The sequence below is a fragment of the Miniopterus schreibersii genome (genome assembly GCF_964146895.1).
Source record: "Miniopterus schreibersii genome assembly, chromosome: 8".
Taxonomy (NCBI): Eukaryota; Metazoa; Chordata; class Mammalia; order Chiroptera; family Miniopteridae; genus Miniopterus; species Miniopterus schreibersii.
The window spans coordinates 33908007-33980095 of NC_138109.1; the positions used below are offsets into that span (position 1 = coordinate 33908007).

Consider the following 72089-nt stretch of genomic DNA (forward strand, 5'->3'; position numbering starts at 1 on the left):
CTTACAGATTCAGCTCAGGCGTTACTGTCTCCAGGAGACTTCCCCTGGCTCTCCTAGCTGTTGGACCCAGCTCCTTTGGACTCCCATGCCATTCATAACAGATAGCTGAGGCATTCACTTCCCTCCCTAGATGGTCACCTCCTCAAGGGCTCAGTCCCACTCACCTCCGCATCTCTGGAGTCTAGAATAGTGCCTGGCACATGGTAGATCCCCTGTCGATGCCTATAGCGCTCTGCAGTTCTGTGGCATTTGTCAAGTACCTGCCATAAGCCAGGCACTTTTCTAGGCACTCTGCATCCTTTCATCTGTGGATGGGGAAATTGAGGCCACCTAGTTAGGCTAGGTGCCTAGTTGTTCGGTCAAACACCAGTCTAGATGTAATAAACACTAGATGTGATTAACATTTAAATCGATCAGCTTTGAGAAAAGCAGATTACTCTCCATAATGCAGGTGGGCCTCTGCAACCAGCTGAAGGCTTTAGGAGAAAAGACTGAGGCTCCGGAGGGAGAAAGAAATCTGCCTCCAAACTGCTTTTGGACTCAACTGCAACATCAACTCTTAACTGAATTTCCAGCCTGCTGTCCTACCCTACAGATTTTGGACTTGCCAGCCTCCACAATCATGGGGGTAAATTCCTCACAGTAGATAGATCTCTCTCTCTTTCTCCACATATATTCTACTGGCTCTGCTTCTCTGAAGATCCCTGACTCGTGTAGATAGCGCATTTTCTGAGGTTATGTGTCTATAGGCGGTCAAACTGGGATTGGCATTAGATCTGACACTATAGTCCAGGCTCTTCCATTTCTAATTGCTGCCTCTTTGCACTGGGCAGAGAGAGGGGGGCCCAGTTACAAGGGATCCAAGTGCTGCATTTTTGTCCATAACAAATCTATCTTGAGCAATCAGCTTGGAGCCTTGCATGAACTATGTTGATCAAATGAGTTGTGTATTTACTAAATTTCTTTTTGCTTTTGCTCAGCGAGCAGAGATGTTTATTCCTTTAAAAACACAAGTGGGGCAATATGACTGGGACACTCGGTTCTTTGAAGAGGCTGAGATTTGGTTGGCAGCACATTAAAAATGAGCGATGTTGGTTTTAGGTCTCAGCAGAGATGCCATTTTTCACGTCTGTGTCATATTGTGCCTGTGCAGCTCAGAAATGACGGCACCACCCAAACATCCCTCCCGGCTGTATTCCAGCCGCCTCTCAGAGCTCGAGTGCTCCGGGAGTGGCCCCGGGCGACGGCGAGGTGCTGAGAGAGGCAGGCCAGGAAACTACCCTTAATTGGGGAGTTAACATTTCTATTTTACCTCAAGCCTTACTACCCTTTAAACTAGTTCTTAATAAGCCATTTTGCAAATGTGTTAGCTGGGGCTCAGACCGGAGCAGCAGCTTGCTTTGTTTGAGATTTAAGAAATATTTGTGAGCACCTACTATATTCTAGGCATGGACTGCATGCTGAGAATTCATTGTTGAGTAAGAATGACAGGCCACTGTCCTTGTGTGGTTAACAACCTCATGAGGAAAAAAGGAATTAAACTTGAAAATCACACACACCCAAGCAGTGGGACTTGGTGTTACTGATGGTGGAGCTGGGGTTCGAACCCCAGACTTCAAAGGCTTCAAATCCCAGACTCCTGTTGTGTCTCTTTTCTTTCCCTTGGTAATGTCCCTGGTTTGGAATGCACACTCTGGTCCCTTCTCAGGCTGTTGTCACTGGAAAATGTCTGTTCAATCCAGCAGGTCTTAGTAAGTCATTTTGCTTCTTTTTGATCAGGTTTCAGGAAGGTGTGGAGTCCCAGCAGGTTGGAGTCCTAGCTCCAATTCTTACTAACTGTGTGACTTGGACAACTCCCAGGACCCCGCTAAGTTTCATTTTCCTCATCTGTAGCAGGAGGTTGATGTGAGGCTCAGCTGAGAGAATGAGTGGGAAAGTGCTTTGTCAACACCGAGAAACTTCCAGGTGCTGGAGGTTATTAAAAACAAACAATCACCTGCCTAACCTCCTCGGTGAGTAACTGGGAATTGTTCTCAATGGTATGAGTGGTAGCCAGGGTGAGGTTTTCTGTACATAATATATGTAACAGAGGCTTTAAGCAAATGAATATCCAAATAACACTGGAAAGAATGAAAGTGAGGATTTACAGTTCATATAAAATGCGAGTTAGTTTTCTAGTATTTCAAACCTCTTTTAGCTATAGTATTTCCTTACAATGTGTTAATTATAAAAGTATTTCATTTACCAAGAAAAGGAAAGAAGTATGCATTAGGTATCTCACCTGCTAGACTGAAAGCAGGGAGTTAGCTCTGTATTTAAAATTTTTCATTCTAACTGCTCTTTTCTTTTCTCTTAGATGAGGTAGTTGTTGCTTATAAACCTCTGCCCCCGACCACAGCCCCGTCCTGAAAGATCTATTCTGTGCACTTAGTGACGACTGCAAACTCCTGGGCCATAGCAAGGCCTTTATTTTCTAGAGGAGTTGTGCTTTAATTGTTTCCTGACTTGTTTGGAGGTCATCTGACAGCCTACAATTTAGTCTCTAGCTTCAAAAAATTCAGCTGAACCATGTCTTTTTTCTCTGTTGCCTTGGGGTCTACTGATCATGTGCCTGGCAGAGAGTAACTGTTCAATAAATGTTAGCTATTATTAAAATAATAATAATTATTACTATTACTACTATTATTGTACCATCACATAAACATTTTTTGGAATGAATATGTGGAAGTTGGGAAGTAGGCCAAAACAGTCTGTGAATGGAATGCAAATTTAAAAAAATTGTGTGTCCTTGAAGGCTCTCATTCATAGACTGTTTTTTCTTTTGTTACACAGAGTTGTAATAGGCTTAGCATTCAGGTTACACACGGGAGGTTAGAAGTAGCAAAATCTTCAAGCTTTAGTGGGAGGAAAAAGTTCACCTATTTCTACCAGCCAGGTCCTGAAAGGTTATCAGTGTTCTCTTGCTGCTGAGGGCAGAATCAGAACTGTGTTCTGAGTTTGAATCTTGCTCTGCCACTTACTAGTAGAGTGTGGTTTGGGGCAGCACGTCACTAACCTCTTTTGTTAAAAAAAATATTAAAAATAATTTATATGAAAAATAATATCACTAATTATATGGTGACAATAATATCCATTCCATAGCATTATTAATAAGGAAAATAGCTCATGTTTGCACAGCTCTTTGTATTGCACATGGTCCCTTCATCTACCTGGTTACTGTAAATCCCCTAAGAGCCCCACGTTATCAGTGTTTCAATTCCCTCTTGACCAGTGAGCAAAAGCAGGCTGGGAGGCAAAGTGACGCCTCTCTGGCTACACCATTAGTTAGTGGCACAGCTGGGATTAGAGCCCAGCTCTCCTTCCTTCCACCTACTCTGTTGCTCTTAAGAGTAATTATGACCACCGAATATGGTACAATATGACTTTAGAAGGGGATATCTATCCTCCATACCCCAAGATGCTTCCATTTGCACAATGCATTTGAGTTAACAAGCATCTCTGCCTTGCCTAACATGTCAGGCCCTATGGTGGGGACGGTGATGAGTGGGGAAGAGGGACCAAAGTGCCAGATGCATGGCAGTCTGCAAAGTCCCTACATTTAGCGGTGCCTTAGGACACTGACAGGAGAAAGAAGATGAAAAAAAATTCAAGAGACTTTTATAATGTAGAGTTACAACAAGGTAAATGTGGATAAGACTCATCTTATTTCCCAAGCTTTTGGTTTTAAAGAGGCAGGGCTGCGTCTTGGTGCGCAGGGTAGGGTTTTCTTTAGAAGGGGATAATTGATTCCACTGCGAGTCATCCTGGGAGTTGTTAGTGCTGGGACAGAATGTGAGTGAAATTTTGAACTGGGTAAAGAAGAATTTGGCTCCAGACTTTGAGTTGAGGAAAGAAAACTAAAACAATTTAGATGGTGATGTGAAAAGCCTCAGTAACCCCTGGGATATTAACCTTAGTAGATGCTGGGTAAAAGATATACGGGAATTCTCTGTGTTTTTTTTTTTTTGCAGTCCTTTGGTAAGTCTAAAATTATCTCTAAATAAAAAGTTAAAAATAAATGTCCCCACAGAACAACAACAATAAAACATCTTAATGTCCAGATGGTTTATTCTACCAAATATTTAAGACAGAAATAATACCAAGTTTATACACACTTTTTAAAGAGGAAGATGGAATACTCTCCAACCCATGTTGTGAGTCTAACATTACCCTGATACTAAAATCAGGCATAGATATTACAAAGCAAGAAAATCCAAGTTTAGTATCACTCTTGAATATAGATGCAAACTATTAGTAAAAAATTAGCAAATCACATCCAGCAATATCTTGTGTTTATCCCAGGAATACAAGTTTGGTTTAACATATGAAATTAAGTTAATGTAATACAAGATATTAATAGAATAAAGGAGGAAACAATATGATCATTTCAGTAGACACAAAAAAAGCATCTGACAATGCTTAATACCTATTCATGATAAAATTCCTCAGGAAACTAGGAGTAGAAAGGAACTTTTTTAACTGATCAAGGTCACTTACAATAAAACCTTCAACTGATTTTACACTTGTGGTTGAGAATGAAAATGTTTCCCCTATAGTCAAGGATGTCCATTTTCGCTAGTTCTACTTAATATTATACTAGTGATCCTGGACAGTCGATAAAGTAATTGAAGTAAAGGCACTTAGTTTGGAAAGGAAGAAGTAAAACTGTCTTTATTTGCAGATGACATGATTATCTATGCAGAAAACCCCAAGGAAACCACAAAAGAGCTACTAGGACTAAGTGAATTTAGCATGGTTATTGGATACAAGTTTAATATACCAAAATCAATTGTACTTCTAAATAGAGCAAGGAATAACTGAGAATAAAATTTAAAAACAGTGTAATTTAAAGTAATGTCAAAAAACGTGAAGTAGGGTAAGTTTATTAAGATCTGTGAAAATTGCATACCACTGGTGAGAGAAATTAAGACCTAAGGTAGTAGCGTTACATACTATGCCCCCAAATCATAAACTCAATATTTTTAAGATGTCAATTCTCTCCTCAGTTGATCTATAGATGCAATGAAATTACAATAAAAGTTCCAGAAGTTTTTTGTAGAAATTAATAAGATGATTTTAAAATTTGTATGGAAATGCAAAAGACCTAAAATAACCAAACACTTTTGAAAAATAACACAATTGGAGGAGTTCCATTACCTGATATAAAATTTTACTATAAAACCACAGTAATCAAGACAGAGTGGTATGGGTATAAAGATAGACATATAGATAAATGAAACAGAGTAAAGTCCAGAAAGAGACCCACAAATATAGGGTCAACTGCTTTTTGGGCAAGGTGCCATGATAATCCAATGAAGAAATGATAGGGTTTACAACAAATGAAGCTGGAACTGTATATTCATTTGGAAAATATGAACCCTGACTCTCACCTCACACCACATACAAAAATTAACTGGAAACTGATTTATAGATCTAAATGTAAAAGCTAAAACTACAGAAAAAAATTGTGATCTTGAAATAGGACAACATTTCTTAGATAGGACATAAAACCATAAGTCATAAATGAAAATAATTGATACATTTCACTTAATTAAAAGTAAAAAATTCTGCTCTTCAAAGTAAAATATTAATAAAATAAAAACTTAAGCCACAGGCTGGAAGAAAGCATTTTTTTTTCTTATATTACTAATGAATCTAATGTTATCCACTGCAATGGTTGGGTATGGGTCGGATGTTCCAGAGCCATCCATTTTCAGGGCTAGTTGATTCAGCAGGTGAGTTGTTACACAAGAAAGCATTTATAATAGTTTTATCTTATAAAGACTAGTATCAAGAATATATAGAGAGCTTCTACAGTCAATAATGAGAAGACAGTTCAACAAAACCAGGCAAAAGATTTACATAGACACTACATGAATGAAGATAAATGAATGTCCAATAACCACATGAAAATATGTCAACATCATTAGTCAGTAGAAAATTAGAAATTAAAATTACAATGTGAATGCACTACATATCTATAAGAATGGCTAAAATTAAAAAAGATTGACCATACTAAAAGTTGGGGAGGTGTGGAGCAACTAACTGGAAGTCTCATAGACCACTGGTGGGTATGTAAAGAGGTATAAACATTTTGGCAATTTCTTATTAAGTGAATCATACACTAACCATACAACCTAGCTATTCTACTCTTAGGCATTTATGCAGGGTGAATGGACACATATATACATGCAAAGAAATGTTCACAGCATTTATATTTATAATAGTTCCAGACTGGAGACAACCCAAGTGTTTATCAGCAGGTGAATGGATAAGCAAATGGTGATATATCCATACAGTGAATATTAATCATCAATGAAAAAAAAACAACCCACCAAATTACTGAGACATGTGGAAAAATGGATAAATCTCAAAAACTGAGTGAAAGAAGAAATGCTGAGTGAAAGAAGGCAGATATCAAAAAATACAGACTATATGATTCCATTTATATGTAATTCTAGAGCAGGCATCACTAGTCTGTAGTGACGAAGCAGATTAATGGTTGTTTGGGGCCAGGGTAGGGATGGGAGGTAGGACTGATGACAAAGGCGTATGAGAGAGCTTTGTCGGGCAATGGAAACATTTGCTATCTTAACTGCGGTGGTGGTTAAGCTGGTAGGTGCATTTGTCAAAACTCATTTGTATACTTAAAATAGGTGCATTTTAGGGTAAGTTATATCCAGATAAAATTGATTTAAAAGTTACAATAAATTAAATCTAATTACTTGGATGCATTTAGTTGGCATTCCTATCTTGTGTTAGAGAGAGTTGGCGGGTCAAATATGACATGTATTTCATCAGATCTTATCATCTTGATCAGGTTTTGAAAATACTGAATATAATCTTTGAATTGTTCCAAAGAATGACATTGGCATCGGTACACTTGAGGCTGAATCTTCTAGTAACAAACTAGATTGTGTAGCATGCAAAGCTCAAGAATACTTCGGGGTCCTGGCCATGCTATCATCTCTATCAAAGGTTGACTTTAAACAATCTCTGAAATCAATGTCTGAAACTGAAGTTGAATGTTTCAGGTCTTTAATGAAGTCAAATCTGCACATTTTAGAAGAGCTGTGGCATGAATCTAATACTCATTAATTTCAGTTTGTTTTCTGATTATTTTACATGACTTTTATACCTGCCATGAAGTAGTTGAACTGAGTAACATTAATGTTATAATATTGATACTTTAAAAAAAATTTAAAATAACTTTTCTTCCCTCTTTGTTCCTCATTAAATCCTAATTTTTATTATGAATTCCTCATCCTGCAGAGTAGTCATTTGTCTCATTATTTTAAAAATAAAATTTTCAAGTTCTGCAATTATAGCATCAAATGTCAAAATCATTTTAACTAAACCTAAAAATTTTCCATTGTGGCCTATAACTATCATGCTTTTATAGTCCCATGTAAACTATCATTCATTATGTTTGGCTAACTATTAGACAAATAACATTATTCTTTAAAACATCATGCCAATAACCAATATCACTTGCCTTTTTGGAGACTATACGAATCTTGCCATTTTAAAGCCTTAATTTCAGTTTTAGGAATTACAGAGTTTTCACTGTTTCCAGCTTTCTATTTCTATCATGGTCATAACTTGTGCTCATTCTCAATGATCTATTCTAAAGGATTGAAAATAAAATGTAATCATATTCAAGCATATAATTTGAATATTTTCATCAGTAAGTATAAAGGTAAAAATTAATGTTCTTCATATGCTTTTGCAAAAAAGTTATTTTTATAAGGTATTTAAATCAAAAGGCAAAATACAAATTATATTCAATAAATATTAAAATGATAAAATGTTTAAAGGAAAAATTTTACTTACTTTTTGAAATTTTAATTAAGAATATTTAAATATTTTAATGAAAATAACACTATTAAAATTCTAAAACTCAACAGCCATCATTCATTCATGTTTCATCTAGACCTACACATACACATTTTAAGTATTTTAAGTAACTGAATTGTTTAATATTGTTACTTAGCTACTGTGAATATTGAGTTCATTTGCAAATACCCATGGAATTATGAATCAGAATGTTAAAAAGGGAGTAAGAAAATAGTCCCTCAGCATTAATGGAAATCAGTACTTTGCTGTGCAGGAGTTGGTTGCACTCCTGATCCCTGAGTGGAAGGATTTGACTAGTTAGTGTGCTTTTTCTTTTATCTGGGCACTTCTGTCCCTTAATTCTCTTACTTTCAGAGGCAGGGTCACCTCCGATATTGTCAGTGCAAACTTTCACAGCACTTGGACCTGGTTGCTCTTTGATTCAAGGACAGAGGGGAAAAATAGGAAGCCTTTTCCTGGAGCCCGAACTGCTTTAGTCTGGAGAACCCTGTGTTATAGGTGGCACTGTGCCAGTGCTGAGCCCCGGCCTTCAATGACAGGGCTGTGCATGTGTTCTTTAATGAGGTGTGAGTGTGTGTGTGGACCCCCTAAAGCTCATAGGCCCATGGCTGGGGCCTCACTCACCCAAAACTAAGGGTGGTTGCAGGCAAGCCAGCCATTGAGACCTCTTGAGCTGTAGACATGTGGACTCTACAGAACAGAATCATGTGAAAACACAGAGTAGTAGGGCCCCATTCAAAATCTCCCAATTAAATGATTTCTGAGTTCCTTGGTATGTTGGTGCTCAGTGGAACTTTGCTCCATTGAACTCTCGTCTAACTTGAACTGGAGAAATTCCATTTTTAATTTTTAATCATTTTGATACATTGGACCTTCATTTTCATTAGGGAATTTTTTTTTTTTTTTTTTTACTAAAAAGAGATGGGAAAAGTGATCTTACCATCCCATCCCATACCATACCACCTTTACAACTGGGAACACTGAAGCCCAGAGAAGGGCAGTGACCTGTCTAAGCCGATCCTTCAGTTGGCAACAAGGCCCAGACCCAGAGTCAGACACACAGACTCCCTGCACAGCATGCTTTGCCCTGACTCACAGTTAATCAAGGGGGGAATAAACAGCTTATTATTGTGTTGATCTCAGAGAAGAATTTTATAATCTGTTCAGCCTCTTTCCAGAGCTGGCCTGGCCCTTCGTGGGCTAGGAGACATTGTGTCCCTGATGGGCCCTTAAGGTTTCGGAGGCCGTTGCCAAAACTGGAGATCTCAGGCTCGCATGCGCTCTTGGCTGGCTTGGAAGTTTCCCATTGCTTACAGAGTACGCGGTGGGAAAACAGCAGGCATCAAGCGTGAGCTCTGTCCTCTCCCCTCTGTCCATCTGTGTTTCTCTTCCCTCCGTCTTCATTCCACATCATTCAAAAGCACTGACCAGGACCTACTGTGGACCAGTTGTCCCAATATAGCAACTCAGGGACACGGTCGGCCTTTGTCTGTCTTTCTTTCGTCTGTTTTCCTGCCTTTCCCTGCTTCTGTTGTGTCTCTCCTCTACCTATGTGTGTGCATAGCTTTTCCATTTTTCTTGGTTGTTGTCTCTCTTCTCTCTCTTTTGCTCCTTCCCCTCTGCCTCCTTTTTTCAATCTCTATACCTTTCTCTATTTTTGTCTCCCCGTATCTCTCACTGTATTTGCTCTTTTAAAAATTTTTCCTATTTAGCTTTCCTGACTTTTCTATGGTCTTTTGTTTCTTCCTCTGTGTTCCCTTCTGCTTCCTCCTGCATCTCTGTGTTGCCATGTCTGCCTCCCTCTGTATTCTCAACCTCTCTTTACAGAATGTTTTGCATTTGTGCAAAGGCGTCTTGAATTCCTGCTCTTCACCCCAGTCTGTGGGAGGATACTGAGGCTATTCCGTTTGTTAAGCAGATTTCACAAAACTTTCCTCTTCTGATTATTTGATTGTGTAAACACATTTTGGTCCCACTGACAAGGAGAGCTGGATCTCAGTGGGCTTGTGCATTGGATAAGCAGGGGCCAGATTTTTTTCCCCCAGGTTTTAAGGAGACCTGTCCTACTTTTATTTGTTGTTGTTGTTTAGCTTTTATTTCATAATCATAAACTGAACTCTGCAATCCAGCTAGACTTGGAAGGGGAATGGAAAATATGGAACTCAATGAACTGTGGTGAGAACGGGAAGATTATAGAACATTCCAAGCAGATAGGGATGAAGGGGTGCTCTCCTCAGCTATAGAAGGAATGGTCTGGCAGTTAAGATAAAACACAAGTCAAGTTTATTAGAATTGCCCACAGTCAGCAGTGGTGATCTTCTTGCTGGTCTTGCCATTTCTGGACCCAAAGTGCTCCACGGCCATCACAGCATCCATGCCTTCTTTCACCCGGCCGAAGACCACATGTTTGCTATCCAACCTCTCAGTCCTGGCAGTGCAGATGAAAAACTGGAAACGGTTTGTGTTGGGTCCAGCATTTGCCATGGACAAGATGCCAGGACTCCTATGCTTCAGGATGAAATTCTCATCTTCAGATCTCTCCCCACAGATGGACTTGCTGCCTATGCCATTATGGTGTGTGAAGTCACCACCCTGGCACGTAAATCCCAAAATAATTCTGTGAAAGCAGGAATCTTTATAACCAAACCCTTTCTCCCCAGTGCTCAGAGCATGAAAGTTTCCTGCTGTCTTTGGAATTTTGTCTGCAAACAGCTTGAAGGAGATACAGCCCAAGGGCTCGCCATCGACGGTGATGTGGAAGAACATGGTGGGGTCACCATGGCTGGTCACGGGTGGCTCTGGGGCAGTGGTGTTTGCAAAGCTAGACCTGCCCGACTTTTAAAATACAAGTGAAATGGTTGCTTTGAGGTGAAGATGGGAGCCCATAAAAACCCAAGTTTGCTTTTATATTCCTCAGGGTGGAAGCCAGATTGATAAAACAGTCGTTGAGCACTTCCTATATACTAGGCTCTCTGGTAGGGGCCAGAGAAACAGATGTGGACCAGTCTTTTAGGAACAGAGTCTAAGTAGGGAGAGTTTCCTGGATAATAGAGGGTTGTTCACTTGTCTAAATACTTTACCAAAGGGAAGTACATGCTATGAGAATAATTTATTTAGGCTAGGAGTAATCAAGGGGAGTTTTATAGAAATGTTGATATTTGATCTGGGCCTTGTAGCATGAATAGGAGTTTTCCAGGAAGAAAAGGTGAAGGGCATTCTTTGCAGAGGAACTGGCACAGGGGATAAAGAAGTTTGAGATATTGACAACACAGTGAATCTAGAAGATGAGGCTGAACAGTTATGTTGGGGTCCAAATCTGGAGGTTTGAATGCTAGGATAAGGAATTTGGCCTTTTCTCTGATGGTCATGTGCAGTCATGGAAGGATTTTAAGCAAGAGTGTGGCAGATTTAGTGCGGGTGTTCAGACTAGAGGCCTTGCGACCGGGGAGGAGATCGAGGCAGTTCTTCAGGTAAGAGAGGATGGGATCATGGTGATAACATTCCCCCTCATTAGTGAGCCTCCATTAGGTAATAAGCATTTGTGAGGTACTAGGGACATGGGGATGAATAAGACACAGTGGAGCTGTGTCTTTAAGTTCCTTGGGGAACTTAAAATTGAGAGGAGATATAGACACATTGATAGATAATTTCTTCATAACTTTTTCTGTGCTAGGACAGAGGAGATAACAGGGGGTGTGGAACCCAGAGAAGGAACCTAAAACAATATGGAAGGAGGCTAGTCAGGGTGGGCTTTCTGGAAGAAGTGAAACTTTAGCTGAGCTTGAAGGGCAGGCTAGTTATCTAGAGCCCGAGTTCTCACCATGTGGTTCCTGGTGTAGAAGCACTAGCATTGCCTGGGAAACTGTGAGAAAAGAAATTTCTTGTGACTCATCCCAAACCTACTGAATCAGAAACTGGGTATGAGGCCCCAGCAATCTGTGTTTTAACCTGTCCATTGATGTATGATTAAGTTCCAGAACCACTCAGCTAGGAAAGGGAGGGAGGAAGCTGCCCCAGGCCAAGGGAGCAGGTATACAAAGTCATGGAGATAACAGGTGGCAGAGTGGGAACACCGTTCAGATCCACTGTGTGGATGCGCCTCAAGAAGAGCCTGGATGTCTGGCTGGGACAATGATTGAGGACCCTAAATAACAGCAGAGGAACGCGGACTATAGAGACTGTGAAGCCACAGAAGGTTTTATGGAGAAGATCAGCATGGTCAGATTGCTCTTTAGAATTAGGTGTGAGGTGGGCACATGTAAAGCAGGTACTCAATCAGCGTCTGTTGAACCAACCTGGGGAGAATTGGAATAGTCCCCTTCATCTGAGGACTGTGCTCCAGATCAGGGAGGGCAAAGACTCATCTCTTGTGCCAACTCTGGTCCATTGAGAGCAACTGCCTGAGTGCTGTGTTGAGAAGGATCCTTAAATTAAGTCTGGGATGTAGAGAAATGAGGTTTGAGATTAAGTAGCCAAGTTTGCAGTGGAGGTGAGCAGTAGGGAGGGAGAAGATGTGGTGGCTCAGGTGCTACATGTTAAGTCTGTGTTGCTCTTGCCAGATAATTAACTCAATGAAAACAAAAACACAAGTTATCCAGAACTCACTTGTGCTCAGGAAACCCAGCCTTGCTCCTAGTCAATATCAGCTAGAGTCAATTCTAAATTATGCAGTCACTGAGGGACATGGGGGGTCCTTTCTCCTTCATACCCTCCACAATGTAAGCTCCTCTCATGTCTTGACACAATGACTGAATTTCTACCATTATGCTTTTATTTAGTGTCGGGCAGCTAAGGTCCCTGTTGAACTGAAATTATTACAGGAGAAGTCAGCTCGTCATGAACACATCATTGAGCCAACGACACCCATCAATTACTGACTGCCACATTGCAAGGCCCAACTCTTAGGAGAGGAAGAACATGCGCTGCTCAGTAAGAAAATGTAATATTAAAGAAAACGTTTCCATCCAAGTAGCCCTCATGCACAGGAGTCTGAATGCGGGCCAGCTGGACAGGCCTGGAGCACAGCCCAGGGAGCCCCCCTCTGTTGCAAAACGGATTTGAAAACTTGCATTTCATCTTTAAAATTTATGCAATCTTAAAATTCCACTCCATAATATGCAACATCTGGGCTTGTTTTATTGTAGATATTCTTGACATCAAATAGTATTTAAATTACTTACCGGTAAGTGCAAAGGATGCTCCAGGTAGTCGTACAGTGTTTGTCCTGTAACTTTGCACAGGGACCCCCAGTACACCACTGTGTCCTGGAGGTGGAAAGAGTGGCTGCGAGAATGGGCAAGGAAGCCTGCTTGGCCAGTTGTGTAACATTGGCTAAGTTACTTCACCTCTCTGAGTTTGGTTTTGTCATCTGCACATAGGGGAAAATAGAGGGCAGGAAGAAAGAAATGAAAATGTGTAGCACAGGCCTTGCCACGTATTAGGCCCTCAATACATTTGAGTTAAATCCCCACATCAAGGAGCCCGAGTCATGTTTACGACAGCACGAATTGGTAGTCTTAACACACAATTAGGCCTGGGGAGAATGGGACTGTAAAAAGGCCAATTTGGATTTTGGGGTAATGGCTGCCATTTCCCTTTGCTGTAAATTGCTGGGATATTAAGAACACAAAGGAAGGAGGGATTCATTCCTACTGGGGAATCCTGGATGGTTCCAAGGAGATGGCATCGGAGCTGGACCATGCAGGGTGGGTAGATGCTCAACAGGCTCATGACTGGATCGTAGATGGTGAAGAATTAAACTTAAGACTGGACAAGCAGACGTGAGTCTGAGCCTGGAGGCCTAGTCTGCATTAAAGAGTCAAATTTTTATTCGGTTGGCCATAGGGAGTCATTGAAGACTTTTGGGTATAGAGGAGTGGCATGAGAACTGCACATGAGAAGGATCATTGAAGATAAGCTTCCTGAGGACAGGCTCCCCCCCTCCAGCCCCTGTGTGGTTCCTGCTGAATCCTATACTGTGCCTGCAACACTATCTGGCACAATTAAGTGTGCAATAACTGAATGAATGAATGATTGACTCACTCTGGCAACAGGGGTTTGGGATAGATTGGAGAGGACTCTCCTGGAGGCAGAAGAACCAGTTCAGGGACCATGAGTGCTGGTCCTCAGGGGCTGGCAGTGGGATGGGGTGCAGGAACAGCTGTGGGGAGGCTCTGGGAACATGGCCCTTCCCCTGCTCTCTGCACCTCCTGTGGAGCACTGACCACTCTTTGAATTCAGGGAAAGTTTCAGGGCAACATAATTCATCCTGACAGCCTGGCCAAATGTTCTTCCCGAGCCTCTGTTCCCCTCTGCTCCCCATTCAGATGGGAACATAGTCCCGGCACGCTCTGGAGAGGAAATAGTCATTTGCATCTGAACATGAAACAGCATTTTCTGAAGCTCAGAGCAGGGCCCAGCTGGTGTGAGCTGGGCTCGCTCACAATTACAACCAGCTTGTTTCAATTTGGGACTGGGGGTTAGGGGTGGGACTTCATATGCCGGCTTCCCAGCGGGAAGGCCTCATATCCACACAAACACACACGCGAATGCAACAAGCTTGCATTTTTGGCCATCTTGGCTGAGAGAGGACTTCCTGGGGGTAGAGAGAGGAAGGAAGGGAAACGATTGTACAGATGCATTTTTCTCCAAAGCCCAGGGGAACAGCTACTTTTGAAAGTTCAGTAAATCCATTGGGAATGGTGGGGAGTGACTCGCTGGTCCTGGAGCCATCTTGCAATGTTGAAGCCCAGCTATGTATGCAGCATTTTGCCAGATGCTTTTCTTTATGGCTTGCTGTAGAAGGCAGGTGGGGTGGGATGCTGGAGAAAGAAGTAGGCTGTCTGCCAAGGCTTTATATTGTTTTGGAAGATGATAAATGAAAGTTGAAAAAGTCACTGGCGTGAGACTTCAAGGAGACTCATTAGGAACTTGCTGCCCCAAATGAGACTCAGTTTTATCCTGCTGTATAATCCCTGAAAATCAAGGCTGGGTATGGATGTATAAACAAACACCAGTAAATGCAAATGGAGCTGGGTTTCCCCCCCTCTCACCCCTTTTCCCCCTCTTCCTTTTCTCTTGTCCACCCTTCTTTTAATCTCCTCTCTTGATGATAAGAGGCCAGATGCTGCCTGCAAAGGTTTGCTTGTCCCTGGGCCCTGTCCCTGCAGTCCCCACTGCCCGTGGCCTGTATTTGTCTACCAGCACAGAGGCAGGGGACCCTGATCCCTAATAGACCAGAGCCAATGGCAAAACTTCTGAGGCTGCAAAGGGACACAGTGATGCGACAGACCTCTGTCTCACAGGGGAAGTGGGCAGCATGACATGCTGGAAATATCTCAGGCTCTGCAATTGTACAGCTATGCATTTCAGTCCTAGCTCACCATGTAATAGCTACTTCAGCTTAGACAAGTAACTGCTTAACTTTCCTGCTCCTTAGTTTTACCACCTGTGAGTTGGGTGTAATAATCCCTGGCCCAGACTTATTGCAGGAATAAAGTGAGATGATGTGTTTAATGGTGGACTCACCTCACCCAGCCAGGCGTGGCACAGCGGTTAAGCGTCGACCTAGGATCCAGGCGATCAGGGTTCGATTCCCGGCCAGGGCACATGCCCGGGTTGGGGGCTGTAGCTGATCAATGACTCTTTCATCATTGATGTTTCTATCTCTCTCTCTCCCTCTTCTTTCCTCTCTCTGAAGTCAATAAAGATATATTGAAAAAAAATAAGTAAGTAAAAATAAAAAATGGTGGACTCACCTCACGTATAATGTTAATAGCTAATACTTATCTAACACTTACTAGATATAGTTTTTCAGTCACTTTGATTAATTAATTCACTTGACTTTCACAATAACCTTGAGAAGGACAATAATTACCCTCATTTCATAGTCCCAGGGAAGTTATAGCACTTTTCACAGTAAGTGGCAAAGGTAGGATTTGAACCCAGGCAGTCTGGCTCCAAAGTCAATGTTCATAACCACTGTTCAATGCCACTTCCAGCCACTATGGTGTGCACAATAGTAGGTACTCAGTGCTCCTTGGGCCCCCCTCCCCTAACTACTTTCTTCAGGGAGCCAGGAGTCTTGCAGAAAGTTCTCTGGCAGCAGTGGAACAGTCCTCTCTGTTAATTAGGTGTTTCATTTTACTGCCAGCCTTTTGTTTCCCCCCTGGAGATCTGGCAGTATTTCTAATAAATTGTGTTTCAAGGAAAGCAATAGAAAAAGACAGTGAGTGGCTCCCAGGTTGGGGACTGCAGGGTTTCTTTAGGCAGAGGAGAACAACTGGGCCATTGTCTGAGTTAATAGGACTTCCTAGGGAGGCAGCTGTGGGCCTTGCTCCCCAGTTTCATTTTAGCAATGACCAAATTAGACTGCCTTTTCTTCCCCTTCCCTTTGGTCAGTAGTATATTTTATTCTCACACGAACCACTCCTTATTCCCACAAAGGAAATTAAAGTCCAGTTTGGTTTTGGACTTTGCATAGGGATATGGCAAGGGTTTGCTTGCATCTCAAGAGTGGAACCAAATATTGTGCAATACCTGCTCTTGTGGAACCAAGAGTTTCCTTCTGGTGGGCACTCTGGGATATTCTTGGGTCCCCTGACTGCATCTCAGAGAAAAGCCTCAGGAGTCAACTCTAGATTGATCAGTACCACTTATTTGGGTTTATGATTATCCTGGCCCAGGACTCTCAGTCCTTTGCCCTCTGGCTGGGCGTTTAACTCCTTACCAGCAAGAAGCAAGAGGGAGCATTGGGTGGTGGAGACCTGTGGTGGTGGAACTGAACATGGCCTCAGAGTGACCAGTACTTGAGTTACAGTCCTACCACACACCAAGCTGTGTTCACTGTGGACAGCGATAGTCTTCCTCGCCCACTTACATCCCACTTCCTTGGCATGATTGGCACTCTCAAGACAGCTCTGAACCATTGCACATGCTGTTCTCTATTGAATGTCATTTCCTTTCTAGCTGCTTGCCTTATTCCTACCTAATCTTCAAATCTCAGTTCAAATGTTGCCTGATTCATGGCAGGTGTTTAATAAATTTCTTTGTAGGAGACATTTGTCATTTTTCTTGCTGCCCAGAATTTTAACCCTCTTCTTCCTTCTCGATCTTATGAATCTCATTAGAAGGCAGAGTCATCACCCACTAGAGAAGCTGAAGAGCAAGACGATCTCTTTCCCAGTGTTCCCTGCAGCTCATTTTTGCAGTCAGGTGAAATCACTAGACTTAATTCAGATGCTGAAGATGAATGGTTGCATAGTTGCAACCTTTCTCATTTCTGCAACTGATTGCAAGGGCATAGTTATAGTAAGAGTTTCCTTATCCCACTGCTAAATTTATGTTCCCTTAGCCTCATTTGGCACCTCAATTGGTCATGGGTCTTTAACTGATTGTGGGACCCCAACCTTCATTCCTAGAGGGCCTGAACCTGTAGTAGATTTGAAGGTATTGGGTTGCTATGGTCTTCCTTTAACTTTTACTACTAGTCATGTTAGTTCATGTTGCAGGGGCATAAACAAGGAAGTCTTGACTTCCAGTTAAAAGAACCATTGTTGCGTCCCCAGGTAGACATGTTCCTTCCTTGGGAAATAAGACCTCTAATCCAGCAGAGCCCAAATTTGTAGCAATGGGAGTACACTTTTGTGTGAGAGGGTCATTAGAGTTAATGGTAGAAGAAACTCCTCCTGCTTCTTGGTTCTCACACCCAAGTATTTTGGCTATGGAAAAATGGCATCAAATATGACCTGGTAGTTGAGAATACATACTGCACCTTGTGGTACAGTACCCCAACATGGCAAGTACTGCCATCTAGCAAGCATCATCACTGAGTCTTCAATGGGTCATTCCACCATTCTATCTGTTAGACTGTTTGCTTCTGAGTGATGAAGTTCATGATAAGACTCATGGTATGAGTCCGTCGTCCTACTTCTTGTCTGTAAAATGAGCTCTTTGGTCAGAAGCTAAATTGTGTGGGATTCTGTAATGGAGAGTAAGGCATTCTTATGTCTGTAGATGATGATGTTGTCAGAAACATATGGGCAGGGGAGTCACATCCAGATATAGTAAACATTAGTATCTGTTGCAGTGAGGATAAATCACTGCCTCCCTACATGATCAGACTAGGTGGCTGATCATGGAAATGATGCCTTACCCAAGGATCCGCAATGGTCTCTGCTGTTGATGGGTTGGACACTCATGCATGGGTTCAATAACATAGACTTCTTTGACTAACATCAATCTGGCTACATCCCTGCTAAACTTCACCTACCTTGTTCACAAGCCCACTGAGTAAGCATTAGGATAGCTGGGGAAAGAAGCTACCTAACCACATAATAGGACATTTTGACCATCTGATTATTGAGTATTCCTTTTGGTTCCTTTTGTCTGAACATCTACATACACAAATAGCCTCATGCTTTCTGCCTATTCTGAGAGGTCCAGCCCCAACCCTCCTTGCTACCATTCTCTAATCTTGTCCTTTGCAAGACCTTGTCCATCTAGTCATTTTGACCACCCCAGGCCTCCTCAGTAAGCTCCAAATAACTTGGTGTAAACTCTAAATTTGGTGGGAGGGTGATCCATTTTCGCTATTCAAGTGCCACTTAGTTTAAGACCTAATTAATAGAAAACCAGGAGGTAAAGAGCAAAAAGGATCGATTCTTTGCCTTCTCCTTACCAGCTGAGTTTCCCATCCTAGCACTTGGGTTTTCAGAAAGGGCAAAAGGCCAAGCACATGGAGAGCTCAGGCAGCCCAGCAGGAGAGTGAGTCATTTATTTCTTGAGGAATTAGGTTCAGTAATGTCCCATTAATCTGGCTTCATCAGGAAATGAACTGTGTCACCTAAGTAAATTTTCCAATAACTGAAGCTTACCCTTTCATGTGCCAAAACTTGATTTAATCTTTTTGGATGTAAGTCTCTCTAAACCAATTACATACTTCCGTGCCTATTTCCGTGGAGGATCCTGCCCATATTCTAACCTTTTCTCGATGACATGGTGACCATTCATTTGCCAGGCTCTAATTTAAGAAAAATAAAGGGCTATTTGCCCCAATCATGAATTTCCCTATCCTTGTTGCGAATTTTGAGTTGTCTTGCCTACTGTAATGATTTTATTTGTTTTAATCCCCGCTTTCTCATGGCCTTTGGAGGATAGATAACAAGGCTGACAAGAACGGGTTCTGGAGTCAGGTCCAAATTTGAATTCTAGCTCTGCCACTTACAGCCTTTGGGCTCCAGTGTCCTCATGTGCAATATAGGCATGTTACTTGCCTCTCATTATGTGCCTAAAAATTCCCTCAGTATCATTGTGAGGGCCAAGTACGCAATGAAAGGGAAGACCCAGTGCTGTAAAAGCTGCTTAATAATAGACAATACTTCCCAGTGAGTGGGTTTGCTTCTTGCTCTGCAATTTTCTTACCATTCCAACTTGCTAGTTGAGTCTGCTGAGGGTCACCTGTGAGCTTCAAGGGCAAGGTTGCCACTGTCTTATTCACCCCATTACCAGCCACCTTGCACCTGGCACAAAGCTGGGCACAGGGTAGGGGCTGGGACATGTCTTTCTCATCACCACATAGAAGCCTGCCAGCTCCTCAGGGGAAGTGAAGCTTCTCTTAGATTAAGTTCTACTATCAGTTTTGCATGTGGAGGTCCAGGTATATGTAGCAATTTTGTAGACTTTGGACCTTTAAGTTTTTGGAATGAAACAGTTAAGCTCTACCTCCAATACCCTCTAAGCTTTTCTGTTTAAGGAGAACTGAAAATGCATCACTGCTCAATTCTTAGAGAAAGGGGAGAAGGTATTTTCTTACTGAATGATTCACAAGCTCTCAGAGCTGCAAGCAAAAACCATGGAACCTTCCCATACTACTTACACACACACACACACACACACACACACACACACACACACAGTTTTCCTTTCCTGAGAGCACTCTGTCCTTCTTGTAATTGGTAAGGCATGAACAGCAAGTGGGGAGTATGCTAGCTATATCCCTTTTAAAAATTTTGAATTCCTGGAGCCAAGACCAAAGCCACATATTGACAGGACAGGGCATGCTTCTGACAGCAGCCTCCTGCCAGGTTCTTAGAATGTTGATTCATCTTGTGCAACAAAGACCTCTCCAGAGAGCAGGGTAGCAATGGGGAGGGAAACTCTTGCCATTTACTGTGCACTTAGTATGTGTCAGGCTGTATATATGTCGTTTCACTTAATGCCGACTGTAATTCTGTGGGGTAGATATGATCATCCATTTCTTGCAGACTAGGTGAATAGTTTGAGAATTTGGATAATTTTCCCAAGTTAGTACAGCTAATATTGAAGAATTTTATTTGGCATGTGATAGAATATAAGGTAGGTGTCTACCTTGAGACACCCTCTTCCAATATTCCTAGCCTACCCAACCTCACAGAGGGCTAGAAGAAAGATATAGAAACTCTGATGTAAGCTATTTTTATTTTTTATGGAATCTCAAGCTTGGTATCACACAGGATAGGAATGACAGTTGTCACTATCTTTTTATATATATTGCACTTTACAATTCACAAATGTCTCCCCACTTTTCTCTTTCTCTTTTTCTTCTACACTAGCTCCATTGTTGGACCTATCACACAGAGCCAGGCAGTAGGCTGTCCTATCATCTCATTCAGTTCTCCCAATGATCCCTGGTGGGCACTGGTCTCACTCCTATTTTAGAGATGAGAAAACAGAAGCTTAGAAAGGTTTTGAGATGTGCCATAGTCACATGGCACCTTCTAGAATACGATATTTATGTGGGACATACAGAGATGAAGCCTGGAAGAGTGAGAGAAAGGAAACTAATATTCATTAGCAACCACATGCTGGGCACCTGCTGAGTGCTTGACAAGCCTTGTGTCATTTAAAATTCACAGCACAGCCAGGAGGAGGGCATTGTCAGTGTCTTCATTTAAGAGCTCATTGTCATAGAGCAAGTAAGTGGGAGCAAGTTTAGAGCCCTGGCTGTATGCCACAAAACTTGTCCTTCCAGTCACGAGGCAGAGCTGCCTCACAGCAAGTGCGCAGCCCACACTAAGGCATCCAACTGAGGACTAGGGAAGCTCAAGAACCCGGGAGGCTGCAGGGTGGGGGGTGGGGGGGGGCAGGAGGGTATGACAGCCTCCGGAGTCCTGGTATCATGACCAGTCAGTGTCTGCAAGCTTCCTCCTATTGTTCCCCTGCTGTTTCGGAGCTTTCCATTTTGCGTTCCTTCCCAGCTAAAAATAAGGTTTTGTTTGCACTCAGGGCAAAGGCCCTGGGACCCTCCTGAGAAAATCCGCAGAGGAAACAGGACACGGAGTGGACTGCAAAGGCAGGGACGTCAACCCCTCAGCTCCGAGAGTCTGGGAGCACGGAGCGGGAAATGGCACTTCCCCTGTGTTTTTACGTTTAGCTGGGGTTTAATTAATAACTGGCAAACAAGTCTATAATTAACTCGATTTCCCTTTTGGCCAGCCGAGGGAATAATAATACAGCTCCTTTTCAAGTCTGCGGTGTTGCTGGAAGGATGGGAGGGACGTCAGGCTTCGAGCGCGGCCTGCACAGTAATGAGGGCCCTGCATAGCATTCATTGCTCCCTCCCCTGCAAATTGTATTATCTATACCAGATGTTGCATTAAAAGAAGAATTACTATACTTCAGGGCTCAAATTATATGTGCCTGATTTATTGCCCTGCCTCAGTTTTAAATGCTACCTTGCAGAACGCTGATAAATGATAGCTTGTTATTTTGCGGAGTGCTGAGGTTGATGAAGATATCGAGGGTGGGAAGGGGTTAACTCTTTCCAGGCTGACCATTTGGCAGGACATTTTGCTCTCCTTCTGAACATGTCCAATTTCTCTGTGCCTGCCCCACCAAACACCTACCCTTTTGTTTGTTTTTATTTTTAATCTCTAAAGTGACATGCTCAAGCCCTTGTCTTGGCTTCCGAGATACCCACACGTCTTGTGCGTCAAAGATGAAATACCAAGTTTTGAGTGTGGCATTTAAGACCTGCCTCTAACTGCCCTTCCCATTGTTCCCCTTCCCGCAGGCTCTGTCCCAAACTTGAATGATCTGGCCCGGGCCTCCCTCACCAGCCTCATTTCTTGTCCCTCTGCCACACTGCCCTTCTTCTAGCTCCTTGAACAACTAAACTCCTTCCTGCCTCAGGAACTTGGCACTTTTTCTCCCTCTCCTTGGAGCTCTTTCCCTTCTGTCCTTCGCTTGGTGAATCCATCTTTCTTGTCTCATCATGAATGTCATTTTCTGACCCCCAATATTTATTAGATACCCTTTTCTATTCAGTCTCATGGTGACATGAATATTTCCCTTCTAGCACTTTCCATAATGTATGCTCATTTGTTTATTTGTGTGATTATTTGCCTAATTTCTCTACTGCACTATGAACACCATAAGGCCAGGGACTGAACCTGTAAGTACACTACTGTAATTCCAGAGCCTAACACAGAGCCAGGCACATGCACAACATTTTTTATTGAATACATTGAGTAGGTAAATGGACAAGCTGCCTGCCCGGCCCCATTCTTTACACTGCTCCTCTCAATTCTTTCTGCTTTTGAAAGAATCTTTTCTGTACCTATTTCTGGGCCCACCTTGTCCTTTACAGAAGCTCTATCACTTACTAGCTCTGTGACCTTGGGCAAGTTACTTGACCTCCCGATGATTCAGTTTCCCCCACATGTAAAATGGGATTAACAATAGACTAGCCTCACCCTGTGGCTGTGCAGATTAAATGAGTCAGCGTGTTAAGGCGCTCAGAAGTGTGTCTGTCTCATGGTAGGTACTGCATAAAATGTTTAAAATAAGACATCTAGTGTGCAGCCTAATATTTATGGTTGTTCATTTCGCCTAACTTGACTTTAATTTGGGCTTTTGCTCTGGCTCTGCTTCCTTCAACCACACCCCTTTGGCTTTGACTCTGCCTTTCTCAGTATATGTGGCCTCAAAGTGGGCACAGGTCAATCAAAAGGAGGGTTTGACCAGATAGGTATGACCCAGTGAGCACAACAGCAGCAATCTTCAGGTGTGAATCAGGCAAACATGTTTATACCAGCAGTCAGGGGAGCCCGAGAGGGTGACTCCCTGGACTCTAGCGGTTCAGGTCAGTCCAATAGCCTCTGTGGAGCACCTGTTGAGTTTCAGGCGCTGGGAGGGCGGGAGGATCGGGTGCTGCGTAAGCCCTAGTTTCTGCTCTTGTTAAGCTCAGGGTCAAAGGGAGGTATGAAAAAAGGTAGCCAGGAAATGACAATGGCGTGCTGTGATGGGGGCTGTGGGAGCACGGAGGGAGGGCAGCTGACCTAGAGTTGGGAAAGCTGCTCAAGGGAATTGGTGCTTGAGCTGGTTCTTAGAAAAATGGAGATGACTTTGCCAGGCACTGAACTGGAGAGAGAGTGTACCAGGCAGAGGGAAAAGCATAAAGAAGGCCCAGAAGTACTTACTGGAAAACAAGGTGCTTAGGGACCATGGTTTATTTATATAAGGACTCAGTATAGTTGCCCTAGAGAATGCAGATGGGTGCAGATGGAGAAAAGACCCAGGCATTTCATGCTAAGGATTCAGGATTGTGTCTTTTAGCTTATGGGCAGCAATTGAAGGGTTTGGAAGAAGAGAATGGCACGGTCATCTCCGGATGCTGTAAAAAGTCAATAAGGGCCAAAACTGGGGTTCATAATTCTGTTAGACTAGGAAGGGGAGCAATGAAGGCTTCAGCTACACAAAGACCCAACTCAGTGGTGCAGAGATGGGGTCCAGGTTCCAGGAGCACTTGCCTGGGTACCATGTGGACTCCTTGGGAGTCACCAACCACTTAAAACCAACAGTTTTAAAGATGTGCCAGTTCCCCAGGCATGGATGGAGCTGCCTTCCCTCATTTCAATTCAGCTTTAATAGGTTCCAGGGGGAATTGCAGATTCATGAGTGAGGGAGGCAGGTGGAGGGGAAAGAAGGTAACTTTTGTTGAGGGCCTACTCTGTAGGAACCCAGCACATGCCTGGAATGATCATTTTCCTCTTTTAATCCTCCCAACAACCCTGAGAAGTAGATACTATGATCCCCATTTTTATAGATTAGAAAACTAAGGGCTAGAGAGGCTAAATTTGTTCAGCTAGTACTGGCAGAACTTCAGTCTGTTTACTCCCAAAGCCTTTTTGTTGCTACTTTTCCTGCCTGCTTGCTTTACACAGCACCCAATGTAGGGTGATTTTTTTGGTATGTGTGTTATTGCTCTACTAGGCTGTGTACCCATTCAGTGTCCAGCACTGGGAATTTCACACATAGTTCTCGGTACATGTTTACTAATTGGCCCAGTGTCCTCTAAACCTACAATGAATCCATCAGTCACTAGAGGGCATTATGGATATGCAATGTGGAGTGAAATTTAAGAGTTATATGTGTTCATTCACTTAGCTACCCTTCCTCCCTCCCTCCCCCCTCCCTCTCTCCTTCCTTCCTTCCTTCCTTCCTTCCTTCCTTCCTTCCTTCCTTCCTTCCTTCCTTCCTTCCTTCCTTCTTTCCTTCCTTCTTCTTTCCTTCCTTCCTCTTTCACAAAAAAATCATTAAATGACTCACATGTACTTTCAGCTAGACCAGGGACACTGAAATAAAACCTAAAGTTGCTCACTGTTTTTGGAACACCATGGGGGAAGGGTCACAATGGGTTCAATCATAAGAACACAAAGGCAGCCCTTCACTTAGTCTGGGAGTCAAGGAAGACTTCTCTGGAAGGGCAGCATCGGAGCCAGGTTTAACAAGTTGAAGTTTGCTTAGTGTAGAAAGCGAGAGAGAAATGTGCTCTAGGCAGAGAGCCCAGCATAAGCAAAGGCCCAGAAAAAGAGAGATGAAGAGCCAGTGGTGGGGTTGGAGAGGTGAGGAGGGCCTTGAATGGCAGGCTGAGGACCGTGGACTTTCCCCGTGGTCTTCAGAACTGTTTGTGAAAGGTTTTAAGTGAGTGTAGGGTGGGAGAGAGAAGGGATTCTTTACATGGTCTGTTTTATCTTTTAGAAAGACCATTTTGGTTACAAAGAAGAAAATGAAACACTGGAGCTAAGACCAGCTTAAAGGCTGTGTTAATCCATGTAAGAGGTGATAGTGGCCTGAATTATGGCAGCATATATGGGGATGGAAAGAACTGGATGGAATTTAACATTTTAAGATTTTAATGAAGTAGAGTTGGCAGATCTTGGTAACCCGGGAAGATGAAGGAGCTGATGATGGCCCCCAGGCTTTTGGTTTGAGCGCCTAAACGGATGGAGGTGATGTTCACTGGGTTTGAGACCTGCAAGGGGAGGGCAGAGTGTGAAGGCAGATGGGAAGTTCAGTTTTAAGCATGCCGCGTTTGAACTGCCTTCAGCACACCCAGGTGAGGTGTCTAGCAGGCAGCTCTGTGCATGGATTTGGTGCTGAAGAAAAGGACCTGGGTCAGAGAGACTCTGGTTGGAGAGAGTTTTGGAGGCGCAAGCATACAGATGGTCTTTAAAGACATGGATCTGAATGAGTTAAAGTAGGATTAGTCTTTGGCAAAAGAAGAGCTGAGAGTTGGAGGGAGAACCTTCAGGAATCTCGGCAGTTAAGGATCAAGACCTGAAAAGCTAAATTGAAAACAGGTGGGAGAAAACCTCTATGAGAATGACATCATTGGATCTCCAGGGGGAAGATCTTGAAGGTTTGGTCAGCAGTGGCAAAAGCTGCGGAGGTGAGGAAAAATAGAGGCAGGCATACGTGTTGGCTTTAGCAAATACTCTGGGTCAGTGCACTTTCTACGAAATGGTGAGTGTGGGCATCCAGAGTCAGTGGATCCACTGCCGGTGAAGGAGGAAACCCCGAGCGAGGGCATCATTACAGGAATCCTGGGCGTGACGGAGGCAGAGGCTAGGAGGGAACTGTCCAGGACTATGGACCAAAGTGGGGGGTTAAACCTAAGGGTAGAGGATCCCGACCCAGTTTATGGAGACATAGCAAGTAAAGAGGGAGAGGCTCAAGATACAAGATGGAAAGTGGGGATAGATAATTTATGGGCGGCAGGTGGATTGCAGTGGATGGAGGTGACGTGTGTCCGATGGAGGCAGTTTCATCCCAAGAAAATGGAAAAAAAAAAAAAAAAAGAGGGAGAATCTAAACCAGAGCCACCTGCCTGAGGCTGAACATTAGTCTTCGAATTCTGTTTCAAGTCTTTGTAGTTTGTTTTGTCTACTCATGTGTCCATTCATCTAATTTGCAATCCCCCATGCCCTGGAATCTACTCATTCACTGGTTTGTCTGTGACCATCCAACTTGACAGAGCCAGTGCTCGTCCCCACATGGGAGATCACTTGTGTTTAGTTTATTATCTTGGTTTCTTTATAAAGTCCTCAGATACATTTCCTTTCTGGGTATTTTTAGAGGTTGAATAAATTAATGAATAAATTAATACACGAATGCTCCCTCCAAAAGTCTTTCATTTAGCCATTTGACAAATATTTATGAAGCAACTATTACGTGCAAGGTGCTGTGCAGGTGCTAGGGCCACAGTAATAAACTAAAAGGAGCTCATAGAGCTTGTTGCCTGGTCATGGATACAGAGAGGAAATACAAGATGCTACATGCTATGATTAGATCATAGGGGAGAGGACAATCTAGATACAGGGGGCTGGAGATGGCTTTTTGAAGTGGTGACTAACTAGAAACCTGAGCTCTCAAGGTTAATCCCAATTGACTATTACAGTCTGGACTGTTGGTTTATGAATTCAAAATCAGAATGTTTCTATCAGAATCTGTTACTTATGAATGTATGAATGAATAAATCAATGAAGTAATTAATAAACAATTTCTTCCATCCTATTAACAATTTTATAGTCCTCTGTTTTGAACTCTTGCTTCCCAGAAAGTGTCAGCCTTCAGTAAACAGCTTCCCAGCATCAGTAGAGTTTGTAAATAGTGAGATGTTCTAATTGCAGCCTGTTCTTTTTCAATATTGTTATTTTTCTGGGAAGAAAACTGTTGTGTGGCTTCTTGTCTGACTATAATAAGCATTTAAGGCAAGGCACTTAAAGTGTAGACGTGTGTGTGGGGGGGCTATTTTCAGTTGAAGAAATTAGCTTATCCATGCCCAAGGTCATTTAATTGACTTGAAGACTGTGGATACTATTAAAATGATTGTCTGTGGAGGATGGCTTTGCTTGGAAATGGTAAAAATGACTGAGAGAGATCACCAGTTGTAGCCGCCCACCCCAGTCTTTTGGCCAGGCCACCCAGAAACCAATTCCCAGAAGAGAACATTCTTCTACTTTTGTAAATCTCTGGAGGAAAAGGAATGTACAGCTTTGACATACCTCCTACGGTGATTGGAAATGATAAAAGTCAGAAAATGCTCTTATAGAAACGAGATGGACTGATGTCCGTGGAGCTAAAAGTGAAGGTGTTGCCAATAAAAATAAGGCTAATACTGACTACTGTTCATGGTGTCTATTACGTGTCAGCCTGGTGAGGTGACCGGCCATTGGTGTCCCTATCTAAGGAAGTGAAGAAAAGACAGGGGTGGTGCTGAATGAGGGCCAGAGATGGAACTGTCAGGCCCAAGTTCCAAACCTGGCCTCTGGGCCCAGAGCTGCAGGGGCCACTTCGAAATGCTCTGATAAGACTCCACCATTCACTATGGTCTGAGAGGGGAAACCTTTTTACTTAGTACAGAGAAAAGACTCTGAACGAGCAACAGTTATCAACCAACCCACAAAGGCCTCCAAAAGATTTACAAGAAGATTAAAAGCTAGAGAGAAAAACATTATTGCACAAAAGAATTGTGAACAATAATACTTTTTTTACAAAAAATTAGATACTGAGTTGTATGGTTCAAAATCAGGGGATTATCAAGATTCAGGAGGCGGGATTGCTGTGGGGTAAGATGCTCATGAAGGTTTTTTGAAGGAGAGGGAGCTCGAGTTGGGTTTTAAAAATGGGTTGGGTTTGTTGAAAGGCCCTTGCCTATGTCTCTAGCCCTATCTTGTGCTACTTCCTCTCCTCTCTCCCTGCACACTACGTGCTCCAATCACACTGAAATACAGACTGCTGCTGAAGTTTTCCACTGACTTTTACTACTAGGTACGTTGAATGAGGAGCCACCTGGGGGTCCCTGTTTCACTCTTACTACTCCAGTGTTCATAGCACTGTGCTCATTTCCTAGGACTGCCCTAACAAAGTACCAGGAGCTGGGTGGCTTAAAACAACAGGAATGGATTCTCTCACGGTTCTGGAAGCTAGAAGTCCAAAATTTAGCTTTTGTCAGTTTGGTTTCTTCTAGGACTTCTGAGAGTGAACCTGTTTCAGGCCTCTCCCCTAGCTTTTGGTGGGTGCCAGGAACCCTTGACCTGTCTTGGCTTGTAGCTGTCTCACTCCAGTCCCTGCCTCCATCCTCATGTGATGTTCTCTCCTGTGTCGGTGTCTCTTCTCCTCTTTTTATAAGGACACCCATCCGATTAGGGCCCATCCCTACCTGTTGTGACCTCACCTGAATTTGATTATATCTGCAAAGACCCTGCTTCTAAGGAAGGTCACATTCACAGGTATTGGGGGTTAGGGCCTTTTTGTGGGACACAATTCAACCCACAACAGTGTAAAAAATTTAAGAGATCTCTTTCAACTCCATTTCCTTAAACCTAATGTCATTTCTTCTGTCTTTGAAATGAATACTACATTTTAGAAGCCTTCTTCTAAAGTTTTCGATACTAATTATTACCACTCTTACAATTTTTTAAATTCAAGATTCTGCGGGCTGCATGTCAATTACAAGAAGGTCCCCCAGTCATGAGTGTGGCCTGCGACAAAGAAATCAAAGGGACTGTTTTAATTTTCATCCAGGAAGAAATATTACATTCCTGAATTGAAATACTGAGATTCTAGGTAGGGTAGGAATTATCAGATGGAAAGGCTTGTTTATTAGGAGGATGGAAAAAAAAAACCCAAAACAAATAAAATGCCCTTCACGTCTAGGATATGGCCAAGCCGCCAAATAAGGACATGTATTTACTTCAGTTCAATTGCTAAATAAAGGTCTCCAAGCCAGGACTTTGTTAAGTGCTGGGGATACATAGTTACTGTCCCCAAGTAGCTTATAAGAATTGATATTTCATTTCATTAGAACTGATATCCTCACAAACCTAACTATTGTGACAGAGAGGTGCCCGCGTGCCCAGGATCCCATGGAGGGGTGAGTCCACCTGATCAGGGGGAGGGGATGGGTCAGCGTAGGCTTCACAAGCTGGGGGCCCCAAGCTGCGCCTTGAAGGGAAGGAGAGAGAACCAGGCGGGGTGGGGGTGGGCTAATGATTGCAGGCAGGGGAGCGCACACAGAGGGACTGTGAGTGATGCGGCTGGACAGGTAAGCGGGCTTAGACCTGAGGGCCCTGAGTGAAAATCGACCGGTCCTGGATTTCATTTAGAGGGCAGTGGAAGGTAACGGAGAGGAAACCAGTGGCTCTCAACTGGGGACAATTGGTCCCCTCTCCTCCCTTCCCCCGCCTGACATTTCGCAATATCTGGGGACATTTTTGGTTGTGAAGGAGGAGTCACTACTGGCATCTTGTCCACAGAGGCCAGTTATGCTGTTAAATGCTCTCACACAACAAAGGGCTATCCAGCCAAAAATGTCCTTAATGCCAAGGTTGAGAAATCCTGTTTCAAACTGGAAAACAACACGTTGATTTTTATTTTTTTTCTGTTTTAGAAAGACAAACTGGACATTGCTCTAAGAGCTAGGGAATTGCTGCACAACCGGCTGCTTTGTTTATTTTGAACCGTATGTCTTCTAGGCGAGACTGAGTACGTGGCATTTTCATTTTCACCCTTCTCTATGCCGCGAGTATCGGCTAGAGGGCACTCGATGGGATCATAGTCCCTGTGAGTGGCGCCCCCTAGAGTTGTGCAGCACACAGACGGCACCCTCCCAGAACAGTTTAAAACCAGTCGCCCAAGTGGTACATCTTAGGGCCCAGCGCAAGCCTGGCATGGGATTTCAGAGCTTAATGAATGAATGCATGATCGGACGATCCAAAGAATGGGAAAACTAATTACGTACCAGGTGATGCTGGAGGAGAAACTTGTCATTAAAAACTTCAGCAAGGTATTATGCCGAATTTCTGGAGTGCACCGAAGTGGAAACTAGCGGGTCTCTGCCAGGGTCCCCTTGGCTGACACTTCGGAGTTCTGGCTGGTGAGGGGCCCTCGAGGCACAGGCATGGTTTGACTCTGGAAAATTACTAGGTTTTCTTGTCTCCTGGGTCCTCTGCAGCCTTATCAGTGCAGCTTTGTCAGGGTTTCCACCATAAACCCTGGGTGTGGGGCTAAGTGGCCAATAAAATCTGACTCTGGGCTAAAGCCGGCAGCACAGAGCCTAAGACGCAATTAGTTTGACTCCAGGAGTCTTCGGTTGGCTTCTTTGCTTAATTGGGAGAATGCAACCAAGAAATAGAGTTGGTGCTCCTCCTGTCTCTAAGGACAGGCACAGAGAGGCTTCTGTTGCAGGGAAGAAAAATAGGCCTGTCACTGACGCAGAGCTCTGGGAAGGAGGGTTTGGAAAAGGTGGCCCAGTAAAAGTTGGGAAGTGCTGTTGGGCAGGTGCCAAAGGCAGCTCTGTGACCTGGGCTAGGGCCTTGCCTGCCGGAGGTGGGGTGGGGGTGGGGGGCTTCATTTCCCTTTGATTAAATTACGTGATGCTTAAGGCTTGCTTTTGTCCCTGAGAGGAGGTGAACTGGGATGGCTGCAGCAATACAAAATGCTCGTTGAAGGCTGCACTTCACACTTGAGCTCTCTTCACTCACCGGTCACATTCATTGATTATTCCAGTCATCACCTGTCCTTACTTCTCTGTTCAGGGTGAGCAGTCTGGAAGCACAATGGAATCGGACCCTGCTCCAAATACGGGCACTGTCTCCTGCCCAAGGTTACACAGTAGGAAGATCCCCAACCTCGTGGGGGCTTAGTTCCCTCATTTTTAAAGTTGCGAAAATAATACCCAATTTATGTCATAGGAATGAAATTTAAATGATATAACTTGTAAAAAGACTGTAAGACTATGTCTGGCCAAAAAAATAAGGGTCCTTCAAATAGCAGCTTTATACCACTTGTTCTGTTACAATAAAAACACAACGTGACCAATGCTGTCCTTGAGGTTTATAGAATGCTGTAAAAACTCAGAGGTGTGAGTGCCTGTGTCTGAGGGTGGATGGAGGTGTGAGGGAATCAGGGAAGGCTTCATGGAGGAGGTGATGTGACCCTAGAACTGAATAATGGATTATGACCTTTCCAAGCAGAGTAGAGAGGAAAGAACATTCCTGTTAGCAGAACTATTGTATGTGCGTGGTTGGTTTAGGGCATGAGGACACATATCTGTATCCTGATCACAGGCCACAGGGTGAACAGAGGGGTGTGATGGCCCACAGTGGACCTAAGCAGTCTGAACCAATTCTTTCTTCCTTCTTCCCCTCCCTGTTTCCTTTCTTGTTTTCATTTTTAAAGTACATTTGTACATACAGATTTTTTATTGCACAGATAAGCTTCATAAGGGAAGGAACTGGCCCTTGTCTCATGGTGAATTAGTCAGAGCTGCTATCTTCAGGCCCCAGCCTGGTTCTGGGCTTCATGCTCTCCCGTGAGGGATGTGGTCTTTTCTGAGAGCTGACTTTCCACCTCTGGGGGCTGCACGGCTCTCAACCCCCACCCTCTACCCCACTGCTCGCCCTGCCGGAGGGCTCACTCCCATAAAGTCCTCTTAAAAATCTTTTATGACTCCTTAGTCCAGGCTCCCAGTCTACCCTGCACCATATGTGAGCTTGTTAATTCCTTAAAGGGCCCAGTCAGAGCACAGCTTAGGGATGCGGCACAGATATACAGGGAGCAGCTGCTTTCACTCCAGGAAATGCCAATCGATGTCCCCTTTCCAGAGTGAGGGACAGGGGTCAAGTGGAGAGCTGGAAGCAAGCAAACCAACACATTTTGAACACCTGCTGTTGCTGAAGACCATGCTGGCTATTTTATATTTGAGACCTAGGTGCACAGCCTGACCATGTGACTAATTCTCTTGGGCAATTTACTCACATATTCCAAGTCTCAGTTTTCTCATGTGTAAAATGGGAGAGTAATCCTGATTTACTCCACAGAGGGCAGAGAAGTCCCTTCGCTGCTTCGAGAGTCTCAGGTCTGAACATCCCCTCTTATCTTCTCAGATTTGTAAGAGACTCTTAGAATGGAAAACGTGATTCCTTTGTTCATCGGTTGAGTGATATCTCTGAAGTGGGCCAGGGCAATGAGCACTGGACCTTGACCGATGACTAGAATCCAGAAGCTCTGTGTCAACTTGGGAAGGTTTTTTTGGGTCAGAAGAGAAAGATTAATTCCAAGGAGGGCAGCCCCCTTTTGTACCTGAGAAGGGATGGGCAGGGCACAGTGAGGAGCCTGCTCAACAAAATCTGGAAAAGCTGAAGCGACAGGGAAAATAGCCCTGAAGCCTTGTCCCTCCTCACTGCCAGGTCCTCTGGGATGTGTCCCTTGTTCCTGGGAGGCACATGCTGTCAGAGAAGAACACTGACTTTGAGGTTCACCAGGTTCTGCCCTTAGCAGCTGGGTGTCCACGGGCAAGTCACTTAACCCCTCAGCTTTCCAGCACGTGGGACAACATTCCTGCTGCTTTCCTGAGGGGTAAATGACCTGCTACCCAGGGGACACTCCATAAATGTTAGTTCCCTCCTCTATCCGGCCAGAAAATACCTTTTCCCCCTAAGGACTGCCACCCAGCCCCAGGGAACAGCTCTATAAAGTCCCTATAAAATTCAGCCTCTCTGAGCCCAGCTTCAGAAATTACAGCGAGCTGATCCATCACGTTGTTTGAATTACGGCAATATGAAAATACAGCAAACCCTCTGGGAGCCAGCCTTTCCCATATATAAACCAGGGTTATGATCCCATATAAACTTTTAAAAGAGAATGCTTTAGTTTATATCTTCATGCATGTGATTGAAGGGAAAAAAGAAGGAATAAGAAAAGAAATACGAACACAATGGAAAAACATAATTCAAACCAACACCCCTGCTTCTTAGCCCCTCGGGTCCCTTCTCTTTATCTCCGGTCCTTATCTTCATAGCATCCGACCCGGCGCCCGCGCTGCGACGGGCTGGGCTTTCCAGGGGCCTCAGAGTTCGCTCCCTTGGTTCATTCTCTCTCCATCGCCACTGCCACGGCCTGCGTCCCTGTCACCGGCAGCTCTGTCCTGAACCACTGACCACCTTGCGATGACTCGGCCCATGTCTGTTCAGGCTGCAGCCAGGAGGATGGATCCCCAAGGCAGGGGACACACATTTGTGTGAATCTTTCCCCATGTAAGACCTTCAGAGGCTCCTTGGTGCCCTCAGGAGAAAGTCTGAGCTTCTGAACAGCCCTGCCAGTTGCCCACCATCCAGGTTTTTCTGATACCCTCTCCTTGGACTTAAACGTGCCCCTCTCTGCTTCCTCTGCCTGGAAGGCTCTCCCCAAAACTTCCCAGCCTCTTTGCTTACCCCTACCCACCCTGTAAGGCTCAGTTTATATGTAACTCCCTCTGGGAAAATTTACTGTGACCATCCTACCTCCTCTCACTCACACCTGACCGGGTTAAATCCCCTAGATGTATGTTACCTTGGCAACATCTATTTCCCTGACGTGGGTAAGAAGTGATTGTAAGTCAGATGAATCTGTTTTCACTTCCAAGCTGTGAACTCCCCAAGAGCAATGATGAAGCCTATTTTGTTCATCAGCATATCCCCAATGCATAGTCAAGTGTTTTCTTACATGGTGGACACCAGAACATACTTGCCAAGTGGTGATGACAGACCTCAGTCCCAGTCTGGGTTTTGTCACCATTGATGCTGAAGGTCACTTAAGTGGAACTTGACCAAGTTTCTCAATGGGGATAAAGATACCTACTGTGTAGTATTGTCATGAGGATCAGAAAAGTTTGTAAAGTGTGGAGCACATAATTGTGGGTTTCATTTATTGAGTGCCTACTCTTATTACGAGGTCTTGGGGACAGAAGAAAATTTCTTTCTGACACTGTGGTCATCAGTTGGGATGAATTATTCAACACTGGCTAGTGCCCACCAGAGAGGCACAAGAGTAAATTCCTGGATCAGGGTTCTGTTTACACTGGGTGGGAGGGAATATCAGCTGTTAGTTTTCAAATGAGACCTCCTCTTGGATGGCAGCACATGAAAGAATTGCCTAGGCGTGGGTCCAGGACTCTGCATGCAACATACGTGAGTATTCAAATACAATTTCATTTACTCATGACCCCACCTGTCAAGAGCTCATATTCAATTTAAAATGTACAAATGATTAGTCTTTGTGACAGAGGCGTAAAGAGAATGATAATTGTGTCGTTTTCCAATTCTTCGGCCACTCCTCTCCCCTCTGTCCTTACATGTTTACCCTTTTGTAGGGAACAGCCAAGGTGACTAAGGGTCAAGTTCTCCCAGATGAGCACGTGAGGTTTCCCTAGACACCAGTCTTCTTACCGAAGCCTCCTGGAGGTTTGGATTTGGGCAGAGCATTTGAGATGGTATCTGAAGGCATTTCTGGCAAAGTGGGCTGGCAGGGGACCCAGAGGCTTGGAGATTGAAAACAGGCTACAAGATGATGAAAAATTTCCTTCCCAATGGAACAAACACCATGTTGTAGTTTAAACAGTGCGTCCACATAAGCAGTGACCTCGTGTGATCTTTATGCAAAACTCTTGACACTGTAGAAGCTGGATGATCCAACTCACTTTATAGAGGAGGAAAGGGTTTCAGACACTTTCCTGTGACTGACCAGCTAGTTAATGGCACTGCCAGGACTTAACCTCAGTTTTCTGCCTCAGAGCCCTGTTCGTTGTCTTAGATGTCCTTCCTTCTCAGGGAGCCCTGAGTCCCTCTCCTTACCCCTGCCTCCTCTCAGCCTGATGGGTCTGAGGAGGGGGGCAGGCTTCATGCTTTGTACACCCCCTCTTCTGTCCCTGTCAGTCTCAGCACCCTGAATCCTGCCTGCCCACCTCCCGGGGCAGAGCTCGTCACGCCTCCTCCTGCCTTGTTCCCACAGCACTTGGTGGACCGCTGGCTCCTGGGTGAGAGTAGGTGCGGTGCAATGGGATTGAGCCGCAGGGAAATATGATCTGCGTTGTGGGTTTCTGCTTAGCTACGTGGTGTCAAGGGAGAGGGCTGGATGGAGATGCATCTAGCAATACCCGAGCAGCAGCTCTGCTACGTATTTTGCTTCTCACGACCGCAGACAGTACGCAGTCTTCTCCCTGTTTATGGGTGATGCATTGCACTATGGCAAAAGGCAGGTCTTGTCTGCCCAGGGGGGAGGAAAGGTACTGGATCATGTTTTGAGTGACTAACACGTGCCAGTATTCCACACATTTACAAATTGTTGAATCCTCACAACGTCCTACAGAGGATAGGGTGGGCGATCCCATTTTACAGATGAGGAAACTGAGGTTTAGCAAAGTGAGGTAATACATCCACCCAGGAAATGAATGGTAGAGCCCAAAGCCCATGCTTTGGCCCCTGTGGCCATTTCAGGAAACTGCCCCAAACCAGAGCTGGCTGCCCACGGGGCCTGTGTGACGAGTGGATGTCAGTCCTGGTCCGAGCTTTCTGCAAGCAGGGATGAAGTGGAAACAGCCTGCAACTATTAGACAAGGAAGAAGGAAGGGGATTATGAGGTGTCAAACAAATAGGAAACATTTGGGATGCAATTTAAAGGGAAATACAGGAAAAATTTCAGGAAGCCGAACTCTTCCAGAGCTGTTTGCAATGGAAGCGGTAGAAGAGTCACCCTCTGACCTGAAAACCACACATTCTGAAGAAAAAGATCAGATGGAATCACAGAGACTCTTTGAGAAAAAAAAAAAAAGGCTCTTTTATTTATTTAATCAGCTGGTTTATACTCATCAAGCTTCTTCCAAGAGCCAGTGCTGTCCTGGTCACAGCCAGCTCAAAGTTGAATAAAACCCAATTCCTGCCCCTTGGGCTGCTCATTATTGAAAGGTTATGAAGAGAAAGGACGTGGGGAGCCGTGTACACATGGATAAATGCACAGCTTTGTAAAGTGTAAAATCTGAGGGTTCATAAATGAGGGAGCCACTCTGCCTGGGGAAATCAGAGAGGGCTTCATGGAGGAGGTGATGTGAGTAGGGCCTCAAAGGAGGAGTAGGTATTATCCAAATGGAGGTGTGGGCCGAGCACATTCCAGGCAGAAAAAAGGACATGGCAAAGGCACAAAAGCAGGAGTGCGCATGGCAGATTCAGGGAAGAGTAGGCAGCCACACATTAAGTGCATGAAAAAATATATAACGTGGCTGTTCAGGCTCTTTAATGCCTGCATCTCCCGGCCCTGCCCTTGGCGCACAGAACATAGAACACAGACTGCACCAGTCGAGACTGGTAAATGAATGCAGATGGCCGCATATCTTAATGAAGAATTAAGCTCTTTGCCACCAATGGATTTCCATCCAGCATTTCATCACACCCAACATTTCAATCAGTGTCACCACAGGGAAGTGGTCTGTTAGGACACAGTGAGGCCATTAAGCACAGTTGACTCTGCCCAATGCCCAGGTCTGAACCTGGCTCTGCAGCTTACTCATAGTGTCACCTAGTGGTCTCTGGCTGCCTCATTTTCCTTGTCTGTAAAGCAGGGAGAACAGTACCAATTTCCTAGGTTTGTAAGGATTAAAATGGACCATTTTGTGGTTGTATCAAGCAATGTACTCCCCTTATCCAGGTCTTTTTTAACTTAATGGAGTCAAAACATGACTGACTTTGTATATTTGTTTACAATGTATTCCCAACCTTCTGAGACATAATTATATGAATGGGACCTCATAGATCTTCTAGTCCAACTTCTTGGGTCTGGAAAGTTGGCCAGATTGCTGTGTGATCTTGGGTTAGACACTTAACTGTAAGACCTATGCCTGAAAGAGCTAACATGTGACATTTAGCATCTAGCAATAGTAATAGTCACACTGAGTTCTCACCAGGCACCGTCACGCTGTCCAAACGTCAGCTTGTTCCTCATGCCTAACAATTTCATGAGGCAGCAGCTAAAATCACTTCCATTTTACCGACAAAGACAAGGAGGCATAGAGGAGCCGAATGACCTTCTCAAAGTCACAGTGAGTACCTGGTAGAGGCAGGACTGAAGCCCAGGCAGTCTGACTGCTGAGCAATGTGCTCCTCCAGGGCCACTCCTGTAGAACAATGGCAAGAATGTTATTACTATCCCAGAGCTCTTAGGAATGTCAGATAAGGTCTGGGAGATAAAAACCTACGTAACTGAAAACTACGAAGTGCTATTTTGTCACGTTGTTATAAAGCATAAAGATGCATAAATGTATACATAATGCCAAGTTATTATGGAACATAATGATGCATAAAAATGTAAAATATGTAATAAGCAACCTGGAAAACAATATAAAATATTTTCTCAGCCACCTTGGTCTGTGTCTTCATCATCTTACACTCTTGACTTGAGCGCATTCCTGTGCTCCTGAGTTTCTGAGGACTGGCCACATAGCAGGGTTTTTTGGCTAATATTCTCAATCAACAAACAGTAAATCACTGCCTGGGCTGCCGTGAGGGGGTTGTGAGGCAGCTGGGAGATCATTTCCATTTCCTTTCCTGGCCAGCCGTACCCTGGTCCATACCCTGGAAGGAGGGCAGCTCCTCTCAGGGTCTCAGCAGTTCTTGAGAATCCCCCAAATTCAATGCATTTCTATCTTCCCTGAAATAACCCTCTTTAGAGCCCTTCCCTCCCCCACCCCCTGCCTTAGGATATCTCAACCTGATGTTGGGAAAAGCCCATTACAAATAGACTTGTATGGAATACTGGGAGACTTCTGCCCAGCAGTTAGGAAATCAGGCTTCTGGGTAGAGCTGGGCTAGTCACTGATTCTCTGGGTTATCCTGGGAAAGTCACTGCTTCTCTGTGGGTCTCAGTTTCCTTTCTGTAAAATAAGAAAGTTGGATCAATGATCTGAAGTTTCCTTCTGGTCTGAATACTTATAAGGTAGCATCCATCTACTTGTAGTCATAAGCTAAGGGTTGTTGAATACATGAAATCTAGAACACAAAAGCTTGATGGAGGTAGAACATTTTACCTGACACAACATGCTTTCCCCCAAGACCCTGTGCTATGCTTCACAGGCATCTCTGGTGGCAATTTTGGTGGTTTTAAAACAGATTTACAAATTCCTTGACACTTTTACTTCCAATAGGTGTAGCCTGATTCCGATACCCTGTGTGACTTCCAAAATTCGTCATACCAGGCATCACAAGTTCTACCCTGCCCTTGGTGTTGGGTTGCTTACTCTGTTGGAAGCCGGCTGCCATGTTGTGAGGATACTCAAGTAACTATGAGGAAGAGGTTTATTTGGCGAGGAACTGAGGCTCCATGTCAACAACCACGTGAGTGAGCTACCTTGCAAACAGCTTCTCTAGGTGTTCCCTTGCTGAAGGGAAAGGCAAGGGGGAAATTGACAGTGTAGGAGACAAAGGAGACAATTATGCCAGCAGTGTTCCAGGGAAGTGAGACAGAGTGGGTCTAGGCTGCCCATGCGAAGGTTGACTTCAGTAGCATAGGCCAGACCATCTAGAGTGGCAGGAAGGATGGCAGAGCAGACGGGCATGGATGCAGAGCAGTGGGTAGACACAGGGGTGTGAGTGTGTGGAAGTTATCTTCAGAGTGCATCTCTTTTCTCAGTGATAAGAGAATACAAGGTCATCAGCTGAGAGGGAGGAAGGGGGGGAGGTAGTAGAGGTTTAAGGAAAAAGGAAAAGGTGTAATCTTAAGTGTTATTTTCCTTCCTGTCCCTTGTCCAGGAGTTGGCATAGGAGAATGTTAGCATTGCCCTCCCTGTGCACTGGCTTTGGGATCTGATGGGGTTTGAATCTGGGCTGTACCCCTCACTGGGGGAGTGGCCTCAAGGCTGGCATTGCCACCTCTTTGCTGCAGTTTCTCATCTGGACAGTGGGGTTAAATGAGGTAACCAATCTATGTGCCAGTTAGTGCCTGACACAAGTGGATGCTAAAGGCCATGGCCGTTTCCCGAGGCGCTATCATTGCCTCAGCCTGTGTGTGGCTTGCTCAATGACCTTGGAGTCAGAAGAATTGGACTGGACAACTTTTTAATTTTTTCACCTCAAGAAACTACAAATAATAAAAAGAGTAGACTTAAACTAAGCATTAAAGACCAACTCCTGATTTTTTTCTCTTAAAAATGGAAGGAAAAATTATGTAAATTTTGTAGATTTACTATCTTTTAAGCAAATTGCTAAGTTTTTCTGTTTCAAATCAATAGATGGTAGAGTGGTGAATTACAAAAGAAGGCAAGCTGGGCCAGCCAGGCCCTGGCTGGTGGCTTTCTTGTAAATTGCTCTGCTCCTCTGTGTCTCGAATTCTTCATCTGACAAGTGGGAAAGTGTAAGCCCTCCTGTAGGGGCAGGTGGGGGCCTGAAGGGAACAGGCTGAGCAGCAGTGCAGCAGCGTCTGGCAACCAGGGAGCACTCGAGTGCTCAGGGTGGTGGTGGTGGCCTGTGCGTCTGCTCCTGTGCGGCAGAGGTCCTCTCAACCTTGGAGCGCGCCTGCAGCACACCCAAGCCCAGGGCTGCTGTGGGAGGGGTGCTCCCGAGGGGCCTGGGCAGCCTCACATGCTCCTCTTAGCTCTGACCTTTGCAGTATTTCCCAATAAAACTGTGACACGTTGCTTATGCTTTGGACTAGCGACAAAGTACAGAAAGGTCAGGTTGCCCAGACCTTAACAAGGAACAGATGGATAAAAATTGGATCACTTCCTTGCACCCCTCCCAATCTTCCTGGAGAAAACCTGGCAGGCAGTATCCAGGACCATGGTCCCTCCAGGCCCTCCTGATTTCCCCAGGCCGATGAAAGGAAGCAGACTCTCTGTGGCAGACTGTGGAGGACACAGACACTGCCGTCTGTGGTCCTGGGTCTGGATGCCAGACTGATCATAAGTCCTGGTTTGCCTGGGATGGTCCCAGTTCAGGCCTGTTTACTTTGTGTAATGATCATTAGCACCTCCTTTCCCTTTCAAAGGTGCCCTGTTTGGTGAGAAACTACAATGTGACCTTTGCTTTCACATATTTGAACCTCAGTTTCCAAATCTGAAAAATGGAAATCGTTCTTTACACGCTGCAGCATTATTGTTGATAATTATACATGACTGAAATAATTGCAGCTAACTAAGATATGAAGGCTAGTATTTTCATATTAGCAGTGCTCTGGCTTATGCTCCCACCTTCTCCAAAGTATTTAAATGAAATTCTAGCTGATCATGTGACCTCTGGTCAAGCTGTCCTCAAACCTAAGGGAACATCAGAATCCCCCACAGGGCTTATTAAAACAGATTGCTGGGCCCATCCCCAGAGTTTCTGATTCAGTGGGTCTCAGGTGGGGCTAGAAGGGTTGGGACTGCATTTCTAACAAGCTCTCAGCTGATGCTGTGGCCTGAGGACTGAGCTGGGAGCACCACTGGTCTGCTTTCTCCCCTTCCATTTCCTTTCCTCGTCTTACCAGAATGATCTTTCCAAAACACTATTTCCTGCTGCTCCCACTGCTTAAAACCCTTCAATGTCTCCCTAGTGCCCTCAAGACAAAGCCCACCTCCTTAGCCAGGCACTCAAAGCCTGGCTATTGCCTTGACCTCCAGTTGCAGTGCTTGGCCTGCCAACCTGGGCAGCTTGCCCCTCGGAGGAAGAGCCCACACTTTAGACAGGCCTGGGCTTGAATTCTGGCTCTGGCACGCATTCTCTGTTGTGATTCTGGGCAAGTAACTTACCTCCCTCATGCATATGGAAACTGAGGTTGGCAAGGTTAAGAATTCTTTCCTGCACGGGGAGTTGGGAAGGCCAAATCAACTGCATGGAAAGCACATGGTTCCATGCCTGTCCCATGGCAAGTCCTCTCAGGGCCTGTCTGTGTAGGTTCCTCACTTTGCCTGTTTGACTTGCCTTCTGGTCCCTGAGTTCTGACAGCTCTTGCTGACAGGTCTGTTAAGTACCACTGGAAGGGCATACACAAGGCCAGATCTCTGTGAACGGGGTGGTCAGGGAGGGCTTCCTGGAGGAAGTGAAACTTGGGTGAATACCCCTTTCAACGAAATTTCATTTCTTTCATTAAAATTTTCATTTACTCATTCTTTCATGTATACGACAAATGTGACTAGAGCAGCTCCTCTTTGTCAGACACTGTGCTGGGATACTGAGAACGAGGCTGGAAGCCTCGAAGGCTGTGCTGTGAGGTGCCCGGCTTTGGAATGGGCAAAGCTGAAAGTCCTGCTTGACCTCGCCATAGGTGTGTGAGCTTGCCCCAGTTACCCAACACGCCAGAGGTCCTTCTGTGACAGGGGCCAGAGAGAATGTGTAGTGTGCTCAAGGTGCTGGACAGAGGGAGGGGCTTGAGGTGTAAGCCCCTTCTCTCCCTCCCCTGCAGGGAGAGCACTCTAAACCTTCTCACCCTCTAATCTACTAGAAGGTACTAACAGCCCTGAAGGTAAAGCTGTCCTTTGCCAACCACCACCTGTTATGGGAACCAACATTAGCTCTGCACGCAGATGGTTGCCGTGAGAGATTCAGGGAGAAGCCACGAAAGAGAGGAGAGAGGAGGCCCTTAATAAGCAGTTGGGGTGAGGCTGAAAGGTACAGCTGAAGCCACAAATCTGACAGGTGGAAATGAGAAGGCCAAAGGCCAGGCCAATCTGTTGCTGCCACGGCTCCCAGGCTGCAGCTGTTCCTTTGCTGCTTTGGTCCTATCTGTGATCAGAGGAGCAGACACATCTATAGGACCATGACAGGTCCCTGGGCTGGAGGCATCCCCAGGAAGGCTGTGCAAATCTGAAATCACTTGATTCTGTCTGCGCCAAATGATCTGTTTTTTTCAGGGCCATGCAGCACCCAGGGCCTGGCAAGGAGGTGAGTCACAGTGAGCATTTATTCATTGCCTACTGTGTAACCCAGTGGCTAGCTGTGTGATTTAATTTCATATTTAGAGGAAACCTGAGAAATATGTACTTTTTACAGAGAAAAGAAATGAGGTTCAGAGATTTGAGAGAGCACCAGTGGAGTCTTTCCCAGCTGGTGTATAAGAATTTGAACGCAACTTTGCTTCTCTCCACATGCTCTGCTTCACCAAGTTCTCAGGCATGGCCCTTCCACCAGGCTCTACTAATGAACGAGTAGGCAGATTTCAAAGAGTCTCATTTAAACATATATTTTGAAATACCTACCATATACCTGACACTAGGCATAAGGAAGTGACAGAAGCGGAGTCTCTACCCTAAGAATTGGGCAGGGAAGACCTCACAATGGGTCATATTCACTTGATTGCTTGGGACAGAGGGAAGCACAAAGGGGTGTGAGAGTTGAACACTGGGCTTAACCTATGCTGGGCAGCCATGGAAGTCTTCTTGGAGGAGGGGATACCTAAATTGAGTCTTGACAGAGAGACTGAAATTAGAGAAGCAAACAGGAGAAGTGGAATGTGTCCTAGGCATATGTAAAAACCTGGTTTTGGAGAGCTAGGTATTCTTGGGAGGCTTGCTCCTCAAAGTGTGGTCCTGGACTAGACCAGCAGCTCCAGCATCCACCAGGCAGTTTTTTAGAAATATAGAATCTCAGGTTTCACCCCACCCCAGACTTACAATATCAGAATCTGAATTTTGACGAACTCCCACGTGATTTATATGCATATTTAAGTTTTGGATGTGCTGCTGTAGAGGGAATAAGTGTATGTAAAAACCACTGAGGAGCCCAGCCAGGCATGGCTCAGAGGTTGAGAGTCGACCTGGGATCCAGGCGATTGGGGTTCGCTTCCCAGTCAGGGCACATGCCTGGGTTGTGGGCTCGATCCCCAGTTGGGGGCGTGCAGGAGGCAGTTGATCAATGACTCTCTCATCATTGATGTTTCTATCTCTCTCTCCTCCTTTCCTCTCTCTGAAATCAATAAAGATATATTTTAAAAACAAACAAAAAAAACAACAAAACCACCGAGGGAGCAAAGCAAGCCCAGATGAGCTTCTCACAACACCTGAGTGGTACAGGGAAGGTGGGATAGAGTTGTGATGGGAGGCTGGGCAGGAGATGGAGCAGTGCGCCCCAGTCTAACATGTTTTCAGGCCCAAGAAATGTGGCGAGCTCTGATTTTTTAAAAAGAGACAAATATCTGGATATTTATTTTAAAAATGATGATTTTTAAATGCTACCAATTAATTTAAAAATTAAAAACATTATAGTGGATTAAAAATCATGCCTTTGGCTTGTTAGCTAGAGGCATCTAGCTCCGAATTCTGAGCACAGTACCTGCATCTTCATAAATGGGTACTGAATGAATGAATGAATGAGGTGGGAGAGGATTTGGATATTTCTCCAAGGCCCGTAGAAGTAGCTAAAATATTCCTCTTTGCATAGACCCTTGGCCTGTTTCCCCACTGAAAAGCCAAGGGTTCTAGTAAATGATTTCTGAGGACCCTTTAAATCTGACCTTGGTACCCCCGAGAGAGGGGCAGAGCTTTCTGTCCCGAGGGGCAGGATCAGTGGTATTGATGTGAGGCAGCTGTTGAGGACCAGCTCTTGGGTTTTGGAGAAGGCAGGGCTGTTTATGGGTGGTGTGTTCTGTCCTTTCCAACGGGGCTGAGCTTTCCATTGGACAGAGAAGAAGGGAGATTCCTAATGCAGTTTTTATTTCCTTTAGGGCGAAGCCTCATAAAAAGATAACAGGTCCTCTCAGAACATGGAGGGAGATGAAAAGGGAGGCGGGGCCCGGGCCATACCGTTCCTTCTGCCTTTGATGCCCCTTCCATGCCCGGCTTCCCTTTCCCTGCGGCCTGTCCTGGCTGAGACTGCCCTCGCCACACTGTCTAAGGTTTCTACTGCCCTGCCCAACCTCTTGCGGCCCTCACCCCTTTGCTGCTCTCAGAAGAATCCTGTCTGCATCTTACCCCTCCTCTAGAGGAGAGGGTTTAGGCTTGGGTCAGCTAAGAGACTGGGTTGCCAGTGGGCTCACAGAGAACTCATAATCCCTTCTGAGAAACTGTCGGCCAAGCTCCTCAATGAGAGACAATCAAGAAGATGGAAGTTGAGCAGATTTTGGGATTTTGCAACCTTGGGTTCAAAGCTCGACAATGTCATCTACTCACTGAATGTCCTTGGCTGACACTTCAATCTCTTTGGGCTTTAGTTTATTGAACTGTAAGATAAAGATAATAATATATATTATATATATATATATATATAATATATTAATATTTATAACAGCCCTTATATATATGTTGTGAAGACTTTTTTAAAAAGTAACTAACATTTTTTGAGCCGTTATATATAAGGCACTGCACAAAGGATCCTGTTGTTTCATTGCATTTAATTCTCACAACAACCCTGTGAGCTAGATGCTATCATAATCTCCATTTTACAGATGGGGAGACTGAGATACAGTCAAGTTAAGCAAATTGTCTGAGGCCATGTGATAGTAAGTGGCAGAGCCTGAATCAGATGCAGGAGGTTCTGATTCCAGAGCCAACATGGATGACCACTGACTTGGATTTACTTAAAAAAGATCTCATATATGACCCTTACCCTCATTTAGCCTTGGTTAGGAGATGCAATGGGCCAGACAGGTGTTAGGTGACCAATTTCAAGTTTATTGAAATCAGTATTGTAAAGAGCTTTCAAATGGCTTTTCACTGACATTATTAACTTTCACCCCTCAGCAACTCTGTGGGGTAGGTATTACCCCATTTTTCAGATGGGGCAACTAAGGCTCAGAGACTTGAATTCATTTTTCCTGACCCAAAACACATGCTCTTTCTGTTTCATTGTGGTATTTGTTACTGTTAAGAAGTGAATTAGTTATATCCTTCATTAATCAGCTCAGTGAACGAAAGAACATAGGACAAGTTGATCGTGATGACAGGAAGGAAAGGTACAAAGTTGGGCCTGGACCACAGGCTGTAGTCTGGAATGTAGATCCAGGCGGAGGGGTGATAAAGAAATGGGGCTGGGCACCAGTGGTTTTGAGCTGGGTGTCGCTGGGTTTGGAGGGGAGTTTGAAGGTGGGCTTTGGATTCGTAAGTGTCTGTGCAATGGGCTGTGGTGTAGGCAAGAGTGGGAGCAGTCGGCATAGAACATAGATGAGCACATTTTTAGGCAGGTCAAGGGTTAAACTGAGGTTAAAAGCATCAGCCTGTTGGGTCGAGATTTCGTAACACACTTTTTACCTTAATCATCAATTAGCACTTTCTGTTCCCCAACCACCTTAAATGATCTGTGTTCTCTCTTACCTCTGGGCCTTCGCACGTGCTGTTTCTTTAGCCAGTCAGAGGAGGAGGCTAGAGAATGGGCAGAAGGGCCGAGAGAGGCGAGTGCTGTTTTAGGAAAGTTCCCGGTGACGTCTCAGGCGCCCAGTTGGATAGCTCTATCGAAGGGCTAAAAGTTCTGTTACCCGTCAGCTGTACAACATTGGACAAACTACTGAACTTCCCTTTGCCTCATTTGGATTATTTGTAAAGTAGGGATGATAGTAATAACTTAAAAGTTTGGCATGATTAACAAACGTAATGGTAACAGGTTGCAAGGGGATAAAATAAGATAGCGCATGCAGAGTGCGTAGCCCAGTGTCCTGCACTTAGGGAGCATGTGATAACGGGGAGCTCTCCTAGTATTCGCCTTTTACAAGGCTTTCCTGGGTGCCTCCCGCCCCATCGACCCAGACAATGAGATTGATGTGTTTGCGCTGTGTTCTCTGAGCACGTATTGAAATCCTGATTCATGAGGTTGGGTGTGGGATTCAGATATGACAGTCCTTTTTTTGCAGGCATTCTAGGTGATTCCAACAGGTGACACTTAGTTGAATTGTCTACGCTGGTGTTTCTCAATCCTTCCTCATAAGATACGAGGCGTTCATCCTAGACTCTGGCCTGTGAAGGCGGGAGCAGCATCTGTGTGGTTCGCTGATCTCCAGCACCTCAGCACGGGGCCTGGCCCTAAGGAGGTTCCCGTGGGTAATCCGAGGCATGGGCAAGCTTGCATGCTCTGCTAGCGCCTGACTCTGCAGCAGTATGTGGTAGACAGAACTCAGAGCACGGAACAGGTCCGCCTTTCCTGAGAGCACTGTTACTAGTTAATAATCATTTCTAATGATCTGTCCCTGTTTGAATCAGGTTTTGAGTCCTTGTGGGACACTGGCTGACATAGATGGCAGTATAGGATCATGAGTGAGAGCATGAATCCTGGAGCCAGCCAGACTTAGTTTACTTTTTTATAAATGGAAATATTAGTAACCAGAGCTTTGTCAATTATACAGGTCTGTGGGCTCATGAGGCCGGCCCTTGGGCTCACCCTGAGCAGTTGGTTGCTGAGTAAACAGTAGGGAAATCTTGATGCACACATGCCTTTCTCTAAGCGGTCAAGACCTCCAGGGTGAAGTCATATTTAGGGAAGAAGGGGCCAAACTAATCCCATTTCTTTGGCAACATCTTGCACAAACCACCTTCTAGGACGACTCAGATGTGCACTTCCAGGGAGCCCTCAGGCCGGGTTGGCAGAATTAGGACTGAGGGTGTAGCAGAGCCGGGGCTCAGACAGATGGAGGGTTACCCACAACATGACTGCACACCACCTTTCTCTGGCAGCCCCCCAAGGAAGTCACCAGTGTCCCACAGGATCTGAGCCAAATGAATACAAGAATCCCAGCCACATTGTCATCCAGGTGCCACCTTGTCAGTCTGGTGGCCTCTCACTTCCATCCCCACCCCCACCTCCTGAGGCCTGGATTCCATTTACAGCTTCACCTTCAAATTACAGGTATTAACTGTAATAAGGCTTCCGCTCTGAGCTGGATGGGGAGCGGAAGGCCGGCTGATTACCCCTGAATTGGTACCATATAGCTGAATGGCAGGAAGGCCCTGGGTAGGAGACCTGAATACTCACATGAACTCTTTCAGGTCCTAAGGAAGTCACTAGAAGCCCCAGAATGTGAGAGCCACCAGGGACTGGAGCTCTGTAAGAGGCTGTGCTCTGTGAGTACTGGAGGGACTTGTCCTTGTGGTTGGTTTTTGAGGAAACTGTAGGGTAATTCTGAAGCAGGAAGCTGAGGCCTGAAGAGAGGAGTGACTTATTAGGGTCACAGTGTCAGTCAGCTCCTGAGCTGGCACTTCAGCCAGGGCTCCCTACCCCCTGACAGGGCTCTTTGCAAGTCACCACAGTGCATCCCTTGTCCTTGTTGGCATTGTGTTATCCTTATCTGTAAAACGGGGTCAGCTCCGAGGTTGCCTCTCAGGGTGTACGTGGGACTCAGCCTGGCCATCTGACATGCTGCCAAGCCTCCCTCACAGAATTGTCCCGGAGACTGGACCAGTGACAGAAACAGGTTCCCTCTCTTGTTCTGGTTTGTGTAGGACCAGAGGCCTGTCCTTAACCACCTAGCTCTCCAAATTTCCAAATGCAATAGGAAATGGAATTTCTGGTCTTATGGAATTTAGAGCTGCGAGAGATGGGGCCAGAGGAACACGGGATGAGGTGCCAGGTTGGTGGAGCAGAGCTGGCAAATGAGTTTGCTCCTCTGCTGTAGGACAGTATGACCCTCAACAAGTCACCCAGAGCCAGTTACTTCCATCTCAGTTTACTGCTCTGAAAAGTGGAAACGTGGAGTCTTTTCTTAACTGGGTTGAAAGGATCAAACAAGATCATGGATTTGTAAATGTTTTATAAAATAAAAATAATTCTGTGGGGTTACTTATAAAGTTATTATTGGCAAATAATAGATGATCCTGTTTTTTAAACAAGCATAATTTATTTTATACCTACCATGCTCTAGGTATTTTATTGGATCTTTTATATATATTTCTCACCAAACCTTAGAATAATCCTGTTACTCAAGGTGGCTACGTGCTTGCTGTACATTAGCTTTTGAATCTTTAAGACATTATTATTATTATATAGCAGAGAAAACCGAGGCTCAGAGAGACTGAGTGGGTGCCCACGGCCCACGAGGAAGTGGCTGAGCTGGGATTAAACTCCAAATGACTCCACACTGACACTCTTTCCATCGGTCTGCATCCCCTACTGAAGAACTTGGTCATGGTTCGATTCCACCCTCCTGGGTGTGAGTGTACGCTTCTGGATAGCAGCTCGAGAGCAGACGCTTTGGCTCTGACTGCGGCATACGCCAGAGCCTACAAATGCTGAATCCAATTCATCGCAGTTCAGCCAGTGACACTTTCTGCCTTGAAATGTTTTCTAGTTGATCGTGCAGGATGAGGGCTGGACTTGTGTGGCGCAGACCTCCAGGGCGGCATTCCAGCAGAAAGTTGTGTCCTGTGCCCTACCCTCATCAGGATGGTTTTACCTGTTTACTCTGTGAGGTTCTCAGCTGCGCAGGCAGATCTCGGTGGCTAGAGGAGACACTTGAAACAAAGGTACCAGGCCGGGGTGAGTTGGAGCCAACCGGGAAAGCTGGAGCCAGTCAGGCACGGGGGGATGTTTAGAAGTTCAAGGTGAAGACAGGCACAGTGTAAGAGTCATGCTCAGAAAAGGAAACTGGGAGGAAACTGGTCTTGAGCTCTACATTCACGGCTCTTCTGTGTACCCAGCCAGCCGCACACTCGCTGGGCATCTCTGTCTGCCGGCCACTGTCGGCTTTGGACATGTGATATGGGGATTAGAAGAGTTACCCTACCGCTGTGTCTGCACACACACTGCCATCCTCGGAGCACTCATCACACTGGCCGAGAACTCGCTCAGAGGACAGAAGCTGTGTCTCTGCAACAGGACTCGAAGGGCCCTTGGTGAGTTTTGTTCACACCCAACTGAGACAAAGGAGGCTGCGAGAGGTCATGCGGTGGGCTCTGCAGGGCAGCGCTCAAGTGGCTCTCAGGACTGCCTGGCTGAGTCCCGCTTGCTCTCCCCTGCGTGGGTCTGATGACATCACAGTTCTGTATGTCAGGAGTCCTCTGTAACAGGGCACCGGTGTGCATGGCTTAAACTCCCACCCTGGACAGAGCTGTGCTGCCTGGCGGCCACCTCTCCTTTCTCTCCCATGGACCAGATGGTGTGTGGCTAGATAGCACCATCGTCCTGGGATATTTGTCATCTTTTGTCCCCAGGGACCCAAGTCCTACCCATTCTGTGGGAATCTGCCTCCTCCTCACGGTCTTCCTCCATGGTCACAAAAGGGTAGGCCCTTGAATCCAGGTCTGCCTGAACTCACTCTCAGCCCCGCAGCTTACTGGCTATGTACTTGGGCAACTAGCTTTTTGGACCTCAGTTTTGCAGTCAGTGATAAAACAGATACCATAATACAGTGGCAGCCATGGAGGAGTGAAGCCCCCCCTCCACTATCTGCCTCAGCCTTTGACTCAAGGCCACACTCTTCTTGGACAGCCCTAGGCAATGGTGGAGCATGTGGGGCTATGAGGACCTGGTCATATCTGCCCAATGTGGGACTCCTCTAAGGGGTGTCTTTGCTGAGAGCTCCCCAAGGGGTTGGTCCAGTCAGTGGTCAGTTCTGCATTGCTGTTGGGGTCGCTTCCTGCCAATCCCGCTTCCTCTCTGCTTTTCTTTCCCAGGTATCAGATCCCTGGCCCAGCCTGGGGGCTTTTCCTGCCCAGTTCTGCCTTCTCTCCCTTCTTAACTTTTACGGACATTATTGTAGCATGTGTATTCCTAATGCATCTCAGTGTCTGCTTCCTGGAGGACCTGATAGAAATAGCTACATGGTTAGGATACAATGAATGGTGGACATAGTTGAAACAGCAGTCATAACCTTTATTATTATTATTTTCCCAATTAAGGAAAACCCTCTGGTCAGAGGACCCCAAAGTGAAAAGCTCACAAGATGTCAGTTCTCCATCTGACCAGCAATGATCAGAGGAACAAATATTCTGCATAGTTGGCTGTGTACTGCAAATTATGGCCCTGGGGGCTAGATCTCGAAGATCTTTATTTTATAAATGCTCGTATCAGTCACAGTGGTTCTCCTCACAAAGGGGCACAGGCACTCACTTGTAGCGGCAAGGCAGCTCAGGTTTCCCGAGGAAACAAATGAATTTTCGAAAGAGGAACATTTCATCCTAGACGTGCTCAACACTTCCTCCCTGATGCCCGGTGGAGGGCGTATTGGACAATTCATTATGCTTGTCAGGACTCGAAGACAATCAAACACCGGCCATGCTGCTCTGAGATTTAAGACCCTTCAGGATATTTTGCATACTTGTTATATTGCCACCTTTGGTGTGTTAACATTTATTGTCCCCCAGGGCCATAAAAATGTCCTGCCTTTTATAGAATGCACAGATTCAGAGACTCCCCCACCCCCAACCTCCAGCCAACCCACTGTAGTTGGAAGGGACTTTAGCAAGGCTTAGCGTTCTTGATTTGTAACTGAAATGCTACCCTGCTATTAGGTTGTTTGGTCAGGGCACCAGCATGTTACAACAAGAAGGAGAACCCCTGCTCCCCACCCACAACCCAGCAAAGTTTACTGAGAGACACTGACACGGGGGAGCCTACTAGTTCTTAAGGTGACCCACGCTCTTCCGTTGTGTGTTATTTCCAGCTGACCATATGACGTGATTTGCCTCTCACAGTCCTTGTTTATGCCTATTGCCCCAGTGTAAATATTAATAGCATCCCTTTCCTCTTAGATATGGACTAGAATCTTTAATAAACACAGGCCTGCATAGACACCCAACCTTCCACCATCTACATACAAAATAGTGAAAATCTGAAGTTATGAGCCAGATACACATTTATAGGAGTGAGACTGCTTTCATTTATTCATAATTACTTATTGCATGGTTCTGTGATACTCTTGTAGAGAACCCCCCGAGAGTCTCATGACAAGTGAAATGAGCCACCATCCTGAATTGGGTGGAGTATAGTCTTGCTTAGAGTCAAGGAATGACCTCTTAGGGCTCTTTCTAGTTCTTGAAATAGATGAGTGGGTGCTGAAAATGGAAAAAGAAGTCATTGGTGCAAATGAAGATGATGGTGGCAACAAACACGATGATGGCTATCACGTGATATTGACTGGGAACAAGGCACTGTTCCAAGCATTTTATATTTATATACATTAACTGATTTGATTTTTATAATAACCTTATAAGGTAGATACTATTATCCCCATTTTACAGATAAAGAAATCGAGGCACTAAAAGGTTAAATAGCTTGCCAAAGCCATAAGAATAATAGTGGAGTAGGAAGCCTTACCTTGTACCCTATCGTTTTGGCAGGAAGATGCTGCAGGGATGTGGGTCTGCAGGCCTTGGGCTTTCCCTCTAGTTGCCATCCCAGCTCCCTTTAATTAGAGCACCACATAATCTATTATGCAATCTAGGACACTCTTGAGAATGAAAAGGAATGTTACTAATGGTTATGTTGGGACAATAGGCATAAGTGGAATGACAATGTGAGACAAACCAGGTCAAATGGTGGTCGCCATACAGTTTAAATCAGTCCCTAGAAGCTTGAACTTAAATCTACTCTAACAATAACCAAAACAACAACAAACATCAAACAAAAATAGGAGAGGGGCCAGGGAGCTTCAGTTTGATCTAAAATGTTTTATATTTCAGCTAAGAAGTGGGTTCATAAATATTATTTATACCAGTTATACTCTTTGTCTGTCTGAAATATTTTTTAATTAAAAAGTGCTTGAGGAGAGAGTACTGAGGACACTGTGCTTATTGACGGTCTCCCAACATCCCGCAAGCTGTGGGGAAGGAGACAGCATCCTCCAGGGTGGCAGGCACAAGAGGGCTCTGAATCAATCCTTGGGTCATTTGAGACTTCAAGAAGGTACTATTTTCCAGAAAGAAATCAAAACTGTGTTCATGAATCGGGGTCTTTATTTTCCATAAGGCGTTTGATGGTTTTCCCAGGGAGAAAGAAAACAAGTGGAAAAAAGTGGGAAAACTCCCCACCCGCATGCAGCCACAGAGAGGGGGAGAGGGAGAGAGCCATGCTTGCAGGAGAAAGCCCTGCTCGCTGGCCAGCTTCTGACTGAACGGCAGGGGAAGGTCCTAATTGTCTCCTAGGCCCCAGGCCCCATTCTAATTTATTGAGGGAAGGCCCAGGAGGTAAATCTCCATGTCATTCTCTAAGCCACTTAAAATGAGCCCATTAAACTACTGCCCATGAATGGAGGTGTTTTCCCCAGGGTTGAGGGCCCCACCCAGCATCACCCAGGGCACAGCCACTCTGAGAGCCTGCGTGGCACCTCTGACAATGGAGCATTCAGGAAGGCCTTCGTGCACCGGGTCGGAAGCCTGTTTTATGCCCTGTTAATTACTGCAACAATTTATAAAATTCATGACAAACATAAAGCCCTTACAGAGATTGTATTTCAAATGGTATTTACCTGTAACAGAATTCCCTTTGTTTGTAATTCCTGGATTTATGAGCTGTTGCACAACAAAATGGAACCACCCCTTGTCCCCATTGGGGGGCACTGGTGGAGGGACCTCAAATATGCCACGAAGACAGAAACCTACACAAGCTTGGACTCAATCCCAGACCCACCTCAGTCTCAGTCCCTGGCACTTCTCAGTTTCACAGCCTGTGAAGTTGGGGGAGCAGAGGTTGGACTGGGGCAGGTAGGTTTTCTCCCAGTGAATCTTGGTGTCTCAGGGCTGGAAGGGACCGCGGGTTTGAGTTAGTCCAATGGTGTATCCGTCTTCCCTACAGCTTCTCTCTCTCTGTGTATCCCAGTGACAGGGAGCTCCTTACCTGACAAAGCAGTCCAGATGATTGCCCCTTTCCTCGAGTCTTGTCCCGTTCTTCTCCTCCCCAACCTTCTCCCCAACCACAGAGTGAGTTTTCTAAAAGCTAGACCTGATCTTGTGCTGCTTCTTGCTTAAAATCATTCAGTGGCTTCCATTTGCTTTTGAGATAAATCTAAACTCCTTAACAAGGCCTGTGAGTTTCTGCATGAGATGGTCCCTGCCCTCTTGTCTACCCCCATCTGCCTGGCCCCCATCCATTCTTCTCTTAGAGTGTCAAACTACTCACATTAAATTCCCACAGCAAGACTCATATAACAAAAGGGCCAACGACTTAACCTAAGAGTGTGTTCTGAAGCTGCAAGGTGGTACATGGGGGATGGGGTGACTGGAGCCCTGCAGAGGGAAGAAAGGATGCTGGCAGCTCCAGAGAAGAGAGGGAAGCAGGACCTGGGCCAGAAAGCCTGGAATCTGAGGAGAATCAGGGTCCCAAGATCAGGAAACAGGCCTGTAGTTCTCTGGTGAATCTGAGCTGGTGAAATGCGCGCCTTGGAAGGAGCAGTCTCTCTTGCTCACCCTAGAGGAGGAACCCAAGCTCAGCTCGGTTCTTTTCTCTGCCCAGCTGGTTTGGCTTCCAGCGAGTTTCCAGCTTCAAGGAAAACTGTACATCCACGCAAGGTGCGAACTTTATGAGTCTTGGACACGGAGTTGCTTTCATTTCCTCCTTGGTGTCAGAATGTGTATCCTCTGTGAGATCCAAGAGACATTCAGATTTGTATCCTCTGAAGCAGAGGACTGTTTATAGGGCAGTTAGAACCTGGTACGGCTGTGTACTCTGACTTTCCAAAGTGCCTATTTTAATGCTGATGCGCTGAAGAATTGTTTTGTGCAGAGATCTAGAGAAAAGAGAGTGAACTTCAGTCCATCAGATTTCAAATGTTGATTGGACAACCATCTGTGTCTGCCCCAGAAGGACACTAGTACATACCACACACCTAGCCAGAAGGTATGTTTGGCCAAGGACTAGTTCAGTCTTTGGATATAGGCACTGCCTGGTACAGAGGGAGGCAAAGTGACAGACCTGGAGAAACACAGTATCTTTAGGACCAACTTCACCTTGGGTTCAAATCTGGCTCCACCCTGACCAGACAGGAGAGCTTAGGCAGATATTTGATGGCTCTGTGTTTAGTCAGTCAAGGGAATGCAAATCAAAACCATAATGAATGCCACTAAATCCCCACCCACAAGAATGGCTAAAATTAAAGAGACTTTAATGTTAGGAGTTGAAACACTCATAGCAATGCTGGTAGGAGTGTAATTTGATACATACTCTATGACTGATCCAGCCATCCTGTTCCTGGTTATATGTCTAATAGAAACAAGAGGTTATGTCCATCAAAAGACATCTATGAGAATGTTCATAGCGACATTATTCATAATAATGCAAACTGGATTCCACCCAAATGTCCATCAGCAGGAGAATGGAGAAATACATTGAAGAAGGGTGGACACGGTCATATGCTGCCCAGATCCCCCTTCAAGGTGGGACTTGCAGCCCCAGCTTTTGGGAATGCTGCTGGCAGACAACCTTTAGCTTGCCTGCTCTTTCAGAATTGCCTTGGCTGCCCTTTGGGGGGCAGCCCACACCCACACAGCGTGGCTAAAATAGGCCGTTTTAGCTTGAGAGCTCTCTGTGGGGTCCGCTGAGGCAGCCTCGGGTCTGCACTGAGCTCCGGGTTTCCCCCTGTTCCTTCTCCCGCTTCCTGTCGCTTCTTCCATAGCTGTCATCCCAAGGGCCCTTCCAGTAAAGACACAGCTTGCTAATCTCCGTCTCAGAGGAGGCTTCCCCAAGAACAAGCCTGCAGCGTGTGTTCAAACCACAGAATACAGTACAGCCGTAGGAAGAACAAGCTATTGCACAAGCAGCGTGGATGAATGTCATGGGGAAAGCCAGGTACGAGCAAGTACCCGCCACAGGATCCCAATCAGATGAAGGTGAAAAACAGCAAAAGCAACTCATGGTGAAAGAGGCCAGAATAACGATGACCCTTGGCATTAGGGAGCCTTGCGTGGTGCTGGAAATAGCCTATACATTGATTCAGAAGGTAGTTATACACACGCACATTTACACATATATATGTATGTATGTCCATAGTTAACATTTACTGAAGTGTGTACTTTGAACTGTGCATTTTACTGCATTAAGTGCCACCTCAATAAAGATGATAAAATAAAATAATAACAAGGTCATATTGTATTGTAATTGCCTATGTCCCCTGATAGTCTGTAGCTCCCTGAGGGCAGAGACTCTGCCTGGCTCATAGAAGGTGTTCAATGAACATTGTTTGAATGAATTGGTAAGTATCTCCCTAGACCATGAGTTGACCATTGATTTGTTGGGGGACTTGGATAAGTCTCCTCACTTTGAGATGCATTTTACAAGGAAAGAAACCAAGGCAAATAGCAAACGCTAATTCACAGGCAAGCTGTGCACATTAAAGAAGACAACTGGTGGAAACACGCTTTGTAAACTGTACACTTTGTGTTCATACACAGGTTCTGAAGTTGGGCTGACAGAGGCAAAAAATAGGCTCCACAGCTGTCAACTGTGTGATCTTGGGAAAGTTACTTAACACCTCTGTGCCTCAGCTTCTCTATCTGTAAAATGGGGTAAAAATGCATCTACCTTATTGAGCGTCTGTGATAACTGAGATAATCTGAGACACTTAGAATGGGGGCTTACACTCAGTAAGTTCTCAAATGCTAGCTAGTATTATCCCATTAATTTTCCCTGGGGTGAGCATCCTTCTGGTAAAGCATTCCTCTCCTTCCCCTCCCCCCACTTGGCTTTCTTCCCCTTGTCTCTTCTCTGGAGCTCACCAGCATCCTGGGATCCAGTCACTTAAATAGCCTTAAAGAAATGAATTTTCCCAAAGGGCGGCTGGCCTCCTACAAAGGAGATTACCCCACTGGGCAGCCCCACACTCCTGATCAGAAAGCCTGAGCATCACTTTTTCCACCAGTGGAGGAATAGAGGTGTTAATTGACTGCTTGTGAAATATCTGGGCTTCTCTGAGCAGGGCAGCCTGGGAAGGGGGGAGGCTGCCATGGTGAGGGGGCAGAATGGAGCTCACCGGTGGAAACCTCTAGAGCTGTTGAGGCCTTGAGGGCAGAACATGATCTGAGCAGGCTTTTTCTCCATCACCTGCAAGACTGGGAGGAGAGGCCAAAGACAGAGTGGGGTTCCAAGTCACAGCCAGACCCAGCAGGGGTGTGTGGCAGAAGGAGCTGGAGCCTCAGCTCTCCCAATAACTAGCTGTGCGACAGCTTGTCACTTCTTCTTTGGATTTCAGTAAAATGAGGGATTGGGACTAGATAATTTGTAAGTGCTCATTCAGCTCTGAATCTGGGGATTCCAAGAGTTGGAGCTTGGTACAGGAGCCTCAGACGAAAAGGAATTGACATCCAGCTCTGTCATTTGGCAGCCCTGTGTTCTTGGGCAAGTGGCCTCATGCTCTATCCCTTTGGGTCCTATCTGTAAACAAGGGGATAAGAGAGGTCTGCTGTAAACAAGAGCTCAGGAAGTAACAGTCCCTGTGATGGTTAATTTTGTGTGTCAACTTTATTGGGCCACAGGATGCCCAGATATTCAGTCAAATATCCTGCCTGTGAGGGTGTTTTGGATGAGATGAACATTGGAATGGGTGGACTTAGCAAAGCAGGTTGCCTTCCCCAATGAGGGGACTCATCCAGTCAAAAGGCTTGAAGAGAACAAGACTGAGGAAGAGGGAGCTTGTGCCTGACTGCCTTTGAGCTGGGACCCTGGTGTTTTCCTGCCTTTGGGCTTGAACTGAAATACCAGCTCCTCCTGAGTCTCGAGTTTCCATCCTTGGACGGACTGGATAAACACCATCAGCTATCCTGGGTCTCCAGCTTGCCAATGGCAGACCTGGGGACTTGTCAGCCTCCATAATTGTGTGAGGCAACTTCTTATAATAAATCACACACACACATGCAGCGCACTCATGAGCGTGCACACACACATGCACACACACACAGTGTTGGTTCTGTTTCTCTGGAGAACCTTAATACAGTCTCCTTTCCATCTGCTTTGTCAGTTTTTCCAGAAAAATATTCACATATTTCTTTCATGTATCTTTCAGCTCCTACTCTCCATTCCCAAATAAGACAGTGGATATTTAGAGAAAACCAAGAGTCACCAACAATAGAATACATTCCATTTGTCTTATGTTTTATGTCCACTTTTATTACTTTAAGTGTTTATATGATTATTTTTAATCCTAGGGACACAACAACCCAGGGAGATAAATAAAGCAGAGTTTGTTCTTTTCTTTTTATTTTAACAGTGTTATTAAGGTATTATTGTGTGTCAGTTATTTAAGTGTACAATTTGATGAAGTTTGGAGATACGGACACACCTGTGAAACCATCAACACACACAACATAAAGAATATTTCCATCACCCCTGAAGTTTCTTTATGCTTCATTGTGATCCCTTTCCATCCCCCATGCCCTCGCCATCCTCAGATGAGTACTACTGGTCTGTTTTCTTTTTTAGAATCACTGAGAAAACTGAGGGCCAGAAGGGGACATGTCCTGCTTCTGTCAGGGCCAATATCCAGTCTCCTGAGACTCGGCCCAGTATTCATTCCAGGAGACCATCTTCAACCATTCCCAGAGGAAAAGGAGAGGGAACCATTTACTGAGCACCTACCATAGGCTCAGTCCCAGACTATGACCTGTAAGTACAGTAGGCTGAGTCCTGACTCCTTTGGCTTTAGATGGCTTCTCCCTGATGAATGTTCTCCATCCCTGAGTTCTCACTGACTTCACGCATCCAAGTGGGAACATGTGTCTCCCTTGGATGTCTAATAAGCATCTCAAACTGAACTTGCTCAACATCACTCTGTTTACTGCCTATCTGTCCTCTACCCCCCGTCTGTTGTCCTTAAGTCTTCTACTCGATTGCTCAAGCCGAACATTTTGCTCAGCTTTGATTTTTCCCTTCCTCTCACCTAGGATATCTAGTCCACTGGCAGTTTCCATTAGCTCTGTCTTCGAGAGAATCCCACACTGGCCTCTATTCTCTGTGCCCACTGCCTCCACCTGATCTTGAGAATGACAGTGGGAGCCATGTCTGTTTTATTTACTGATTCACTTCCTGACGTATCCCCAACACCTAGAAAAATATCTGGGATATACTAGATGCTCAATAACTATTTGTTGAATAAATGATCAGATACTAGGCATCTTAATTGCAATAATTGTTAACCATCTTTGCAGTCAGCTGCTTCTGTTGCTGTATAAAAATTCAATAACTCTTCCTAAGTCTTTCCTCCCCTCGGTGTTTTGCTTGGCCATGAGTTCCCCACAGTGATGAAATCTTCAAATGTTTTTACTTCTTCATTTTCCTACCCCCTTGTGGAGTCTCCCCCACACCCCACCTTCTGGGTTTTGCTGAGTAAACTCAGAACTTCCATTCTATTATCCCATATTTTTTTTAATAATGTGCCTCTTCTGTTTCAATAATCCTTAGTTAACTCATATTACAATTCCCAGTCAAGCATTCATCATTCTTTTAGATTTAACTATAAAATGCTATAAAATTTATTGCCTACCACTTTTTCTTATACTTGTCATCTTCCCTATCTTGAGACTTTTGTTTTAATTTAATTTTCATTTGGTTAGAAGGCTTTGCCAGTGATTTCCTCAGCTGGGGGCATGGACACAGGCTCTCTGACTTCTTTAATGCTTGAAAATTTCTTTCAAAAACAACCACAACAACCGCCACCACAACAAAAATATATTTGGTCATAGTTCACGCTGCTCCTGGGCAAACGGGGTATGACAGAGCCTAGTCAAGGGCCTTGGCATCGTGGCGCTTGTGTGTCTCTGGCCTTTGCACTAGTGGAATAGACTGGCTTACGCGGCAGGCATCATCCAACCTCAGTCTGAAGGCTTTAAAAAGTCTCCTTCTTGCGCATGCCAAGTTTGTTGCCTGTCCCAGTCAACTTGCTAGGAGGTTGTTTGCCACGTGAAAGCTGAGAGTTGCACCTCTGTGTCAGCACAAGCTTCCCAGGCCACAGCAGCAAGAGGAGAGAGTGCTGGGGAGTTTCACATTGCTATTAAAGGCTTCTGCGAAGAAGTGACACACTCATTTTCATTGGCCAAAGAGTGTCACCAGGCCAAATTGCAAATGGGGTAGAACAATGCCAAGTGCTCTGACTGCCTGGGAGGCAGAGAATTGGAAATATATGTGAGCACCACTAGACTACAACTCAGCCTCCACTTAAAATTGATGTCTCGGCAGAATATAGGATGCTTGAAATGCATTTTTTCTCTCCGTGATCTATAGATTATGATTCATTCTCTTCTATTACTAGTGCTGCATTTAGATTCAGATTTTTTAGTTTTATCTATCATCTATCTATCATCTATCTATCATCTATCTATCTATCTATCTATCTATCTATCTATCTATCTATCTATCATCTATCTATATCATCTATCTATCATCTATCTATCATCTATCTATTATCTATCTATCTATCTATCTATCTATCTATCTATCTATCTATCTATCTATCTATCATCATCTATCTATATCATCTATCTATCATCTATCTATCTATCTATCTATCTATCCACCTATCAATCATCTATCGTCTTTCTATCATCTATCTATCATCATCTATCTAATCATCTATCTACCTACCTATATCTATTTACCTAACTTCCCTCCTTTTCTTTCCTATCTTTATCTATATATACTTACCTACATACCTACCAACCTGTTTATCTGCGTTATCTGGGGTCTGCCAAAATGACACAAAGATAGGATTAGATGTGTAAAAGCATGTAAGAGATTTATTGGGCCAGCAGCAGGTGAAGGCCAGGAACCCCTCAGACCATGATGGAGGGAGGTCTGAAATGTGAGAAAGGAGAGTGGAACAGAAGAAAGATTAAGGTAGGGGTTGTCTCTGACTGCAGCACAGCTCCAAGAAAGGTTTGGCCAGGCCTATGGGGAGTCCTTGAGCCAAAATTGTCCATGGCAGGAGTCCCACAGCTCTCAGGAACTGGCCTGCCTGGGACCCCCCCAGGTTTAGTCATTAGCTGGGAGCAGTCTGCAGGAAGCATGGCCTCAGTGTGAACTTCGTGGCAGGTTCAGAGGAGCTGCAGATGGGGCCACCAGCTAATTAGGTTGCCACAGTAGGATATCTGAGAGCACATCTTCATAGCTGCCACACAAAGCTTATAAATATTTTTTCTTTTTCTTTCTTTTTCTTTTTTTTTTGAATTTGGTAATTTTGCCAGGGTATGTCCAGGTGGGTGTCACTTAAAAATTACTCCTATTCAAGACAATTTCCATATGAAGTCTCACGTCTTTCCTCACTTTCGTGCAATTTTAATTCCAGCTCCCATTATTAACTCTCCTCCATCTGTTTCTTGTTTTCCTTTGGAACTCTATTACTTATATATTTCTTGCATATGTCTTTCATGTCTCTTACCTTTTCACATATGATTTTCAATGTATGTAATTTTTGCTCTGTGTTGTGGGTCATATTTTTCTTATATCTAATTTTCCAAAAATGGTAGTTTTTGGAAATCTGAGTTTTAAAATGTTTCTATTGAATTTTTAAGTTCAGATATCATGTGTAAAGGACAAAAGCCTCTTTTTTTTTTCTTCTTTTTTTTTTTTTGGTGTGTGCTTTCACCGTATCTCCTTGAGAATTCTAACTATGTCTTGCCTCCTTGAAAGTCACCTGCCCTAGTTTTTGGGACTGGTATCCCTCCTTCTCTGGCTTCTGATCCCTTTAATGATATCTGCTCTGCAAATGCTAGCTTGGGAGGTCATGCACAGGAGGCACTGGGGTCTTTGGGTTGGGGAGATTGATAGGGAGTGGAAGATACAGAGAAGTTTCTTCTCCAAAAGGTTGCTGATGACAGGTTTGTTAAAATTAGGTGAGAAAGGGAGGCCTCTTAGTTCTAATGTCCCAATGGAAATGAGGAGTCCTCGGCCCCTCATTGCTACTCCCCGTTACAGCCACCTATGAGAATAGCTGGCCTCCCCTAGAGCTACACATAGCTAGTTGGAGGGATAGTTTCCCTCCTTACCTGAGAGGATTCATTAGGCTTTTTTCTCATGACCTTGTAATTGAGGTCTTCACAGCAGATTCTCCTAGGAAGGCAATCCTCTTTTCAGATGGGGTTTTGGGTCCTTCCCTTGGTATCACCATAAATGAATCCCTCATCCTATGTCTTCTTTCCTCGTGTTTGTGGTATTGACCATATGTAGTTTCTCTAGGCTGCTACAACCAGCCCGCCAACTTTACTCTAGCGATTGATTCATCCTGGGGTCTAGGATCCTGAGCACATATTCAGGCCATTATTTTGTAGAGTCCCCCAAGAATTTCCCCCTAAATCTTGATAAAGTGCCCCTCCCATCTTACCTTCCTGAGTCCCCCCTTTCCCCTTCCTGATTCATTTTGACATGTCAGCTTGTTCCCACAAGCAAGTCTTACAGAAGGGGCAACAATAGTTTGCATTTGTCATTGTCACTGTACTTTTACTTCTCTATAGTTCAGATTCCCTATCTGGTGTTGATAACTGTCTGTCACAAGTCTTGGGTCAGCAGTCTAGGGCTGGCTCTGAGAGTTGGAATGTACCCCAAACAAAGATGGGCAGGTAGGTTTAGGCGCGGTGGGAGGTGGGCTGGGGGGTGGGCTGGGACGTACACAGCTGTTTGTGACAGCAGATGTCTCATCATAAGAGGATGCCTTTGACATGCCTTTGTTGTTTAAGTTTCTTCGTTGATGGCCGGTGTTTCCAACCAAGAGGTGCAAAATGCAAGGACTATGTGCCAAGCTCTGTGCAAGGCGTGTTATATACGTGAACTCATTCACTCCTTACAACACCTCTGTTGTTACCCTCGTTGTACAAAGGGGCCGCTGGGCTCAGAGAGAAGGTGTATGTGAGAGAACAGAATTGGTGTGTGAACATGGTCTGGGTGATTCCGGTGTCCATGTGCCTGCTCCACGCCACCAATCCATGCTATGCTCCATTTTGAGTTGACTTTTGAAAGGTGAGCCAAGATTTCAATAGCAGAGAAAGAAAGGGAGGGTGGTCAGTTTGAGACGCCAGCACGTGAACAGGCGGGGAGTCAGGTGTAAATGTAAACGGGAAATGGGAAGAGGTCCCATGTGATTAGATGATAAACCACACAAAGGGGTTGTTAAAGGGGGAGATGAGATTTCAAAGATTGGTTAAGGCCAGATGGTGAAAGATCCCATCACTCCCAAGCTGAGATGCCTCAGGCCAGCTACTTGGCCTCTCTGAGCTTACTCTTCTGATCTGGAAAGTGTAGATGAAACGCCCTTCATGACCATATGCGTGCACACGTGTGTTCGTTTATTCACATGCATGTGCATGTGTACAGAGCATGTAAGTGCTTAATGAAAGCTAATCCTCCTCCCTGTTTTTCGGGAGCTGGCAGCTGGCTGGAAGGGGGTGGTGGGAGGGGGCTCGGGAAGGGAGCAAGGGAGACCTGGCAGCGTTCAGCAGCTCCAGAGGCCCGGGTTTCTCCCAATCCCAGCAACCTCTTCATCATGTGAACGATCAGCTTCAGGCCCATTTGGTGTTAATTACAGCAACCCAGGCTTCTCTGTGTGAGGAAACAGGCCCTCATTTCTCTCATTAAAGTAAAATATGACCCATTTTTATGCCTGCGTATTCTGTTGCTGAGATTACGAGAATCATCCTCTCTGTTTATACGGAACGAAGAAACGTTACACCAGGAGAGCGCCTGGGCCCCAGAGCCTGGGGAATAGAAAGCAGATGTTGCCCTCGCTCTTAGCTTCCCATCCAGCCCCAGCTTCCACCCCCTGCTCTCTGCTTCTCCCTCTCTGCCGCATAATCCTCATCTCAGAGCAGCACAAGGTAAGCGGATTGTAAGAGAATAAGCTCACATTTATGGAGCTCTTTATCAGGTGCCAAGCCCTATAAACAAGTTTCCCCTTTAATTCCCCCCAGAAGCTTCAGGAGTGGTTGGTATTAATCCCCCTTTCAGCCCCAGTTCCCTCAAACCAAGAATGTTCGAAGTCTTCCTATTGGCCTGGGATGTGGGGAAAACAAATCCTGCTGATGATCACAGAGGCAGCCACAGACCTTCGTGTGCTGCCTGGTAGAGTCACAGGGCTTTCACACACAGCGTCCCTGGGCAGCCTCAGCACAGGTTAGGGTGACTGGGGGTCCGAGGGGTTCAGGAATTCAAACTGGGTCAATGTAACTAGCAAGTGGTAGGGACTTGGAAAATTTTTAGGCAGAACATTGACAATGCAGGATGTGTGATTTTGAAGGATTTCCATGGTAACAGTTCGGAGAATGGCTGGGAGAGAAGCGAGAGTGGAAGACATGTAAGAAAAATCATTTTTGGCATGGATATAAGGCAGAGAGTTTGGCAGGCCCTCTCATGGTCACGCCAGAGCAGTGTCTAACAGGCCCAAGGGTTATTGAATTCTCTGTGGCAGGGTTGACAACTTTTTCTATAAAGGGACAGATAGTAAATATTTTAGTCTTTGTGGTCCCTATGGTCTCCATTGTAGTTATTCAATAATGCCATTGTGGCATGAAAGCAGCCAAAGACAACGTGTAAACAAATGAGCATGAATGGTGTAAATAAAACTTTATTTACAAAGCAGAAGGCGGCTGCCGACTCTTGCTTTGTAGAAATGTACTTTTGTAGGACATATTACTTACTATTGATTAGGGCCCACGCTCTCTGAAATGACATGTTGATTTGTGAATTTTTGTCTGAAAGAGATGCAAATAATTTCTGTCTGATAGAAAAACATAATTCCAACAGTTTTGCTTTTATTGTCCTGAAGGACATTAATTCATTTTGTATCTAACAAGAAATCTAGTCCAATATTCTTTCTGCATCACTTATATACTATCAATACTCAGTCCTTCAAATACTTTCTGGACCAGCTTCAACCATCAGGCCGGCTCCCTCACTAATGGGTTAAATACTCTTTAACACCTGTTAACTTTATATTAGTATGGGAGTTGTTTTTATTTTAGCTGTCTGAAAATGGCACTGTACTTTAATAGAGAAGAGATGCAGGATAAGGCCACTGGAGTAGTCTGTATAGAGGCTGTGGAGATGGTGCAACTAAGACATGCCAGAGATTTTTTTTTTCTAATTTATCTTTATTGTTGAAAGTATTACAGATGTCTTCTCCCCCCCCCCCAATTGACCCCTTCTCCCCTGCTCCCACCCCCTCCCCAGGCCTTCACCACACTATTGAGATTTTTAAGAGGTGTAATTGGTAGGACTTGATGATGGATGATACAGAGGAGTGAAAACGAGGAGAGAGAGTGAAAGGTTCCCAAGTCTAGCTTGATGTGGTGACTAATAAATGACACTGCTCTTCACCGAGCCAGGAATACCATCACAGCATATTTATGCATTTTTGGAAAATTATATGGTTGAGAACAGATCTGGAAGGGAGTAGCCAAATGGTAAAGAACCAGGCCAACTTCTAAGGCCCCTCGTCCTTACCGGTTTGTTGGAAATTTAGTTTCTTGCATCTTGATAGGTTAGTATTCAGCAAGCTCACATGAGCGTTCAAATAAATAATTTCCTGGAGTTTTGAGGTGCCTCTGGGTATTGCAGGACTTGTTTTTTAGGGGACTACAATAGGTGCACTGAGTATCGCTTATGGGAAGAGGGGTTAAAAAGAGAAAAACACTGGTTACCAGTATCCTTTCCAAGTGGGGCTATGAGTTGGAGGGTGCAGAGCCCAGCTGGGGGCTCAACCCTGTGTCCCTGTGCCGTGTTTGGTGAAGACAGATGTCCTAGTCCTCATGGGGCTTATGTTTGAATCAGGGAAGATATTACACTGCATTAAAACTGCCTTTTTCTCACTTCTGGAAATTTATCCTGTAGATATATCTGCACATCTACAACATAGCAGGTACACAATCTGCATCTCTGTCAGTGGGGACTGGTTTCATAAATTCCGTGCAATGGGATGCTAAACCACTGTGGGAAAGAACAGGGAGGTGCTCTACAGACTGATAAGCGCTCTTCAAGGTAGGGTGCGAAGTGGCCAGAGCACAGGTGAGAAATGAATGTGTCCTGTGCCACTTTTCATGTTAGAAAGGGGAGAAGTAAGAATACTTATTTTTATTTGCCTGAAGTAACTCTAGAAGGATACACAAGAAATGAATAAAAGTGGTAACCTCTTGGGGGAGGAAGGTGGGTTAGAAGCCAGGTTTTCCCAGTATACCATTTTATGTCATTTCAATTTTTGAACCATGTAGAAAGAGAACCTGATTACCTGTAAAGTGAAAAGATGGGGAAAGTGTAAGCTACCCATAGGAGGAACACATAACCCAGTCTGAGGTAATAGGGAGGGCCCCCTGGAGGCCTAAGAGCAGTTGGAGTTGGCCAGCAGTGGGGATGAAGGAAACAGCATGGATGAAGAGCTTCAGGTGAGACAGTGTGGGAAATTTAAGAAATCTAAATTAGTTATGGCTGAGCTGAAACTTTAAAACTTGGGGTTAAGGTAGGAGAGGGACTGACATTATCAAGGGCTAACTTAGGTTTTACAGATGGCAGCTGCAGCCTGCAGGGGCCATAGGCTTCTTGGATACCAGGCACTTTACCTAACCCACCACCTGCATTTTCTCATTCATTCCTCATGTGAGTTAAGCACCATTATTTTTTCCATCTTCCAGGTGAGAAACAGAAGCTCTGGGGGTTTAAGCAACTTTTCCTGGGTCATGCACCTATGGAGTGTCAGACAGCGATCGAGGCCACCTGCTCCTCTGTTTTGTCTCCTGTAAAATGAGTGGGCCAATCTCGTAGATGATGCAAAAGGCATGGGAAGAACCCAGCTCAGTACTGGCATATTATAGCGACATGCCTGCCCTCACCTACTGCTAATTGGTGGCTCCCCAAGTTCAGGCAGATCACTGTAACCACTCCATACAGCTGCTGAAAAGGGCTGAGTCTGAGAGAAAAGAGAACTCGACAGGCCAAATTCTTTACTAAAGAATTTTACTAAGAGAGTAAAAACAATTATTCTACAGAAAGGGGCGGGGGGACTGTATTAAACCCAGATCACCTAAATAGAAGATTCTCAACCCCCATCTCCTTTCAGAGCCCAGAGAAGGTCATTTAATGGAGGTGACACTGAGGAGAGTAGCCATGAGCACTGGCGCCCAGCCAAGCCCTCTGTGGGCTGTCATCCCGACATGGTCTCAGTTACTCCTTAATTCAGCTTGCCGGGCCATACGCCGTTGTGCCCGTTTCATTTCACATGCTAGGAAACAGAGGCTAAAGGAGGCTGACTCACTTGTCCAAGGTCATTCAGGTAGTGAGCAATGAATCAGGACTTGAATCCTGGTCTCTGTTGGATGACAAAGCCTTTTGCCTTCTAACAGATACCCAGGTGATTAGGACTCAGTATGAAGAGAGCTATTATTCAACCTAAGTCTATGGCTTAGTGAGCCTGCCGAGGAAGGGCCCGGAACCTTCTAGAAGGATGACAAGAGGACCTTTGTTTGGAGTCCTAGAGAACAAAAAGCTGGCCAGATGGAGTGAAGAAGGAAGAGTGCTCAGGTAGAAGGACCAGCGTGGAAAAGGTTTGGAGGGCCAGAGTCTGGGGATCATTTAGAAGGTAAATGGTCCATGGTGGTAGCAGGAGGAGTGGGAGGGAGGGAGGGGGCCGGCCTTAGCAATTGGACCTGATTAAATGCATGAAACAAACTTTATCTTTTCCCTTAGCAAGTCCATTGTCTCCCTCTAATCTGAAAATGAGAAGAGAGAGGCCACTGAAAAGTGTTTTCCCATTTGAAGCAGGTTTGCAGCGAGAGGACCCAGCTGGCTGGTGGCTCGGGAGGATCATGTGTCGGGCCTGGAAGGCGTCCAAGGGGGTCTTCTGAGGAGGCTGCAGAGCGCGGCCATCGCCCCCGCGCTCTGCTTAATCGCCCTGCCCATTTGCTCTCCCATTTGTTCCTCGCGCAGTCGCTGCCCCCGCACCTCATCAATCACCCTGGGCCCTCGGAGAAAGACCCACCACGCTGCTGCGGACACCCCAGTGCCTGGTGCTGACAACGGAGAGCTGGACTCCATCTGTCCTGATGGCCTGGGAGCAGATAAGGGCCATTAACACCTTTGTTAATTACAGAACCCCAAAGCAACCCCAAAGCAAGCCTGCTACCCCCGACAGGCAGAGCTGGGACAAAACACGGAGATCTGGCTTCATCCTATTTTATTTATTTTATTTAAATGATTTAATCTTTGAAAACCCTTGGAACAGTGCCCAGCATGTAGCAAGCGCTGTAGAAGTCTTTGCTGTTGTTGTTATTAGTGCTGTCACATCTACAGGTGCAGAGGGGACGTGCCCAGTTACACAGAGGGTGAAAGGGCTGGGCCCTTTCCAAGGCATCTTGCCGCCCTGGGGAGGGCTCCACAGGATTTTTTTTTTTTTTTTTCACCCAGTGACTGACACTTTGCTTTTGATTTAGAGTCAGTTCTAAGAAAAGGTACAATAGGAAGCTTATTATCTCAGGGGACGAGTGACAGACTAGCCTTTCTCATAAAACTGTCTCTTTATTTGATCTCATCCCCAAAGAGCACTGTACACCAGGTACCTCCATTTTATGGGTAAGAAAACTGAGTATATACACAGTACCCAGAGGCCTGCTCTCAGAAGATGCTCAATAAATTTTCACTTCCTTGGTCCTCTGGGTGGATGCGTGTCTCTGACGAATGGAGATGTCTGCCTTGAAATTTATCTCCCATCCAATGCTGACTCTTTTCTCCACGAGAGTGAGAAATGAGAAATGATGAGCAGGAGAGAGAGAAACCCCAGCTTGGTGGGGGCAGGGCTGGTGGGTGGCTGGTGGGTGGCCAGCTGCTGAGTGGGACTAGAGCACCTTGAGGGGCACTCATTTGTCTTGTTCTTGACATTTGGGGTAAACTCGTACCTGCTTCTCACTCCGTGAAGCAAGTGCACTATCTATGGCTGAGAAGAATGTCTAAATAGAATCCAGGCAGCTGACTCCAGAGGCTTCTGTACCAGGCTGGGAAAGGCGGGTCGTGGGTCCAGGGCTCCAGCCTGTCCTCAGCCCGGAGAGGTGAGGCTGGGAAGGGAAAATCAAGAAGACACTGACCTAGTCCTGGCCAGGCGGCTCAGTTGGTTGGAGCATTGTCCTATACACCAAAAGGTTGCAGGTTCGATCCCCAGTTGGGATGCATATGGGAGGCAATTGATTGATGCTTCTCTCACATTGATGTTTCTCTGTGTCTCTCTCTTTCTCTCTCTAAAATCAATTAAAAAAACATACCCTTGGGTGAGAATACTTCCTGTATATTGGCCACTAATAGAAATTCTTTGCATATCTTATCATATTTGAGCCTGGTTAAAACACCCTTATGGATTGGGTTTAATTATTCCCATTTGACAGAAGTAGAAACTGAGGCTCAGAGAGATTCAGTAACTTGTCCAATGCTACCTCATTAGATATTGGCAGAGCTGGGACTCCTGTCCAAATCTGGCCGATTCAGAGCCTGTACTGCGGAGGTTTTTAGTCAGCAGAATGTATACATTGGCACTGCCTCTGACATTTTTAAAAAGCACTCATGCCAGAGCCCCACCTCAGACCTGCTGAATCAGAACCCGTACTCTGAATAAGCTCCCTAAGTGATTCCAGAGTGCTTCCTGCTTGAGAGCCTTGGCATAAACAACTCACCTCTCTGAGCCTCAGTTCCCTTATCTGAAAAATGGGGCCCACTGGGGCCTGAGGCTCTTTGCAAGGATCCAAAAGAGCTTAAACTCGTTAAAGGCTCCAACACAGTGCGGGGTGCTCAGTAATTATTGACTTCCCTGTCCCAGAAACCAAGGAGCGCCTGGGGGCTTTGGGTCTCTCTTGTCTGTACATGACCCCACTTTGCCAGAGACCCAGAACACTGTTTTCTGGGCTTTGGGGTTCAGTTTCCTGATTGTTTGTTATTATTCTTAATAGAATTCAGGAGAAGGCCACGAGTGGGCCAGACATCTGTGATAAATCTGCTGGGGTTTTTATAGGAAAGACTTCCCAAGTTCACTATATTCTCTATTCCTTGCTTTTTCTTTTCAGCTACAACACAGCCAGGAAAATATCTTGCTTGAATGGAAAGAAAACAGCCTGTTAGCCTCTGGTGAAAGTTGACTTAGGGACTATGAGTGTTGTGTTATAGGGCAAATGAATACAAGGATATTCGGAACTTTCTTTCTGAAACATCCATCTGAAAGGGAAAAGAGGTATTTTTGCAAACCTTCCTTGTTTCAGTGTTTATACCAAGTGCTTCATCTCATGGGGGACCTCCCTTATGGGGACATGAGGAGTATCATTATCCCCATTTGACAGATGAGGAAACTGAGGCTCAAAGAGTGTACATGACATGACCAAGGTCCTGCAGGTAGTGTGTGGGTTCAAACCTACTTTACAGATAAGGAAACTGAGGCTGAGGGAGAGTTTTTGACTTTGTCCAAGGTCACAGAATTAGCCCAGGACTGGATTCTGACCCAGCTCAGGGTTGGCTGCAAGGCACGAGGTCTGTGGCTTCAGAAGGGCCTGTGCTTGTTTGAATGCTCTGCTGTTGCTTTCTTGAAATTCTGAATACTTTTTGAATAAGGGCCCTGCATCTTTATTTTGCATGGGCCCTATACCTTTATTTTGTAGTGGTCCTGACCAGGTCTCTCAGGTCCCCAAATCTCTGCTCTATCCTTCATCACCTGCAGTATATCACAATGCACACACATCCTCGGTCTCCATCCATGCCCACAACCTCAGCCTCTGAACCAGTCTCCCCACTGTGTTAGGCTGGTCCTCAAAGATGTGCGTCTTCTAATCCCTAGAACCTGTGAATATGTTACCCGACATGGTAACAGGGACTTTGCAGATATGATTGAATTAAGAATCCTGAAATGGGGAGATTATGGTGGGTGGGCCAGAGGGAGTCACAATGGTCCTTATGAGAGGAATACATGAGGAATTCAAGTCAAAGAGGCAGGTAACAGTGACAGAACAGAGATGGGAGTGAGGTGCTTTGAAGATGGAGAAAGGTGCTGCTAACCAAGAATTACAAGTGGCTCCTAGCAGCTTTAAAAGGCAAGGAGATGGATTGTCCCCCCAGAACCTCTGGAAGGAGCCAGTGTTGCCAACACCTTCACGTTAGCCCCATGAAACTGAGTTTGGAGTTCTCATCTCCAGAACTGAAAAAGAATAAATCTATGATTTAAGCCATTAACTTTGTGGTAATCTGTTATAGCAGCAACAGGAAACAAATACGCCCTCCTTCCAGGCCGCCCTTCTAGTCTCACCTTTAAATCTGCAGAAGAAAAATAAACCATTCTGGTGGTACTGGGGAAGATAAATAGGACTCTAGTTCCACAGAAAAACACTGAGAATATTTGCATAACATTTACATATAATTGTAGAAATCACAGGTTTTCAAAGGCAAGATTCGTTTTTTGAGGTTCATTTAGTATGCAGGGGAAACTGTTCCAATATTTATAGTTAAATCATCAAATTTACCAATGTGATAGAATAAACACTAGTTTAGAAAACCAAAGAATATTTTAAAAGTGTCTTTTTAAAAGCTCTCTGTGCTTGGCTTAATCTTTTTCTGAAAGAGAACATGATTTTAATGTTGCTGTTTCTTTAATAGTTCAATTTCTGTCTAATACATAAAAAGTTAAACATTAAAGGATTGTTTTAAATATAAATGTAATCTAAGCCCCCTTTAGAAAAAAACAAAATCAATCATCAAAATTCTACAACACCCAGCAAATAAAACAGAGAGAGAGACAGAGAAAGAGAGAGAGAGAAACAGAAACCAAAGTCCATTTTTTTAAGCTTGACTTTCAAGGTTACTCATTGCTTAGTCTTTGCCCAATGTTCCTGCCACATCTGCCACCATCCCCCCATTCTGCGCAAAGGCGTGCAGCTGAAAAAGCATGAACTTGAGAACAACTTCTGTTCCATAACTTCCTGCCTGTGTGCTTTTGGCCAAGTCACTTCATTGGTCCGGGTCATATTATGTCCATTTTATAAATGAGGAAATTAGTCGTCAGGGCTGGTTCGCAGAGGAAATGAACCGTGCCCAGCATGACACTCTGCGTCATAGGTTTTGGAGATGATGCTATCGAGTATTAATTACTGTTCCCTCTTCCTTTCCCATAGCAGTAGAACCGGTTCTAGACCCACTGCTCATGGGGCATGGTTGTTAGGGCAGAAACACTGATTTTAAAAAGGCAGTTTTAGGGTGCCTAAATAGGCATTTGAAGCTTAGCAGCAGTTTGTACAGAAGACAAAGCCTGGACCAACTTAGAAGTTTATGCCTAAAACAACCGAGGGCCCAGGGTTGACGCTGGCTGTCTTGCTTAAGAAGAGCTCAGACCTTTCTGAATTAGAAAATGGAAGAGTTGGGGAGGGAAACAATAGAGTGGGTCTCTGATGCAAATGTCACCCTGTCCCTCTTGGAGATCTATGCAGAGGGTGAAGGAATCCCCAGATAGGCTTGGTGACTCCCAAAGAAGAGGGACTGGGGAGCCTCTGGGAGCATCTGGGATGCTGTGAGCCCCTTGTTCAGGGATGTCATGAGCTACACAGGGATCTTACCCTGGATGAGTGGGGTGAAAGGGGCACATGGGAAGAGTACCAGGATGTTTGCTCAGCTTCTTTAACTGAGCCCAAAGTAACAGTGACTTTAAATGAGATAGAAGGTCATTTCTGTGGGCCAATATTTTTTGATTGTGTTGATAAAAATATGAACTTTCTAAAACTATGTAAGAGGGATCTTTGGGTCTTCAAGAGTTAACTATGACTTGCGTCTCCGTCTCCTTTCACTCCCCCGCCTTGGTCCTCTCCCCGTGTGCTGTCTTCTTGCCTTTCCTGCAGAGAAGCACGTCTTACCTCGGTCTTTTGTCATTGCATTCGTTTCCCATGGCCGCTATCATAAAGCACCAGGAACTGAGTGGCTTAAAACAACAGAAATTTATTTTCTCACAGTTCTGTAGGCTAGCAGTCTGAAATCAAAGTGTCAACAGGACTAGGTTTCCTCTGAAGGCTCTAGAGGAATATTCTATAGAGGCCTATAGCTGAGAGGCCTAGACCTAGGAAAGTATAAAGCTTGAGAGGTATTAGAACTACAGAGGTACAGAGCTGAGAGATATAGAAGCACAGAGCAGTCCTTCTGCAGTATTGTTGTGTCCTGCACATAGGTGGGTGAGAAGAGCTCAGTGGCCTGAGCTGTGAGCAGCTTAGACCCTGAGACCAGATGTGATGATGACCCAGACAGCCAGTGCCTAGCCCAGAGCCCGGCACACAACAGGTG

The 72089-nt window shown here is 45.0% G+C and overlaps 1 protein-coding gene across 1 annotated transcript; it reads right to left on the reverse strand.

Annotated features, from left to right (window-relative positions):
- Positions 1-10182: 10182 nt before the first annotated feature.
- Positions 10183-38282, reverse strand: LOC308560445 (peptidyl-prolyl cis-trans isomerase A-like; the record flags this gene model as incomplete). The annotated part of the gene is made up of 4 exons (XM_081144371.1): positions 10183-10731; positions 13077-13179; positions 37075-37141; positions 38159-38282. 4 exons carry the CDS (start codon positions 38280-38282, stop codon positions 10183-10185), a joined length of 843 nt encoding a protein of 280 aa, XP_081000497.1.
- Between the last annotated feature and the right edge of the window lie 33807 nt (positions 38283-72089).